General features: G+C 41.1%; 1 protein-coding gene across 2 annotated transcripts; it reads left to right on the top strand.

The window, feature by feature from the left end:
* The first annotated feature begins 17,192 nt into the window (after window positions 1-17,192).
* On the top strand, window positions 17,193-51,467 carry LOC306696025 (ras and Rab interactor 2-like). Of its 2 annotated transcripts, none has more exons than XM_079159508.1 (13): window positions 17,193-17,340; window positions 24,895-24,990; window positions 33,243-33,337; window positions 33,576-33,774; window positions 33,856-33,970; window positions 35,358-35,430; window positions 35,636-35,727; window positions 42,113-43,537; window positions 47,008-47,090; window positions 47,341-47,566; window positions 47,856-47,987; window positions 49,694-49,857; window positions 50,226-51,467. In XM_079159508.1, exons 2-13 carry the CDS (start codon window positions 24,931-24,933, stop codon window positions 50,550-50,552), a joined length of 2,991 nt encoding a protein of 996 aa, XP_079015634.1. In that variant the 5' UTR covers window positions 17,193-17,340; window positions 24,895-24,930; the 3' UTR covers window positions 50,553-51,467. The 2 variants fall into 2 exon arrangements, with proteins under 2 accessions (XP_079015634.1, XP_079015635.1); XM_079159509.1 differs by having other exon boundaries at window positions 49,694-49,897; window positions 50,226-50,360.
* Window positions 51,468-69,223: the final 17,756 nt, after the last annotated feature.

Below are 69,223 nucleotides of genomic sequence, written 5' to 3'. Positions count from 1 at the left end.
TAAAATGAGCCTCTCGCCGAAGTTGATGTAAACATTATGCAGGCTAGGAGCGTTCAATTAACTCTCTACTCCGTCTACCCTCGAATCTCTATTCTGACTGTAGCCCTGACTGAGTGAAAAATTAAGTATTTTTCATTACAATTAAAAATTGTAAAATTAAAAATTATGAAAATTAAAATTCTGAATTAAAATATAAAATAAAAAATTACAACTGCTGGAATCAAAGTCTAAATCAACTATGCAAGTTGAAATATTGAATCAAAGTTAACAATTGTAGAATAAAATTGAATTAAAACTGAAAGTCAAAATATTGGATTAAAGCTAAACGTACCATCTGAAGTTAAATTATTGAATTGAAACTAATTTCCAATCGAACAAGTACATGTAAAATTATCTACGGTAGTCTAAAATGCTATATTGATACTAAGCAACAATTGAAGTCACTATGCAAGTTAAAAGATTATAGAGTCAAAAACAATGAATGCTACAAGTTTGTCATCAAAAACTTACTTTTGTAATCGATCTACCAATCTACTGGGTGGCGTATTGTAGTTAACTATTTTGCAGTTCTAAACAGATTTCATCTCTAGGTTTTCTGGGTAATGGAGTTTTCTGTAATCATCATGCAATTACTCATCCAAACCGCTAGTTGTGCAGAGTTCTCTTCTTCTTCTATGGTTTTTCAACCGGATGTTACCGGAAACAGCTTGTAGCTAATGCTAGCAGCTACCTCGCTTCGTCTTCTAACGAAACAGGCTAAGCTAACTGGCGAAAACGTTACACAAAGCACCATAGTTTGAACTCAATAACGTGCCGAATTCACACTATATTTCTGCTAGACCGTGCTTTGACTTCTCCACATGCACCGGTTATTTTATAATCTCCTCGTTTATCCAACTATCTATAGTAAGCACCGGAGCAGGCCTTTAGCTCCCGGCTTCAAACAATTCATTCACACCGTACGTTACCCTTTCTTACAACACAACTTTCAACAACACTACAACATTTATCACAAAATACAGCTGTTACAAAACAAAATGCACAATTCGCCCCATTCATTACCTATTACCAACCCCCAAATTAGATTCCCCTGAACTCAGTCATTATAGCGCTTTTAAGCGATTGAGCCTCAATCCAAAGTGCAAAATCCTTTAGCGAACTGGTCCCTAGAACTCAGTTATTATTGCGCTTTCGAGCGGCTAGCCTCCGTCCAGATAGCTAGCCCTCTGGCGAACTGTTCGTCTTAATCCCCTAGAACTCAGTTATTATAGCGCTTTTTAAGCGATTAAGCCTCAATCCAGAGTGCAAAATCCTTTAGCGAACTGGTCGTTTTAATTCCCTAGAACGCGTTATTATAGCGCTTTCGAGCGGCTAGCCTCCATCCAGAGTGCTAGCCCTCTGGCGAACCGTTCGTTTCGGCTTCTTAAGCTCGTATACAATTTGTACCCTTCCCGTTAGAGTCGTCGTTTCATCAATCACACGACACACTCATGAGACAATGAAACAGCCGTCGCTAATTCCACGTAATCACTCGCAATACGTGCTCAAACTCAATTCACTCGACACTCAGAGCCGCTTATGCCACTCGTATTAGCCCGTAGCTATCTTAGCTTCTTCAAAGCTTGCGTTCTCTTGACGCTCCGTTCTCTTGACGGACCGTACTCTTGACGGACCTCACCGGTAGGATTTCGCAACAATATTTAGAGCCCGAAGCTCATAGCGTTAACAACACTAGTTAAATAAGTATTTCAGATTGCAAATGCACCTCATACAGTATTACAGTCACTCTAAATTTCTACTTTACCTGCTTGCGTTCCTCCTCGTGTCCAGCATTCAGGAGACATCAATCGTGGGACACTTTCGCCTAAGTTTCCTAGTCTACCTATGCAGATTTTTATTAAAACGGCTCTGCGTACCTTTAGTTCGTGCTCACTTCGAAAGTGTCCACCGATCCACGTCTCCTCAGCCTTCTCAGAATCCCATTTTGCCCCACGTTGGGCGCCAAATTGTTGAGGCTGAAACTGGTGGAGGAAGCGCAAGGCCGCTGCTGTGTTTACTTCTTTCTGCGCAGGCGCATCATAAAGTAACTCGATCCGGTCCAAATTCAAAACAGTATTTAATTAAACAATGACGACTGTAAACTGATGATGACAATTATAATCTATAATACACTATCGATAGTATGCATCTCGAGAGCAGAGACCACGTGCAACTCCCCTCACAGGCCCGACCAAGTCGGATCCTGCAAAGCGAACTACCATGGCCCGGCGCACGTCCTCGCAAACAGTCCTTTTATGTCCTTTGATGGTCGTAAAGTGTCCGGAATCTGTCGTAAAACACAAAGGCCGTCTTCTGGGGTCAGTGATTGGCTTCCAATCGCTCTGACGCCTCCTTCATCGATCCACTGCTCATCTCAATGGCTAGACCCCTTGTGACATCACCTCTGACATCACCTCTGACCTGGGACCGCATGGTCTTACCCAGGAGTGCTCTCTGTTTTATGGCCGTCTGCTTCCCTTCAGTTGTCTCCGGTTCTCCTCCTCCTTCCTTGGCCATTTGTCCAGCACCTCTGTGTCCCCTTTGATGTCTCTGCCTCATGGCTCAGAACCCCCATAACGATGTGACTGTACTTTGGTTCAACACTTCCAATGATTATGTTAAAAGACTCCTACAAGTAAACTTATTGCAAACATATAATATCTTCTATAAGTAAACATCCTGTAAACCTATTACATTCCATCAGTAAATATATTGTGACTCTTAACATAATTTACATTCTCATCATTGTGACAATTTCATTCACCACTCGGGGTGCTATAAATTCTACTAAATAATGCTTTTAATTCTTAAATTCTCCACAGTAGTCGCTCCGAGCGGAGGTAACCAGATCAACTTGTTACCGCAGAGGAAGATCAACTTGTGACTGCACTGCGCGTTTACCATGCAGCATTTTGAAGTTCACCACGGAGCACTTTTGAATACAGCTGGTTTCCGAAACAAATCTTTGTAGCGCTGCTAATTAATGAGGCAAACGTTTGTGATGTTTTCATGAGGTGAAAATACACAATGTGGACATTAATGCATCAGAAAAAAACATAAATGGCAATGCCATAAAATGAAGAATTTAACCAGCCAAGAACACAGAGTGCAAGTTGAGTTAATGTGACTTTAATAAGTCAAAAAATACATAATCACATTCAATTTGTCAAAAACATTGATGTCATTCATTTTCAATTGCAAGCTGGACACAGATAGTCTTCGTCTGTGGTTGGCCGTGCCACACACACCCAGTGGAACCACCGGGAACACGATGTGCATTCAATCTGAAAGATAGAGAAATTAGCTTTTTTGTAAATAGATGCACTCTCCATATACAGAACTGTAAAGGTGTGTTCACACCAAACGCGATGAACGCAGCGCGAATCGCGTTCATCGCGTCCATCGCATCGCCGGGGACTATTTGTGTTCATTCGCGTGCATCGCGTCCATCGCGCCGGAAAGGGGGCGTGGCTTATCGGCCTGAAAGCTGTTCAACTGTCCGCCATCTACCGTAAAAAAATAGCCTCTATTTCTGCTCAGTACGTGTTGTGGAAGTCCCAGATATCACGGGGAACTAAACGCCGTCATGTCTGGTTCATGACATAGTCCGGAGGAGCTCCGTGGATTTCATCGAGCTCACTGTGTCTAGTGAGACACACGTCGGCTGTTTACTACAGCTGTATGAACACACAATAAACTGACTTGGCTGTGATTTAACGGCAATAAACCGACAAAAAGGGACTCCGAAATAACTACGTAATGATGCCGATTTGTATTTGTTTTATCAATGAAGCTCGGATCGATCGGTGCTAGGCTATGCTAACATTATAGCAGCTCCATCAACACTCACGATAACGTCATATAGACGTAAATACGGCAGCGTCTATTCATTGTTTGTACCATATGGTTTACACACACACATATGTATACACATAGTTTGGTCCGGTCTCTCCTGATATGAGGTATCGTAGAGCTCTGGGTGAACATTGGCGGCTACAGCATTTATTTCCTGATTCAACAACAGCAGGACTTCACTGATGACGGGTAGAGCAACTCAACGCTGATTGGCTATCGCGCTGGAGCGTCACGCGATTTTTCCGCAGAAGTTCAAATATTTCAACTTGTGCGTTTGGGGCGTTTCGGCGTTTTGACGCGTCAAACGCGCCGCGCCATCGCGTTCATCGCGTCTGTACATAGACTTTGTATGTAATCGCGCCGCGTTCATCGCGTTTGGTGTGAACACACCTTTAGGCTTCCTACCCAGTGATCAACAGCTGGCTGTAGAGTTGTGTTCACCACACATGCGGCACAGTTCCGTTAGGTTGTCTATTAAAAGATACTCAAATTTAGTGAGTTAAGTATAGGAAAAGGTTCAGTGAGGGTTCGATAGTTGATTGAAGCTTACCAGAGTCATCCAACAGTCTCTTAGCCATTTGTCTTCGCATTGCGTTAATGGCAACTTCGTCCACAGCAAAGTCGATGCTGCCTCCCTGTAACAGCAGCTCGGCTACCTTAAATAACAGGTTAGTGTTATGCGTGTCCTTTTGACAGTTTTTAAATGCCTACTGGAGTTCATAATCTTACTTTGCACACCAGCACTCAACAGGACGTGGAATCCTGCTGAAGGGGATGTGAGACGGTGTCACACATCCATCTCGATAAGTTTACATTTTTCTTCCGCATCAAAGCCCTAAAGCAAAAATCATTGTTACTTGCACATTAGAAACCATTGAACATACATAAGACATGAAACAAATGAAAATAAATCCAGATACCTTGTACAATCCCTACAGTGTTTCAGCTGAGCTGAAGTGGCTCCAAATGGATCCACAAACAGAGCCTGTCCTTCCTTTGGATACATGGCCTTTTACAGAAAGGATAGTTTAATGTGCAAGATTCTCTCAGAGTTTGCATAAATTGCATTGGTTTAAGCACACTTACCACTAGAGTCCAATGGTGGTTCTTGCAGACAGCTCCAATAAGTGTGTCCCACTCCCTTACATCAAGCTGCAAAGTGACATATTATTGTTTATAATATAGTACAACTGTAACAGACACCCTTTAAAAGCAACCATTATCCTTACCTTTCTCAACCCCGTCAATTTGCCATCCCAAATCGCCGTCATTGCATATGTGTCAATCACTTTGACCTTGCTTTGGACTGTTTTTGTTGCCCATACAAGGTAAGCATTTATGATCTAAAAATAAAATGAACTTGCATTTCTAAGAGGAACAATCTGTAGCTTGCAAACAACACTTACCTCACTCTCCAATTCCCTACCAGGTGCCAGGTTGTGGAAATCGGCAGTAAACAGTTTGTAGGGACCCACTTTTGACAGGACAATTTTCCCCTGATCTGGGAGAGCTGGAAATACAGAACATGTGTCATTTAAAAGAGTATAGCATTTTAATACTTTGTGTCATATTAATGAATGGGCTACATTACCATGGATGGGTTGACTCTCTCCTTGGAATGTGGCTGGTGGAGGGTCAGAGCTGTCGAGAGGAGTAAGGTTGGCAGGTTCGTCAGGGGTGGAGAGGCTGGACGGTGGTAGTGGGGACGGGGGAGCCAAAGGGGAATCTTGAACTTTAGCTAGTTTTGCTGGAATCCTCTCCTCTGGTTCAGTAAAAACAGTTAGTTGATCGAGGTTGGCGAGTGTTTTCGTGGTGTTGTTGGCCAAATGAACAACCTTCCCCTTTATGGTCGTGATCGTAAATGGACCCAGCATGTCTCTCTCCATTTTCCCCCCTTTTCGCTGCTCTTCCTGGATGTTTTTTTTAAAAACAATATCGCCAACTTTAAAATTGTCCTCCCAACCTCTCTCCAGCTTACGTTTCCTAACCTTGTCTTGCGTTCTCTGCACATTTTTTTTTTTTTTTAATCAACCATTACACAAATGTATTGATTCCCACCCTCGGTTACAGTGAGCTTCATGAGGTCCATTCCTACCAACTCAAATGGCTCGGTAACCTGAAAGAGTTGAACGTTAATTATCTGTATTAACTGGTATGTAAGCACATTTAGCTGCATGGTACATTCATTTACACAATAACCTCACCTCTATTGGGTTGTATTGCGTCTTTTCTTTGAGACTGGCTCGCTTTGCCTGGCAGACTGGACACTGAGCAACCTGTAGCCAAATAATATTCAAGTTAAATGTATGTAGGCCTTTAGTCTAGCACAAACAGTAGGCTTAGATGAAGGAGATTTATATACAAATATTTGATTACAGCTTTGACAGATTTTTAGTAGGCCTTCTTGTAAAACTATCAATAGATGAATTGGGTGTCACTTCTTACCCATTTGCGGATATCCGCTTCCATTCCTGGCCAATAATACCGACTTATAATTGCATGATGAGTTTTTTCTACACCACAGTGGGAGCCAAGATCACTGCTGTGCATTTGTAGAAAGACCTCATTTGCCTCTGCAGCCGTGAGAACCACCTTGGCCAAATGTTCCCTTTCTTTACGCCTTCTACAATTGTAGAGCAGAACTCCATCTGTTAAAAAAAAACTCAGTTATCTTAATACAACACAATAAAATAACTTAGTGATTGATGGTGTATAGCATTACTACTTACCCTTGAGCACAAATGTAGCAGCTCGTCTCTTAATGGCATACCGCTGATGTTTGGTAAGGCCATCTGGCAAAAGACAATGGATTTTGAAATCCATGATTTCCTGGACAATCTTTGGATCCATTATGTTGTCGTCGTCTTCTTCTTTGTCTTCTTCGTCTTCTTCTTTGTCTTCTTTGTTTTTTCTCCCTACTTCCAACACGGGTGCTACTTTTGCTCAACCTTATATAGGTCACCCCTAATTTGATGAAGATGGTTTGATTGGAAAAAGGCCTTGGCCAATTTGTACCTACTAACTCAATGTGGGCAATGGCCATGGTAAAACTGTAACACAGGTGTTACCCATGAAGATGTGATTTCTAGACTCTGTGTCCAGCTTGCAGTTGAAAATGAATGTCATCAATGTTTTTGACAAATTGAATGTGATTATGTATTTTTTGACTTATTAAAGTCCTATTAACTCAACTTGCACTCTGTGTTCTTGGCTGGTTAAATTCTTCATTTTAAGGCATTGCCATTTATGTTTTTTTCTGATGCATTAATGTCCACATTGTGTATTTTCACCTCATGAAAACATCACAAACGTTTGCCTCATTAATTAGCAGCGCTACAAAGATTTGTTTCGGAAACCAGCTGTATTCAAAAGTGCTCCGTGGTGCACTTCAAAATGCTGCATGGTAAACGCGCAGTGCAGTCACAAGTTGATCTTCCTCTGCGGTCACAAGTTGATCTGGTTACCTCCGCTCTTAGGAGCGACTACTGACTGTATTTTAGATTTTTGTGTATGCCTCCAGAATGTCGTTGTATCTATCGTGGCGTAATGGCACTGCCTCTGGCTGCCAACTATTTTTCCACTCAATGATATGAGTTCGAATCCTGTATATACCTTTACATTTTGTTTATTTATTTATTTATTTTTTAACTGTGCTACAGAGTTCTTCTACGTAACACATGTTTCCACAAAACAGGCTCCAAAGACGATTATGTGTTTGTTTGTTTTTATATCAACTTTATTATTTCAAAGGAAGGGGAATTTGCTCCCTTCCTGTTTCAACACATAAACAACAAGCAAGCGACGTTTCAAACTTGAGTGGACTAGTTTTCCTCAAAAGATGCTCCAACGTCGATTCCGGTATGTTTTCACCAAAGACTGTAAATGAGAAGGTTTGACACTGTATTGCAAAACTAAACAATGCGGCATTCACGAGGACAGCTACGTGTTCTCTTCTCGTTTCCAACAGCTGCCGTAGCTAGGACAACAACAGACGCATTCGGCTGAAGGTCGCCAGTTAACAGGGTCCCTGGTTGAACCGTAACACCTGACCCACCGGGAGCGTTTCAGAAGCGGAGCGCTCGCGGGCGCCACCCGCGAAAATCTGTAACAACCAGGAATTTATAAAGAGAACAACAAACACATACAAGTTTACTTTACCGGTCTGACGTTGGATTGCTGTTGATTTGGTCATATTTCCCGGTTTTTTGAGAATTGTTAAAGCTTAGATATTTAATCTTCAATATTTGCGGTCAAAGCAAAATATAAGAAGAAGAGAAGTGTAGAAGAAGAGTAACGGTATAAACCCGACCCATGGGCTCTCGCACACCCCCTTCAGTGAGGCAGAGGTACTGTTTGCCTCCCCTCTGTGCTTTTTCACTGCGGTTTCTGTCAGATCAGCGAGACTAAATATGTTCTACACATACGTGAAATACATGATCTATTCTATGGAAAGAAAGGACTTATAATACAAGTGTCAACAAATATTACAGTGGTGACAAACAATGAGAAAGCAAAAGGCACGCGCTCAACCTGTCTGTGAGGGATTGCGCAATCTGAGGTGAGGCACAGCTCGTCGCTGCCTCACCTCGCGTGCCTCCCCTCTGTTTGAACAGGACATGAGCAAATTCAGCGATTTTGACTGTAAACATGCTTAAATAGAGTCAGTAGCTCTTTGGTGCACACAAGGCTTTCATGCACATCAGTTAGGGTGGAATTTGATGCGGAGTACATTTTGGCAACAAATGAAGCTGCACAGTCACAGTGGTCTGAAAAATGAAGATCCATTGGAGTGTCCAAATCAGTTTTTGTAGTGTCCATAGCGTTAGAGCAAGATGATGTTGAAACATTACTGAAATATACCATTTGTTCCAAATGTGCTGGGTTTGCAACCTGAGTGTGTTCCCTGTTGAGATGTCTAGCATAAGAATTAAAGTTATGGTAAGTTCTTTGACAGTGGTTTTCACTACATGCTGATACTTGAGATGGGATTCACAGATAAGAAAAGAGTTGTGGGACATTCATAGACCAGAGCAGCTTTCCTACCGGTTTCATGTCCATGATGTATGAAATGGCCGATTTCACACTGCATTTCTTCAATCCATTGGCTCTCCCTGACGCAGCAGGAGGTAAATAGTGTGTGAGCATCTGAAGGGCTCTGAAGCAAAATGACTCTAAGCACAACACAAAAACAAATGGTATACATACAATTGCTCATGCCATCTCAGACATTAAGTTGTCCACCAAATTATCACAATAGAAAAAGCTGAGCCCCCAAAGGTGTGCTGGGGGAATTCAGACCCATCAGTCAAAATAGTCACAATTAGATATTTTTTCTATATTGTTTAGCACTAGTGGGAATATGAATTAAAACTATCTGATTTGATTTAATATAGTATGGTTGCGAAGAAGCCCTGGGATTCCACTCAGACACTATGTCTATAATAAAACAATATGGCACAGGCCTAGTGACCACCAAATAAAAACAACACGTCGACACATCACTGTATCTTATATGCAAGGAAGATAACTCATCACTCTCCTCACCAGCTGGCAGGACATTGAGTTCACTTTCAGTAATTTCATAACAATACGTCCTTCCCATTTCCGAAGGAAGAGGTCTTCCTTCCCTGGGAACATTTTCCCAAACTCTGCATCCAACTGAAAAGTAGCATATAATACAGCAATGATATTAAAGGGGAACTACACCCATTTTAAAAATTCCTTCATTTCAAGAATATTAGTCAACAACAACCCTCTCCCAAAATCCAAAAACTAGAGTGCTAAAACTACAATTTGTCATTAAGTATAAAGTCTGGAACTGCTCCACAGACAATGACTTGGGAAATTATAAATGGCACCCATGGGAATGTTCTGAGTATATGGGTACAATTTGTGTTACATAACGTATTGAAATTCCAATTTTAGGTGGTCTTCCCCTTTAATATTGAAATGAAATACAGCTAAATGTATCATTAACAGTTGTCTAGGCTTCAGATGTGCATCTGCAATACAATATGCTGTATACTTCAGTGGCGGGCCGTGCATTTTATACCTGGGCCTTCACTGCTGTCCTCATTATGACGCCACAGCTACGGTTATTATTAGTTTTGTGTAAAAACTAAGCTCAACACCTATAAATACACTAACTGCAGAGTGCAGATACATGAATACGCCGAGAGTGTGTGTCCTCTCTGCTCTGACTGCAGCTGGGACTGCAGTGCGAGGCTGCTATGAGACTGACCGCCTGTGAGTGCTTTGGGGCGGCGGAAGGTCTCACGACAGCACCCGCTGCTCGTTGAGGACAGTGCAGAACGGACGAGCTTTCACGTCAGAGTCAAAACACCAGAAAAGTCGCTAGATTTGTCGCTAGTAGCTTTTGACAAAAAAAGTCGCCAAGAGGGTTTGGAAAGTCACCAGATTTAGCGAGAAAGTCGCCAAGTTGGTAACATGGCACCGACTAATTGTGTCCCCAGCGAAACATAGGACGTAACAATAGTTCCTATCACATATTAAACTAAACAAAAATCCATCTTCATAAAAACAAGTTGTACAAATAATAATATATAAACAAGCATATTAAAGCTACTGTAGATGTAAAAACAAAAGCAGTTCACTTACCAAAGCTGCTGTTCACTATTTAAAGACAAAGTCCATCCTCCTTTCTTTGTTTATAAAGAGTTTAATCTCACGGTTGTTCAGTACAGCCGTGCATTTTAGTTCCAGTAAGAAGTCCTTCTCGGACGCCAGTGAAGACAGTCGAGCCTTCCCAGTTGTATTTCTTGAATACGTTTTAATGCGTTTGAGGCTGAAAATGTCCGCTCCACAGAGGCAGCAGATATTGGGATTGTCACCGCCCAACATGTCATGCTAGCCCACTGACCAATCACGTATGGCTAGGCCAGCTAGCAGCTCTGACATGTCAAAGAATACGCCCAACATGTCAAACTAAAGATCTGATTGGTTGAAGACTATGACAATCAACACGGCAGATTTTTTTAACCTAGTGTGAGGGATTTAAGTTTTAAAGCGCTCCTAGCATTGATATTATATGTTACAGTGTGTTTACATGTAAGAGTTTAGACCAAGAAGTAATCTCATCATCAGAGGTAATTTCATGCTGTAAGAGGAAGGTGTGAGGAGTGTACTGGAAGCGGGGGTTTGGCGAATCAAAGGAACTGGCCCCAAGAATGTAAGGAGGTGTCTGCCAGCGGGGGTTGGAACGAAGCTGGTTGACCTAGGTGAGAAGAACAGAACAATGGGTCATCTGCCCAGGAGGGGCTTATTGGATGAGCCAATCACTGAGCTGATCGATAGGCTCAGGAGTGTAACTTTGGGGGGACAAAGGGCTGTGAATCCCAGGAGAGAGTCAGACTTCCTTGGGGCCATCCAGTGAACACACCAGTTTGCTGGGTGGCCTGAACGGGGTCTCACATTTATGGAATATTATGTTTGTTTTATCATTCATGGTGTACTTCGGTTTGCAGCTGTTTTGGCTTCTGTTGGTTATTAAATATCTTGTGATTTTGATCTGGACCTGCCGATTCCTGTCCTCCATCAGAATGGGAGCAAAGGGGGGGGGGGGGCTTCTTCTCCTCTGGGCTGCTTTTCAACATGCGGCCTTCCACAGTTCTGAGAGGTTCTGAACCTAACAATTTGGCACCCCAGATGGGACCTCTCGACTGGACTCGTAGAAAGCTGGACGGGTCGTGAATCGGACATTTTCGGAGTGGCCACGAAGAGGGTGTTCGTGGTTGGCGGCCCCAAAAGCTGGACACGTGGAGGAGAGGCTGCAGGAAGCAGGTAAATGACTATAAGTTGCAGAGGAGCAGTTGCGGACCGAATGCAAATTGTTTGTGATGTTTAATTAGGTAGTCCAAACAAAGGTTGGATGAGTTGGTAGCTCTGAATTGTGAAATTTGAGCGAGTGTTAATTTGGTAGTCTAAATGAAGTTTGGATGAGTGTAATGTTAATTTGGTAGTTTGAACATGGTTTAGACGAGTGTAATATTGTTGGAGCATTTAGTGAGCTAAGGCGGACTGAGACGCAGACTGACGTATCTTGGGAGAAGGTCACGGCTCTTCTGGTTATTGCATTAGCGTCTTGGGTCTAGTAAACTAAAGGCTCAAATATACGGGAAGGGTACAAATTGAATACGAGCTTAAGAAGCCGAAAGAACGGGTCACGTTTTTGTTAGCTCCACTGGTTGGAAGCTAGCTGTCGCGAAACGCTGGTATGACTGAGTTCTAGGGGATGAAGACGAACAGTTCGCCAGAGGGCTAGCTATCTGGATGGCTAGCCGCTCGAAAGCGCTATAATAACTGAGTTCTAGGGACCAGTTCGCTAAAGGATTTTGCACTTTGGACTGAGGCTCAATCGCTTAAAAGCGCTATAATGACTGAGTTCAGGGGAATCTAATTTGGGGGTTGGTAATAGGTAATGAATGGGGCGAATTGTGCATTTTGTTTTGTAACAGCTGTATTTTGTGATAAATGTTGTAGTGTTGTTGAAAGTTGTGTTGTAAGAAAGGGTAACGTACGGTGTGAATGAATTGTTTGAAGCCGGGAGCTAAAGGCCTGCTCCGGTGCTTACTATAGATAGTTAGATAAACGAGGAGATTATAAAATAACCGGTGCATGTGGAGAAGTCAAAGCACGGTCTAGCAGAAATAGTGTGTGAATTCGGCACGTTATTGAGTTCAAACTATGGTGCTTTGTGTAACGTTTTCGCCAGTTAGCTTAGCTTGTTTCGTTAGAAGACGAAGCGAGGTAGCTGCTAGCATTAGCTACAAGCTGTTTCCGGTCACATCCGGTTGAAAAACCATAGAAGAAGAAGAGAACTCTGCACAACTAGCGGTTTGGATGAGTAATTGCATGATGATTACAGAAAACTCCATTACCCAGAAAACCTAGAGATGAAATCTGTTTAGAACTGCAAAATAGTTAACTACAATACGCCACCCAGTAGATTGGTAGATCAATTACAAAAGTAAGTTTTTGATGACAAACTTATAATATTCATTGTTTTTGACTCTATAATCTTTTAACTTGCATAGTGACTTCAATTGTTGCTTAGTATCAATATAGCATTTTAGACTACCGTAGATGATTTTACATGAACTTGTTCGATTGGAAATTAGTTTCAATTCAATAATTTAACTTCAGATGGTACGTTTAGCTTTAATCCAATATTTTGACTTTCAGTTTTAATTCAATTTTATTCTACAATTGTTAACTTTGATTCAATATTTCAACTTGCATAGTTGATTTAGACTTTGATTCCAGCAGTTGTAATTTTTTATTTTTTATTTTAATTCATAATTTTAATTTTCATAATTTTTAATTGTAATGAAAAATACTTAATTTTTCACTCAGTCAGGGCTACAGTCGGAATAGAGATTCGAGGGTAGACGGAGTAGAGAGTTTATTGAACGCTCCTAGCCTGCATAATGTTTACATCAACTTCGGCGAGAGGCTCATTTTATAGCCAAGTTTACCAAGATGACTTAGGAGTACCAAGGGGGGTGCTTAATTAATTTAAAGCCAGAAATCAGATTTCTTTGAGATACTGAAATTTGGAAAATTGACTCTGATAAAAAATTGGTTTGTTTGTTTTGGGTTTTGTTTTATTTTGTTTGTTTGTTTTTTGAGTCAAATTGGGATTTAAAAGTGCACAGAATTGGGACATAGAATATTTTTGGTAATATTCATAATAATGTTTCGATAGACAAATAATTGGGAGGGAAGCAAATTGGGGTTCCTTGAAAAGGCAGTTTTTGCCTAAGGAAAATTGTGATCAACTTTGAGTGTGCTTGGAGCAGAGAAAAAGGTGAAGCAGATAGAAGTAAATTGATGTCCAAGAGGGAAAGAAAGAAATGTAAACCGTTAAAGCAGACTGGAAAGCATAGGTGGAGAGAGACGAATGCCGTGTTTTTGTTTTGTTTGTTTGTTTTTTAGTCGAGGTACATGGTCGAGTGAATCCTGATCTGGGACTCCACTTCGCTGCCGTATGCTCCTCACCCACAAACAACATGAACGACACCACTCAACATGCCGAGGATGAAGAAGATGAACGAGACTCATTCAAGATCTACAGTGTCAGCCCTGACCGAAGGCTTTCCGCCATCCATGAGCCTGGAAAACATCACACAGGAGAATTGTGTGACATGGACAGAGAAGTTTCATCAGCACAGATGCAAGGATGCTCAGCTGATAAGGTATCAGGCCATGAGAGGAAGCTGAAAGGGGGGGCAGAGACTTTGAGACTTTGACACACACCAACTGAAGCCTTTGGGTGCCATAAAAGTGGCAGCTTGAACATCAAAGAAGAGGCTGCTCATCCTCCATGAACAAGGAGTGGGGGAAGGATCGACAATCAGCAATCAGACTCGGGGGGTGCAGCAGGCAAGCGGAGTGGACCCCTAGTGATGGTGATGCACACAATACAACAAAGAGGGTGAGTTAACTTTAGATTCTTTAGATGACAAACTCGTACATTTAATACACACATTAGAAACTAGACAAACACTCACACTCACATCAGATGTATTCAAATGAAATTGAAGGATTTGGAAAGTTAAGACAAGTCACGTTAACTATTAAGGTATAGATGGTTGGAATGTCACATGCAGGCTGATTCACTTCACTGCACAGCACATATGTTATGTGAACTAGAGGAAGGTTAGAAGAAGTATGACTTAGAGAAGTGGAAAGGTTATGTTATAATTGTTATGAGTTTATTGGATGAAAAGTACTGCTGCTCTCTGTTTCTCTGTCTCCCACACAATCTGAGTTGTAAGAGGGGGAGATTCCACAAGTGTTCTGTTACGAGGCCCAGGAATGCTGTGATGTCTGACCTACAGCAAGTCAGACTCAATACACTGACTTCAGAAGCACAAAGGATCCTGATAAACAACAGTAATAAAGATGGAGAGATGCATAACAGTTTTGTTTCTCTGAACAGGAATTTCTGCAGCTGATGCCTGTAGAATTGTGCCTTAAGTGTGCCTGCAAAAATATTCCTTACGTGTGATATTCAATTATTATAAAATTGTGAATGAATAAGCCTAGACAATTGACATGTGATCGCTTCCATTGTTACGCTAAATTAGTTTACAGCAGAGATAGCGTGGAGAAAGGGGGGTATGTAATGTCATTTTGGAATTTTGTCTGTAATTTTTTATTTTGTTGTAAAGATAGATCCACATTTTGTATTTGGTAGCGTCATGAAAAATTGCAACCTTTGTAAAAGATATGACTAAAATCCAAGTCTTTTAACTCAGTCATAGGACTTTAGGAGATAGGACATGGAAGGAGATTGAATCTTATACTTTTATTTTGGTAACTGTACAGTGCAGGTTATAATATTGATGTATGACTAAATTGACACGAGTGGAAAGCAAATTCACCACCGTTGGACGACGATGAAACACCTGGAACTATGTGGCCTTAGAGGCACAATGTGTTGTCTACTGTTTTTACCATGTAAATTGTAACACCTATTCTGCTTACACATCATGACACCTGTGTAAAGAATGATCCTTTTCCCTACACAGCTTGTACTTATTTTAGAAATGCTACACGAGAACTGTTAGAAATGCTTTTGAATGTATTAGCCTCAAGAATTGTTAATGCAGATGTTCAAGTGGATTCCTGCAGAGATTGATCGACAATTAGTGAAGCAGATATACAGGGCAACCAGTTATGAGTAGATGATGCATTGATGGATACAACTGTTTAATATTCTCACTGTGAACAGTGAGAAAGGGGGGAATTGTGAGGGATTTAAGTTTTAAAGCGCTCCTAGCATTGATATTATATGTTACAGTGTGTTTACATGTAAGAGTTTAGACCAAGAAGTAATCTCATCATCAGAGGTAATTTCATGCTGTAAGAGGAAGGTGTGAGGAGTGTACTGGAAGCGGGGGTTTGGCGAATCAAAGGAACTGGCCCCAAGAATGTAAGGAGGTGTCTGCCAGCGGGGGTTGGAACGAAGCTGGTTGACCTAGGTGAGAAGAACAGAACAATGGGTCATCTGCCCAGGAGGGGCTTATTGGATGAGCCAATCACTGAGCTGATCGATAGGCTCAGGAGTGTAACTTTGGGGGGACAAAGGGCTGTGAATCCCAGGAGAGAGTCAGACTTCCTTGGGGCCATCCAGTGAACACACCAGTTTGCTGGGTGGCCTGAACGGGGTCTCACATTTATGGAATATTATGTTTGTTTTATCATTCATGGTGTACTTCGGTTTGCAGCTGTTTTGGCTTCTGTTGGTTATTAAATATCTTGTGATTTTGATCTGGACCTGCCGATTCCTGTCCTCCATCAGAATGGGAGCAAAGGGGGGGGGGGGGCTTCTTCTCCTCTGGGCTGCTTTTCAACATGCGGCCTTCCACAGTTCTGAGAGGTTCTGAACCTAACACTAGCGACAACACAGGGGTAAAATCTGATTGGATAAAAGCTCTACTTAAAACAAGCTGCACTGGAAGCAGAGCAACTGAAGAAGACATTAGCTGTGCAATGAGAAAATAAGATAATGGGGAAAAAATTATAATACATGTAGTATATTTATGAAAAATAATTAAATTATAAAATAGCTATAACTTTGTGATTCTGTCTAGGCCAGCAGAGAAGGCTTTGCAGGCCCTGACGGCACACCACTGACAAAGACACAGGTAAATATAACTAAATCTATGGTTTAAATACACCTATACTGCCATCTAGTGGTAGAAATGGAACACTTTTACTCTGTGTCTCCTTTTACAGGCTGTGCTCTGCCTTCACTCAAGGAACAGAATATGGTGGAAAAATAAATATCAGTGCACACCGCAACCACTCTGCATACACAAATTGTGTTTGACTAAACTATATTACGAACTGTATTGCATTAAATAATGAACTGATTAATCGAAAAGTTGATTCTTGCTGTGTACATGGATAAATGAATATTAAACCATCATTTTACGTTCAGTTCATCAACCCACATATTCACAAACATATTCATAAGTGTTGAATATGTTCAATATCATACTGTGTAACAGTGTGTCATAGTTATGCTTCTCAATAGCAGCTGCTTATGAAAAACAATGAGACACATACAAAACGCTTTCATGGACATCTTTACAAAATGTAAAGTCAAGGTGAAAAATCGTCACGCCCTCCACAGCCAATCAGGCAGAGGCGTCGTATTACCACGCCCCCCACATCTGGATCGCTCTCGGTCCGTCACACCTACCCGGTGTCTCGGTCTGTTTGTCCGACATTAAACCATGTAACCGTGCGGGTCCGGAGGACAGGGAGGCTCCTCGGTGTCACTACGAAACCAAACCGAACGGTGACAGAGCGGCGTAACGGAGCGTTACGGAGCGTTACGGAGCGTTACGGAGCGCAACGGAGCATAACGGAGCGTAACGGAGCGCAACGGAGCATAACGGAGCGCAACGGAGGAAGGTGAGTAAAGTTGTCTTTGTGCAGCGGGACTCTGGTGGACTCTGGTTCATACTAGCGAGGAAGTGGATCTATGCACACTGTTGAAAAGGAAGAAGCATGTCCCTGTTCATATGATGCGCAGTGACTGTGCAGGGACGATGGGACAGAAGGTTCAACGCTTCCTAAGCTGCTGCTCACTCTTCATTGTTTTCAAAGCAGCGCTGTTGTTTTGATACAGGAGACATGAGAATGTTTGCCACAGACCCACCTCCAGAAAACCAGACTCCTGGTGAAGAGAGGAGGAGCTGGAGTCTGAGCAGGAAGCTTTGGGAGTTTTCTGCATGTTGAGTGAAGCAGATGGAATGCTGCCCCCTTCTTTTTTTATTATCTGTGGCTGTTATCTTTTTTATTTCATGCTGTTTGCTCCCATTTCTCCTGCAGAAGCACATGCTCTTCAGGAGAAGACTGTGCTATTGGGCCTAAATGCCTCAAACATCTCCTGACAATATAAAGCTACATACATGTGCACGGCTATACATCATACATGTTAGACCCCCCCCCCCCCCCCCCCCCCCATACTGCAGTTTTATATCAGTTATGGGACAAATTATCAGGAAAAATGATCGGGGTGGGCTAAACCGTTTCACTTTTTTGTATATATACATATGTATATATACATATTATAACAAGATCCTCCCAGACAATATTATAATACTTTTCTTTAATAATAACTAAAATAATCAAAGCATCTTAAATCCTAACGTGCTGATGGAATATTAATTTCCACCAAGTGGCACAGTGGAATTAAACCTTGACAGAAGTTTGAACAAAAACAATGATGAACATAAGCTAAAACCTTGCTAACACCCACCATCGTGTGGCTTTTGCCTTCAAAGGTTCAGCATTGATTCCTGGGTCAGATGACTGCAGTAGTCTGCTTTATCAATCGGCTCCGGCTTCATTCAGCAGTGATGGAAACATCACACGATCATTTTAGCCCATCTTTTTTTCCAGTGCCATGCTACGTGACGCACGAGTCCAAGATCTTTGGACGATTATTATAATTTATCGACAAACAAAACATACAATCAATATGCCTTATCCTCAAAGCCACCAGACTCCAGTCAGACACAACAGTCATTTTCTTTCAGGTCTACAGAAACAAAATGAACCTCATCAAAACCGTCTCCGTTAGTCCAACAATCACCAACTCTGGTTTGAGAGTTGAAAAGAATGACTGAATAAGTAAGATACAAAAAAGAAGCACCGTAACACTTTCACTTTCATTTTCAACAGTGTTATTGAACGTGACACGCCAGAGAAAAGAACCGACCATCGCCCTCTTTTAGTGGTTTTTTACCGTGTGTAAAAAAAACTGCATATACACGTTCATTTTGGTGGAAAAAGAGTGAAATACTGCAACTCAAGCTGTTAAGAGTCACTGAATAAATCAGTCCTTCTGTGGCTTCTGAGGGACTTTGTCCCTGACCCCTGGATTTCAAATAACAATAGTTATGAAATGAATAATAAAATCTAAATCTGTGCTTGAAATAATCGCATACATAAAATATCATTCCCTGCTCTCCCAAAAAGTCAGCTGAATGAAACTACATACTGTCCCTCACTTGTTTATTTCACAGGAATTATTACACTGTCAAGTTCTAAGAGCGTTTTAAACATGTTCACACACCTCCACATGATCTGTGAGACGCGTCTGAACCTGAACACAACATGTCGTCCTCTGCTGCTCAGTTTATCCATGTAATAAAGGGGACAATTTCCTCCTCTAAGCTGCTTTGGAATCTGTTATTGAGATTAGCTTCACTGAAAGACCAAGGCTTTTTGGCACACAGAGCCCGAGCTGCATGCTGCTTTGTGGAAATGAATCAGCTGCAAGGTATTTTAATGAATCCTAACTTCAGTCAGTACTTGGTAGGGTTATGGAGCTGAGGTTGTTTTTGTCCACTGGGACCTTAAAAGGACGGTTACTGTTGCCATCTGCTGCCTTCAGGTGCTGTTGTTTTTAACAGCCTAGGACAGGGGTCTCACACTCATCTTCACTCTGGTTCACATCAGCATCACGGTCGCCCTCAAAGGGCCGGTTGTAAATGTAACTACTCCTAACATATTGGTAAATAACTGTCTCTGCATTATTGTTTATTCAAGTGTAAAAATATTGTACATGCAGTTATATAAATGTTAAAAATATATTTAATATATTTATTCTGTTATTATAACTTAAATCCTTTTAATTTAGGGTTAAGAAACCCACATTACTCTATCAAACGTTTAAAGAAAATAGCAAAGACAAATATCAAACACAAGCTATTACAATAACTTTGTTGAAAGCTTCAAATCCTTTAAAGGGTGCGTTTGCACAATCCTACATGAAGTATTTCATGTGTTGTAAAGCCACGTTTAAAGTCGTCTTCAATGTACTCACAATACATTTACATGTCAAATGTAGAGTAACCAGCCAAAGAGCTGCTCTATGACTGTGTTTAAGTATCTCATTATTATGACTTTCTATCTCATAACTTTGACTTTCTATCTCATAATTTCGGCTATGGAGATATTTTTATTATCAAGTCTAACTTTAAATATATTTTTTTTTTACAACATTTTTTTAAACGTTTCTTCTTTTTTTTTTTGCTGGCGGATTCTTGGGCCACATAAAGTGACGTGGCGGGCCGGATTCGGCCCGCGGACCTTGAGTTTGAGACCCCTGGCCTAGAGAGATGTGAAGTAAACTCTGGTCAAACCACTTCTCCCTGAAACCGAGAACCTGGCAGGTTTATGAAAGCAGCCGCTCTAGTTCCCGCCGGTGTGAGAGTAAACTGTTAGCACTGAATGCTTTCACAGGAGCTAACTGCTAACTGGACTGAATACCCGCTTCATGCATTGATTCAGACCGTGTTGCTGCGCTATGGAGCTGCCAAAAATACGGCTTCTTCCATCCCTCCATTGGAAATACAATTCCCATCATGCTTTGGGGATGCAAGCAAAACATATATAATGTTGCCATGAAGACAGTGAGTTGGCTTCTGGCTACACATTGAGCTCTGATTTTGAGCCTATATTTGTTTACAGTTGAACATTTGTGCCATGCTGCATCAGCTACTAGCACTTCCTGTTTACTCTGGAACCACGGAAACAGACAACAATCACTGATTCACTGGATACTGAAGAAAGTTTGATTGTTAATGACTATTAGGAAAGATCTGAAGCTATAAGAGACATCTGTTTTCTGTGATTTCTAAGTGCATTTATTGATCTTTATGTGTGTATCACGTCTGCGTATTGAGATTTGAGTTATGTTTCCCATAAAAGGCCACTGCAGAGATATTCAGTCACCAGCTACCAACCTGTAGAGGTGTTGCAACTTGGGAAACAGGTTCAAAATCGTCTTTATTGTGCAGCATATACAATAATTCTAAATACCACTATCTAGTTGTCACACAGTGAGCATGAGTCTTTTGGGGCCTCTGAGGGTCCGGGGTTTGTAGTACGGTCTTGGTTAGAGCCAGGCTTGGGCCGAAGTAATTAAAATCCACTTTCCGGTGTATGTTTACCCTTTGCTTGTCTTTCATATCTCCTCCATGACTCAACAACAACAAGTGCTGCTGTAATGGTGGTATTGGACTATTATCTGCTCATCTGCTCGCCTCCCCCTCTTCCTTTATACATCTCAGAAATACAAGTTATGCAGAGACATTGCCCCCTCCTTCCTTGGCATGCCCAGTGTTCCTGGTACTAATTTAAAGGGGAGTAGCCCAGAGAAAACAGCACAGGCTTTTCTCAGTTGACCTTTTGGAAAGTTGTGGCTGGGCGGGGCTGGTGTCTGGTTTTTAGTCCAGTGGCAACCTCGATATACTGTATATATATATATATATATATATATATATATATATATAAAGTTTGATCGCTGTGATTTTGAAGGTTTGCATGTTGCTATTGCGAGCCTCCTAAATCTATAATTAGAGGTTAGGCTGTTAGTCAGGCTGGTGTTTGACAGACAGAACGTCCATAAACATTTCATGGAAAATAGCTGTGAGTGTTTAGACTCCTTCCTGGTGGAGCTGTGTTTAAGGAATAGCCTTTCTGGTTTAAGTAAGTAAGTAAAGTAAATGGCCAAGTCAGTGTATTTAAATCAAACGCACTCTTTCCATCCCTTCCTGTCCTGTGAACACACACACACACACACACACACTTCATCTGGTTTGCCTCAGGGCAATAACATGACCCAGGTGTTGGAGTTCTTTTCTGCAGTTCTGACAGCAGCATGGAGTCCAGTTAGCTTAACGCCTTGTTTACAGTCGCTCCGCACCGCGGTGTGGGAAATACTTCACAGCCGGCTCATGAGCTACGAGCACGCATAACGACGTTTGTGCTCAGCGCAACTTTCATTGCAATACTTGCTAAAACGCCAGGGAGCATTCTAAAAAATAAAGGAAATGCACCGATACCAGTATCATAAAACTACTCAATACATCTGATAATAAATCCGATACATCCTTTACTGTGATGTTAACCTCTGGTCAGTTGAGCAGGTAAGAAGAGGAAGAGCAGTGTCAGCAGTTGGGAACATTATTTTAGGATGAGCGATGATAACAAAAATAGTAACAAAACTTAGATTTAGATTAAAAATATTTTTTGGATTATTGCCGACCCCGTTAACCATTAATTAATCGACAAGATTAGTACAACAAACAGGTTAAATCTATTGTTTATCACCAGCTGCAGTGTGTGTGCACGTTTCTTGTCGTTGAGTAAATGCTGCAAGTCCTCCAGACCCAAGCTTATGGAGCTAAATCCAGGTCAAAAGTTTTGTTCATTTCAAAAAGAAATTTGAACCTGAAAGTTGAAGTTGTGATCTTGAACATTGAAAAATACAGCAATGTATTCAAAATAAAAATAAGTGGGTGCGTGAACCCGGTCGGGATGTAGAAGGGGGTGCGTGGCCTAAACAGTTTGGGAACCGCTGCTGTAGAGTATAAATCTATAATGTAATATAAATATAAGTAGGCTACATTAGACCGTGCCCAGTTTATAATTTCATACCATTAGCACAGCTTGTAATGCCTCATATTTGTTATAGAGCATCTTTGATGCAGCTCCTCAATGAAGAGAAACAACTGTAATCAACTGTAAACTCACATCTCATACAAAACATGTATGGACCTACTTTATCTCCTTGTTACAATCCATGCAAAGAAAAGAGTCAAATATTTGGAACAACACATTTACTATAAAAAAAATCATCCTGTAAACAATTAGATGTGTTGATTAATTGCTTTTATCAGTATTAATGGCGGTCAGGTCTGAAAAGACCCACGCGTTCAGCAGGTTCCTAGTAACAAAGATTCAGAGGTGCACGACCAAGCACCGTGATAACTGCGAAGCAAGGATTAAGAACTGACAAAGAACAAAGGAACTGAGGTATAAATAGAGACTGACTGACAAGGGAAGTGAGAACAGGTGAGGTGAGTGCAGGACTAATGAGGGGTTGGTGAAACTGATCAGGGCTATGAAGAATTGTATAGGTCTCAATTTTCAATTCTAACACATACTGTCCAATAAAGAGGCCATGGTGGGATGTGGTGGTACTTAAAACCCTGGCAGTTCAGCAAGCTTAATATTCATGCATTAGTGCCACAGTATGTAGCATGTACTCAATATTTGCCTTTCAGAACACACACAAACCTGCTTGTGATACCAGCGGTATAAACTTGTCATAGTGCGCCATCAACAGGCAACAACAAAGCAAGCTCTGACAACAACGCACACAGACTTCATTCTCTGCTCAGGTAGACATCACTGCTCTAGATCTGTACATAGATGATAGCTGTTTGATATATTAATAATTTGAATGTTGAATAGAGAACCTTTTAAAGATGAATTTCACTGATGGCACTGTTATTATTATTTCAAATTATCTGTAGATTATATATAGTATCGCTACCATGAATTCTTTAGGACACGATAATCGTGGAGTAAAACATCTGATACTGAAAGAAGTTGGACCACAGCATGTTTAAGAGCCGATAGAACAGTTCCTGTTGCTAATGAGCTATTAATAATCAATAAAATACTGGGCCTACCTGTATTAATAACGTCTTTAATAAATGTAGTTGGTATCAAATCAAGACAGCGATACAGGTTTAACATTGCTAAAATAACTAGGAATATCCCTCCAGACATGTAAAACACGGTCTGGGGGGGGGAATTTGATTCTGTTTTAAGAAAAGTTTATTATCAATTATCTTAAAAATAATTGGCGGATTCAAGGGGTTTGCTTCTTTAAATAGACACAGATAGAGAAATAGAAACTATGGTGGGAAAGAAGGGCAGCTGTGCTGGAACCGAGGACAAGATGGAAAATGAATTACGTATGTAGGACATGGGAACAAAGTCTAGTGAAATGTGAGAGAGGGAGGAAACAGGAGAGACAGGCAGAGATGGGCATTATTTCAATTACTTGTATTTGAAATACGTATTTCGATTACTTTTGAGTATTTTGTCATTTGTATTTGATAGGGCCGATTCAAAATCTAACATAATTTGTAACAAAATACTTTAGAGTGGAGTAATTTTGTATTTAAAATACTCAAAATACTTTCTCCACGAATCAAAAAACAGTCCAGAGTTCAGTCTTCAGATCTTCAAGTTCAGCTGATTGGCTGCCAAGTTAAATATTGTATCTGAGTGACAGATGGCAACTAGCTTGATGTATAACTTATGTCTGGGTCTGGCTACATAGCCTATTGTACATGGTGATGGTTATAATATCAAGCTAGCGATCGATGCTAACATGCTAATGACGCTAGCATGCTGTCTAGGCTAGTGCCAGTGTTTAGCAAGTTAGCTTATCAGTCGAGTAGCTAGCTGTAGGAAGAGGGAGATTGGGAGCTTGTATGTCATAAGTAAATTCATATTTTCTTGATGATACAAAGCCAAAGTTTATGGGCTGTTAAGTCCCATTAATAAAAATATATATATACATAATCAATCAAGTTGTTGTCTTTTAATAGCTTTGCTTAGTTACACTGACATTCTGTGACTGTTCTTCCTGTTTGTGGGGTTCACCAGAGCTTTGTGTACATTATATAAACCTGAATGCTCTGCTAGACCACATGGTGAGAAAATGGAAAATCCAGAAAAAAGTATTTCCTATATTTTAAATATAAAATACATGTATTTTGTTACATTTTCTGGCACCAGTATTTTGTATTTTGTTGTAATACATTTATTTGGGGGTATTTTGTATTTTGTATCAAAATACATTTTGATGTATTTTTGCCCATCTCTGGAGACAGGTAATGAGAGGACAGAGGCTAAGGATTAGGACTGGAATGAGATAAAATAGGATTGAGGCTGTTGTCTGAGATCAAGGGGCGAAAGAAAGACGGAACAAAGAGAGAGGAGGCAGGAAAATGAAAGGAGAAGAAGAGGTACAAGAGAGAGAGGAGGGGGGAGACCGGCACCTCCATATTACTGGCTGTGGCCAAAGTAGGAATGTCCTCTGGTTGCACCACAGCTGAAGTGTCTGGACTGAAACATACTTTTGACCCACAGAGCTCCTGCAGACGCTGTCCCAGACAGGAAGACAACATGGCCTCCAGCTCTAACCCCCTCAGTGGCCTCACAGACAGGAGCGGGAGCTTCTTTAAGGTGAGGACTGATGGATGATTCATGTAGCTGACTTTGCAAAACATCACTTTGAAATATAAAACACATCACTTCCTGTGTATCAAATGTGATTTTCCTGATATTCTGACTCAACACTTGTTTGTTTAGAACAGAAAAAAAATCACGAATGTTAATCACAAGGGTTATGCTGCAAAACCAAAACCTAGAAAACTAGGCTACATCTGGTGACGTTGTAGTTAAAGAAATGTATCATTTCCATGAACAGCATGTAAAACTGGCTGGTGACATAGACACACCTAGCTCTGGCGGAAGCTAAATGACGGCCACTTCATTTTTCCACTTGGTGTTTCCTGGACAAAAGTGGTCATGTTTTCCCAGAATGAAGACTGCATTTCCCATGAGCACCACTGCCTCTTGTGGTAAAGATCTGGCTAGCACATGCTTTTGTTTTGGAAGTCTCAACTTCCTTTTCTTACTATCTGTCTTTAGTGACCACTGCCTCTGGCAGGATGCATAGCGATACAGACTGCTGTCCATTGCCTGCATGTTGCCCATCATGCTCATGATAACAGAAAGCTTGTTTTGCTCTATGAATGCTGCTAAGGTTAGCTAGGCTACATTCAACTAATGTTAGCCAAAGCATCAGCTAGCTTAGTTTTAGCCACCAAGGTAAATTTATATATCTATATGTGTCTCGTAATGTATTTGATGAAAAAGTTGATACATTACATAACAGTGTGAGGAAGAGGAAGAGGACCCAATTAGGATTTCTGTAATTGTCCCCATGTGTTGAAGACCGAACAGGGTTAGCTCTTGTTTTCACCGTGCTCTATCGCTGTCCCTTTAGCTGCCTTTTCTTTATCTCTTTGCTACTTTTCAGTTTAAAGAAATTGTGAGTCAAACAAAGCAACATTTATGAAACTATGATAATGAGAGCCTAACTAAATACTTGGAGCGAGACAATTAACCTTCAAATTGTGAAAATGGTAAATGAGTTGAACTGTTCTAGCCCTACGACCACTAGAAGCTAAATGTGTCTCCTCTCTGCTGCTGTGGTTATCATTCATGTCCTGCCAGGGACAAATAGTGCAAACAGTCTGTAGATGTACTTTACAGTGTGTGAGTCCTGCTCACTGCTGTCCCGTGGGGAAGCTTACTGATAATAAGGTCAAGTTGTTTTCATTCACTGTTCATACAGTCCATACCTACAAAAAGTAATGCGCCAAGTCCGTATATAACTCTTGGCATCTTGAGCCAGGACATACAGGACTGAGGCAAAAGAAGTCAGGTGATGTATTTTAAACAGAGTTGACTAATTTTACCTTATTTTTGTTTCCTAACTTACGTAACACGATTACTCTAATCAAGGCTCATGTCAAGTAAACAGTATTTGTCAGAGTAGCAGCTTGTATTGTTTATAAAAGGAATGCCTGATGTTAAACTGCGCACTGAAAAGAATGACGAAATATACAATTTTGTTTTGTTTATTTTGTTTTGTTTTCAAGTTCCACAACTCAAATACACATAAAGTATAAGAAAACAATAAGTCATTACTTTTGAAATAGTGACAAACCAAAGCAAGTTAATGCTGATGTAAAAGGTGTTGGCTGAAGATTTAGCTTATTACACCTTTTTACATGAATCATTATACACTTCTCATTGAATTTATACACTTAATAGATTACAAAATATGAAAAATAAAGTTGATTAAAGCCAGAGTGGGCAATGTATTTTAGATTTTTGTTTGTTATATTTGTTGAAATTCTAATTACAACCTGATGGATCAAATGCTTTGACAAAGAAGAAAGAAATCTGCTTTGACTGTCATAAGGGACGGTAAGAAGCACATACAATCATTTCCTTCTGCCCAAAAGTAATGATTGGATGGACTACATACCTACCTGTCTAACTACTTTACCTGTCTCTACCTACCTGGCTTCCAACCTACCTATCTCTACCTGTCTCTCTGTCTATGTACGTATACATGTCAACCTACCTGCCTGTCTCTACCCACCTGTCTACTAAACTACCCGTCTCTGCCTCCCTGTCTACTAAACTACCTTTCTCTACCTCCCTGTCTACTAAACTATCCGTCCCTACCTACCTGTCTACTAACCTACCTGTCTACTAACCTACCTGTCTACTAACCTACCTGTCTACTAAACTACCTGTCTCTACCTACCTGTCTACTAACCTACCTGTCTACTAACCTACCTGTCTACTAACCTGCCTGTCTACTAAACTACCTGTCTACTAACCTACCTGTCTACTAACCTACCTGTCTACTAACCTACCTGTCTACTAAACTACCTGTCTCTACCTACCTGTCTACTAACCTACCTGTCTACTAACTAGGGCTGCAACTAACGATTATTTTAATAATCGATTAATCTGTCGATTATTTGTTCGATTAATCGATGAATCGGATAAAAAAAAAAAAGCATTAGTTTCTAACCCTTTTTTCAAAAACAGAACTGACAAAACAACAAATTCACAGTGCAAAAAATCTTCAGAAAGTGCACAAACGGGTTGCTCGAACATCCCTGAGCTGTTAAAGTAATAATTTAAAAAAATAAATGGACTAATATCAGGAGTGGGGTTCAGCGGGTTACCCACGCCTCTCGGTGAAGGGTAGACACACGCTGATCCACTCAGTGTGGCGCGCGTGCAGCCCCAGACATCTAAGGGCATCACAGACCTGTTATTGCTTAATCTCCTGCGGCTGAACGCCACTCGTCCCTCTGAGAAGCTGGACGCCGACCGCACGGGGCCACATAACTAGTTAGCATGCCGGAGTCTTGTTCGTTAATGGAATTAACCAGACAAATCGCTCCACCGACTAAGAACGGCCATGCACCACCACCCACAGAATCCAGAAAGAGCATCAATCTGTCAATCCTTTCCGTGTCCGGGCCGGGTGAGGTTCCCCCGGCCGTCCCTCTTAATCATGGACCCAGTTCAGAGAAAAACCCACAAAATAGAACCTGTAGCCACACTGGTCATAAAAGAATTGCTTCTTCCTGATGTTCACGTTTATTATTGTCCTCTCATGGAAACACCGGGAAAACTAGAGACACAAAACAGCTTCACGTACAAACAACAAAGAAACAAATACTCTGTCTCTCATCACCTACAAGTATAACAGCACTTTAATGAGTGAACTGAATACACGTCACCGTGTTCTGGTAGACCAGCAGTAGAATAACACGGGGAAGAAAAAGTTCGCTGTTTTCTCCCGCCATTTCTCATCTTTCTGAGCTCCGCTTAACTTCCGGTTTAATGGTCACGTTACAAAAACAAAAGCTCGTCTATCATAAGTAAAACAACGGCAAAACGGTTACGAGTTAAACACAAGGTACCCAAAATGGCAGTAAATGTAATTATTATAATTGCAGAAATAAACTAAAAATACAACTCGCATAAATCAACTTCCGGTGTTGTCACGGCAACGTTTATACGCGGTCAGCGTCAGCTACAGAACCGGAGTCCTGTTCCGTTATTCCGAGCTGCTGTGAACACTCAAACATCTCCGCGACTTATTGAGTGGCGTAATAATCGCGCGACACAACGAATCGATAATGAAATTCGTTGCCAACTCTTTTGATAATCGATTTTTATCGATTTTATCGATTCGTTGTTGCAGCCCTACTACTAACCTACCTGTCTACTAACCTACCTGTCTACTAACCTGCCTGTCTACTAAACTACCTGTCTACTAACCTACCTGTCTACTAACCTACCTGTCTACTAAACTACCTGTCTACTAACCTGCCTGTCTACTAACCTACCTGTCTACTAACCTACCTGTCTACCTGTCTACTAACCTACCTGTCTACTAACCTGCCTGTCTACTAAACTACCTGTCTACTAACCTACCTGTCTACTAACCTACCTGTCTACTAACCTACCTGTCTACTAACCTGCCTGTCTACTAAACTACCTGTCTACTAACCTACCTGTCTACTAACCTACCTGTCTACTAAACTACCTGTCTCTACCTACCTGTCTACTAACCTACCTGTCTACTAACCTACCTGTCTACTAACCTGCCTGTCTACTAACCTACCTGTCTACTAACCTACCTGTCTACCTGTCTACTAACCTACCTGTCTACTAACCTGCCTGTCTACTAACCTACCTGTCTACTAACCTACCTGTCTACTAACCTACCTGTCTACTAAACTACCTGTCTCTACCTACCTGTCTACTAACCTACCTGTCTACTAACCTACCTGTCTACTAACCTGCCTGTCTACTAAGCTACCTGTCTACTAACCTACCTGTCTACTAACCTGCCTGTCTACTAAACTACCTGTCTACTAACCTACCTGTCTACTAACCTACCTGTCTACTAACCTACCTGTCTACTAACCTACCTCTCTACTAACCTGCCTGTCTACTAACCTACCTGTCTACTAACCTACCTGTCTACTAACCTACCTGTCTCTGCCTGCCCCTTCAACAAGCTGCTAACTTGACAACAGTGAGTGCTAGCAATAGCTATGGTCGTTGTTTATGTTCCTTTTGATCCTCTGCTTTATGGTCTATTTGACTCTAAATTAACCATAATTTACTAAATGAACATCATGCTGTATTGAAGAAGACTTGAAACTAGAGATTGAGACCATTAACTCATGTTTACAATGTTTACTGAGGTAATAAATCAAGAGAGAAGTAGAGTCATTTTCTCATAGACTTCTATACAACCAGAGTAGTCGCCCTGATAGACATCAGAGAGAATGCAGATTTAAGACACTTCAGCATTGCTTCACTTTTCAGACGCGGAGGTTGGCATCTGTGTATATTTTTACCAGTGTTGCTACAGCAGCTGTTCTGTCGTCATCAGCTGAGTCGTCATCAAGGTCGCCAGCTGCCTCTTCATTTCACCTTTATTCTGTATCGTACAGATTATGGGAGTATTGATCTACAATGGAAGAGAAATTGATCTTTCTTGTTTGTTTTATGATAATCACCTCAGTAAACAATTGTTATGGCTCTCCTTGGATCTGTGATTGTTTTGTTTGCCAACCCAGACAGTGCCCCACAAAATCAGGTTTCATCCTGAAAAACTGAAATGTTTGAAAGCTACTCTACACTAACTAGTAGTCCTTTAATGAGCAGACTAATTTTCATTTTCCATCCATCTATCACTTATGACTAATCTGGATTTCATAGGCACACATTAGTTGCTATACTGTGGTCCATATAAATCACAGTACATATGTAAAGCAGCTACAGTCTTGTGCGTTGGAAGCCCCAGTAATGGTCAAGAGGAAAAGTCGTGCTCTTCATTTAAATCCCTGCAAGCACGAGACGCAAAGCTTGTGATGAGCACTGTGTCTCAGTGGAAGATCGTTCACCTGGCTGCATCTTCTTAGTTCATTCAGGTTGTTTGACAAATTCATTGTTTTCTGCAGATGAATAAATGAAACCCACTTTCAAAGCTAAAAAAAGAAAGAGTTAGACCAGGATCAAGAAGGAACTAGGAAACAAACACTGAAAGTTGTCTGGCTTTTAATTTCCTCTACCGTTTTTTTCCGTCCTCACTAACTCTGAAACCGTGTGTGCGTGTGTGTGTGTGTGTGTGTGTGTGTGTGTGTGTGTGTGTGTGTGTGTGTGTGTGTGTGTGTGTGTGTGTGTGTTTCAAAACCAAACATAGTTTCCCGTTGACTCCATCCATGGCTTTAACAGCAGTGCATGCAGAGAATCACTTACCTCGACACACACACACACACACACACACACACACACACACACACACGCATTCACAAGTTTAAAGGAGCTGAATGAATAATGCCCTGGCATGTGTCGATGCTTGAATCACTCAGCAACATGTGTGTTCACCTTCATTTTCTAGCTCAGGAGTCTCCATGTCGTCTGCTCTGGCTCCATGCCCCATTTTCATTCATATAATTCAATGGCTCTCTCATCACAGAAGGCTTCTCTCCACAGCCACATTAATAACTCTCGCTGCTGGGCTCCTCCCACTCCGTGCCCCCCCCGATACAGCATTCCTGTGCTGGAATTGAGGTTGGACCAGTTTCTATTCTCTGTCCAGCTGTTTCACTTGAGCTTTATAGAGATACAGTGGTGAAATAAGGGAGGTACTTATCCAGTATGTAATAAGTGTATTAATCACACTTCAATAAGAATTGGTGTGTGAATATTAAATATAACAGATTCTATCAAGTTAATTTATGAAGTAAAGATATTGTAATAATGTCACGATTTGTTGATCTAACCAGGCAAATCCAAAAACTTTTGTTCTAAATATTACAATCAGATTAGCACTTTGTAACCCCAAAATCTCTGTCATCAGCGTTTAGTTCTAGTAGTTTAAACTGAAACTTCTGCTGCTTTTCATTATGCTAACATGTCTCCTGTGAAAGAGATGTGAGGATGGAGGAGCCACATGAGAGATCCTTGGTTCCATAGCGCTGTCAAAGTCACTGGTATGCAGAACCCCTTATTGAGGAACAATTTCAGTATCTTCTGCCACATGTGGAGGTGCAGCATGCTTCTAGGGTGCATCTGTGTTTCCTAGCTCCAAGCTCCTCTTCGTGGTGCATTTAAGGGATTTGAAGATCCTCCATCATGGCGGAGGGGAAAGAGAGGACACGAAGGTTCTTGCTGTTTGTCTCTCTACAGTGCTGGTCAGTTGTCTATAGACCCTTGTCCCTGTCTTCACCACGGTTCTAATTGAGCGTCCTCAGTTTGTGTTTGAAGTGTACAGTGTTCAGGGCTCCAGTAACACTGTCCACTCATGCTGTAGAGTGTGAGGCTTTCACAGAGCTGGCTCCACTTAGTCGTAGGAGGGGAGAGTCAGAGGGGCCTGTGGTGGCTGTGGTCTGGAGCCCAGCTGGTGGAAGACCGACCGTTTGGACAAGGAGGCCTCCTACTGGTTGAAATGTAAACTAGTGATTCTGTATGACGCTTTGTGTTTACGCTACATGGGTAAAGCTTACCACGTCTAAAGAAGCCTGATAATCTCACACTGACGTGCCTTCTCTTCATTACCTCACATTTCTGGTCTTCATTATACTGTGATCTGCATCCAGATGCACTGATTGACCCAGATCATCAGAGTAAAGCAGCCAAATGTGAACATCTGCTCGGATGTGTTTGAGGAATTTCTGCAATGTAGGATGAAGGAATGTGGACGAGGCTGGAAAAAAACCCAACAACAACAACAACATGAGAAGCAATTAGTTGCTAGAAGTCTTAATACAGCTGAGCAGTTTTTCCACACCCTTTTAGGAGGGGGATTCTCATATCGTATTCTCATATTTTTCATTATTCTGCACCAGAGGTTTTCAAAGGAGAGTTGAAGCGAGAGTCAGAAAGGCAAAGATGCTGCATGAGGAGCAATGGACGGGTGCACGCAGGTGTTCCAGAGGAAACAGGAAATTAGTTTTGCTAGTTTGTCCCACTGATTTGTTCATTTCATCAACAAGGGGGCAGCACAACACAGCTTATGAGTCAATGAAGTACTTTTACCAGATGACAGCAATTTGTGTTAGATTTCCTTATAACTCCAGAGCTTGCCTGAGAATCTTCGTAACAAAGTAATCCAGTATTGTTGACTGTACATCTGTAGATACATTGCAAACAGGAACTTCTAATAGCTAGTTCTTCATACTTTCAATGGTGTCCATTTGCCAAAATGTAATTAAATGTAGGCTGAAGAAACAGGGCTGAAGTTGTAGCCCACAGTGTAACTCACTGAATGGCTACATTACACTTCCTGTTCGCATTGGGCAGCAGACCACAAGAGTTTTAGGCATGCTTTGTTTCAGCGATCGTGAAACACATTCCACATCTGTCATTAGTATTTATAACGTTAGCTAAAACTAAACACAGTACAAAGACACAATCCTACATGCCATTTCTATTTTAACAGTTCGCTCTGTTGACTAATTGGTGCTAAACATAGATGACATGACAACACATTATCTCCTGAAATAGTCCTGCGGGAGGAGCAATCCGTCAAGCTTTCCTGCCAGAGTTCTGCATGTGTTCGCACACAGTACCTCTCACTCTGGATGTTGATGTGGGTCACTTCTTTGACAATGCTTTTGTCTTGATGTTTCCTTCCTAAAGGAAATGAGGTACACAGGAAACGGTTACCCTGCCCTTTGTTCCAGATGTGACCAGCACAGTCCCTCCGTCTCTTGCTCTCTAATTTATGTTTGAGCAATGCTGTCGGTTTCCTTTACTGCTGTTCCCTCTCTTCTTCTCCTTCTTATACCCCCTATCATTCTCTCTCCTTCCAGCTGATTGATACATTTGCATTGGAGATTGGGGAGCTGAAGAGAGAGATGGTCCAGACCTCTCCAACAGCGAACATAGAGCCTATGGATCTACGAGGGTAAGAAGGCACTTCCTCTTATCTTCAACCTGACTAGTCTTGTTTTCTATTGTGCCTGAAAATCTTGATGAGCCACGCCGTGTTTCACCTTCGTCTTGTTCTGCGTTCTGTCGAATCTGACTTCCTTCACCAGTATTTGTAAATACCGCTACACATTGGTACTAGTTGTCACCAGCAGATGGCAAAAGAGTTTCACTCTCTGTCTGTCTCTTTCTCTTTCTCTGTGTTTCTCTGCCAGGCTGGAGAGTGAGGTGAGCGGCGTTTACCTCCAGTCCCCCCACTATGGGGGGGAGGGGGGTGAGAGGGATTCTGGATACGACTCCCTGCGAAGGAGGATGAGCGTGTTGGACAGGCTGAGTCGAACCCATCCGGTGTGGCTGCTGCTGGCCGTCAGTGAAGAGGAGGCCGGTCGTATTCTGCTCAGACAGCCTCCTGGGGTGAGGGGTTACCGTCCAAATACAAGTGCTAATGCATCTCATTTGATTATTGTCTAACATTGTATGTTTCATGACTTTCAGGTTTTCCTGGTCAGGAAGTCAGCTGCACTGCAGAGAAAGGTTCTGTCTGTGCGCCTGAAGGAGGATCCGTCAGGAACTCCAGTCAGCCACTTCCCTGTCAGAGAGAGCCAGTACAGTAAGGAACATGGGGGGCTTTCAGATCATCTTAAAATAGTTTGTTAAAAAAGTAAATTCACGTTGAGTCAGAGCTCCAGTTGTGGTCTTTCCATTTCCCTGGTCAGCTCCTCTGATTGTGTCCAAAGTGGATTCCTGCTAGCAGTTAGCTGTTATTTGAATGTGACTGTTTGGTCATGGTCACGTTTGTTTGCACTTCTTCAACAGTGACATTGAACAGGTAACATGCTGTAGCTAAGCAGCTGTGTGCATGTGTGACTTTGGGAACACTTGCACTTAAAGATAGTCAAGATGTTGACGTATGATGCCGTACAAGAAAAACAACTGTATTCTAGTGGTTAACTCTTATAATCGGATCACGCGCAAAAACGTCATTTCAGTTGTAACTGTGCTTATCACTTCCAATAATTCAGTTCATGGAGCAGTGATGGTGCCAAAGTGTGATGACACACCAGCTGTGGATTTTCCCTGCTGAAATGACAGCACACATGGGAAGGAGGGAAGGAGGGAGGGACGGCCTTTGGCCGGGTTTGTCCTTTAGATGTGGGTCAGCTGCTCTCCAGTTGGTCTCTCACACTGCCTCTGCCATGCCCCGACGGTTTGAACAAAACTTTTAACCAATACAAATCACCAGTCCTTTTAAGGCACACTGCTCACTAACAATTACAGCAGTGTTTAAATATCACATTGGGAAGGGTAAATGCTGTCTTTATCGTTGCTCTATGTAGAAACGAAATATTGCAAATTCATATCAGAAAACTTAGAAGTCTCAGATTAGCCAGCTCCAAAACAAAGCAAAGGTATTGCCACTTATTGGTACTGTACAGTAAAGAGCCGATGTAGGAGTGCCTTGTTGAAACAGTGAGTGTGTTTGCTTTGAACCCTGCTACTAATGTCTGTACCAAACTCCACTACTCCTCCTGGAACCAGGATCTGTACCAAATGTTGTGCCAATCAGTATAGATGTGGAGATACAGCATCTTAGAGGATAATTGAAGACTTTGACCTCCTGGTGACGCTACATAAAAAGTTACCTCATCCCTTACAAACCCTGGATATCTCTACCAAATTTCACGGCAATCCATTCCATATTGTCAGTAAAAAGCAAAACTGTCAACCCTCTTGTGATCCCTGTCTTTTCTTTTAGTACACCAAAGCAATAAGGGTTTATCCTCTGAGGTCCTTGAACATCTGTACAAATATTCTCAACAATTCATCCAGTATTTGAGATATTAAGTCTGGAGCAGAGAGTGAAGGAACTCACTTTCTTGATCATCCCCTCTAGTGACAGAATAAAGGCTCCAAATGCAAATACCCTGCAACTCCTACTGACTGAGCTACAGTCTATGAATTGTAATTCAGTCTGGAAACATTTCATTTGTTCGCAGCCTTTTCTCTCGAGGAATCTGGGATCGGCTTTGCAGATCTGTTTCGCCTGGTGGCCTTCTACTGTATTAGCAGGTAAACAATCCATCCATCCTATCCCCAGCTTCTCTGTGTTTTCTTCTGTGTCAACATACAAATATATATTTAAAAGTATTGATTTGAAATCAATCGATACAGTAGCACAAAACATACTGAAGTGTATCACCATTTTCTCATTCTTTCTGATATTGTATTTCTAATCTTTATTCTCTGTCACATTTATTGTTCATCTTTCACTTAGGGATATCCTGCCTTTCACACTCCAACTCCCAGAGGCCATTGCATCGGCTAAGACTCAGAAAGAACTGGAGGAGGTGGCTCAGCTGGGAGCAGGTAGCATCATTGATTATGTTATTATGTCAAGTAAACAACCATACTGGTGCTTTTGCAAGTTTTTAAATATAAACCAGCTTCAGTTAAGCATTTTTAAGAGTTCTACAGCATTTAGATTGGTTTCCATTCATCTACATTCATTCCACACTGGCAAAAAACTGCAGAGACTTCAAATCTGTCTGAGAACAATCCATCAAAGTCAACATTCTGTTGAGTTTTTATTCAAACTTCAAGGACTGGTTCAACATTTTAGGAATTTAAATGAGAAGATCGCTGAGAAGCTTGATGTGGCTTGTGTGTCTTAATATACTGCCAGAGATGGGAGGTGATTAGCCTAGCTTAGCATAAAGACTGGAAGCAGGAGGCAGCTAGCCTGGTTCTCTCTAATTATTAAATGTGCATTACCAGCCCTTCTAAAGCTCCTAACACATTTTTTAGTTAGTTAATACTTGAAAATAAATGCACAAAAAATACAATTTGGGGTGTGATGTTGAGTTAGTTGCAGTGACTATTTGTTGACGAACAACAGCTGCCAGGTTTTCTACCAATGTGTCTGTACAGAGCCCTGTACTGAAACCTCCACACACGGACCTTATCTGGCAACCCACACTATAGGAGACTGTGAAAAGAAATACTGGGCAGATTGATACAATTATTTATATTCATTAAATAGTTACCAATTGTCATTTTTATATTTCTGTTTGTGTACAAATTAATTCAATTCACTTTATTTATAGATCCCCAAATCACAAATCTGTACACATTCGACATCCTCTGTCCCAGGACCCTCACATCAGTACAGGAAAAACTACCCCAAAAATACCTTTACAGGGAATAAAAGCTCTGTTGCTAAAATGATAGCGCAGGAGAATGACTGATACAAATGTTCTCATCTAACTCTCGGATAGAAATGTAATAAATCTACTTGACAACATGTTGTATTATTTCTTAAACTTTGAGTAAAGTGGCTAAAGTATACAAGCTTAAAACAGCAGTGTTGTACTTTATTACAGTACATTGTCTTTAACCTAATGGTGCCTGTGTGTGAGTGCTACAACATGCTAACATTCAGTCGACTAAGCAGGCAAACAGACACAGCAGCCAGTATTTGTGTTTTCCTTCGCTGAGCATTCAGGTCCGGTTTCACAGCAGATTGAGTCACTTCATCTCTCAAAGTTATTCCAGCCTCGGCTCTGTGACTCAGCTTCATACAGTAGAGCCTTCGACATAGCTCAGAGCTTATTGTGGGGGAGGAGGGAGTGGCGAGTGGAAAGCTACACTAAGAGTGAGTGCTGACATCACATAGGTATACTGACAAACGTGAAAAGCTGCTCTCCTATGCATGGAGGTGGGTGTGATGTGGCTGTGATGTGGCTGTGCGTTTTGAGCCATACATAGAGCTGGTGGATTCCATGGCATTTCTTGGACACACAAAACCATGGCTTGAGAAAACAAATATGGAAGAGTTGAATGTTGAGGAGGAGCTTCTGTAGCTAGAATAAATAAGGTTGTTGTTGTTCTCGGAACAGGATGTGAGGTAGTTATTCGGAAATCCACACATGTCACATTCTTTAGTAGGTGTGTCTTTGCCGAACTCACGAACCTCTGCGGGAGCTTTTCCACAGAATAAATCAGTCCTAAGCCTGCACTGTAATGGCTTTCTGCTGCTCTTCCATTTGATGTGAAGGAGTTAGAGCCAGCCTGTGTGCCTCCCTCAGCTAACTTATACAGTCATTAAGGGAAACTCCCTCCTCCACTGGAACGCTTCTATTTAAAGCCTTAAAGCAGTCATATAGTATGTTGTGGAATCTGGGCACGCACACGTGAAACACAAACACGTTACAAACCGAGACAAATGAATATAGCTGTGACTTTGCAACAGATTTTCAGGGGCGTTGTTTGAGGCAATAACTGCTGTTGTTGATCATAAAAAAATCGATTTCTCATGAGAGCAGGACTTTACTTAGTGTGCAACCAAAATAGCAGCATGACTTATGGGATGGCAATGTTGAGTCGGTCCACCATTTTGATCCGGACTGACATTGAATCTCTTCATGTTCATGTCTCCTTAGGATGTATCGTAACTTTTCTAGCACAGTCATCACAGAGTGTACATGGGTTGATGACTAAATGCAAAACTAATGACATTCCCATCAGCCTCAGCTGTACATCAGCTAATTAGCTAATGTTAGCATGCTTAGACAATAAACCAAGATGAACGTGGTTAACGTTACATCTGCTTAACATCAGAAATATAGCTTGGTCAATGTGAGCATGTTAGCGTTCCAATGTTAGCGTTAGCTCAAAGCACTGCTGTGCCCAAGTGCAGCCTCACAGAGCCGTTAGCATGGCTGTAGACTCAGCATGATGCAGTATTATGGGCCTTTCACAAAGCACGCGGAATCGCACCACAGCACTATGAAACCCACTCTGAGCCACAAGGGCCCCGAGCAGAGGGGTGAGTTGTAACAATAAAAATAATGTATTTAAATCAGGTAATATGCATACATTTGGTCTGTGCAAATGAGCCTCATTGCAAAAACAAGCCAATTCACAAAGTGAAAAAGTGAAAGATTCTTCGTACCGGATGAAGTGCCTCTTTCCCGAAGCTACTGAAATATTGGCATTCAAAAACTCCCCATCCAACCACAGGAAACACATTGGGGTAAATTAAGATGAATCCCATGAGCCGCAACGTTAATGTTTAGTTATCATAATTATCATAAACCTGTTAAGATATCTAGCAGTGTTTCCCACAGGATTGGAGTATATTTTTGGCGGGGGAGGGGGGGGAGACAGGTGTCTGATCTTCTAATTTAGCTATACATGGTGTATGTTAGGCTAATGTTCGCTAGCTATCGTAAATCAAATGAGACAATTAGTGTAGTAGACAGATCGCTAGCGAGTTAGTGAGCTGAGGAAGTGTTGACAGTTGTGAGATGTTGTTGTTGATTTGAGTCATCATAGCTATAATCATTGCAGCACTAGTTGGCTAACGTTAGCTAGCCACCACACCATATGATTGACAGAATCCGCGAGAGCGCCGCATTACGATTTGTAATACTTTAGTATTGATCATGTTTTGATATTTGAGTCATTTTGTGGATGATCAGATCGAGTTATGATGGTAGCAGTCGACCAATTGCAGATTCAGCTTGAGCAAAACCTTTGCGTTCAAATCAGGCCCATAGTTCATAGTATATGCAAAAGTATACTTATGTACAATATATGATGTTCAACATTGTTGCTCCTGGATGGATCACAGCCAACCCAATTATTTTCAACACAACTCCTTGTCCTTGGTCATGGTGGCCACAGCACTTAAAAGAATAAACTTCTAATTCTCAAAATTCTGACCCTTTGCTTTTTTATTAACAGCATTTACTTGTACTTTTACTTTCAATACTTAAGTACATTTAATATCAGAAAATTACTTTTGATACTTAAGTACAGTAAATATCAGATACTTTAAGACTTTTACTCAAGTAGTATTTTAATAGGCGACTTTCACTTCTACTGGAGTCGTTTTCCAGTAAGGTATCTTTACTTTTACTCAAGTATGGCTTTTGGGTACTTTATACACCACTGTGTATATATATATATATGACATACTGATGTATATACTGTATATATCAAAGCATATTTTTGAGACTCGGCCATTGTTTGAACACCAGCTTTTTGAGAATTTATAGTTATTTTTTCACTCAAACACAGATTAATGTTAACATAAACTAGCAAATTTCGCAAGAAATGTTGACAGTGTGGCTTCTACTGCCCGAAGACGTCACAATATACATACACGCCGATGTTACCGTTAGTATCGTTGAGGTTCGATTGAGATAGCGCTTCTCTCTTTTCTGCATTTTAGATTCATACTCTTGGATTGAATCTTGTATTCGTGATGGACAGTCCACAAATGGCTCCCGTCATTTCTGTACTGGACATATACATCTTTGTTTGAGAAGCCTAACACTCCCATCATTTCTGTACGAACCTCATTCTGAGCTTCATGTTAAGGTACAGTTACTCTATGGGGCTTTTATTTTGAAAGGGTGGGACTGGGTGGGTGAGAGAGGGGGAGAGGAGACATATTCATAATGTTTGACACAAACACAGAGGTTATTAAACGACAGGCTTCATCACAAGTATTCCAGTTAGAATTCACTCTGTGGGGCTTTTATTTTGAAATGGGAGGGGGGGGGGGCAGGTTCGAATGACTGTATGATAGAGAGAGACACAGAGAGACAGAAAGATAGAGAGAGAGAGTAGAGAGAGACAGAGTGAGTGAGTGAGAGGAGGCAGACAGACGGTCTAACAATGGCTTTGACTGAATATCTCCAAGGTGTGTGTGTGTGTGTGTGTGTGTGTGTGTGTGTGTGTGTGTGTGTGTGTGTGTGTGTGTGTGTGTGTGTGTGTGTGTGTGTGTGCTGGAGAAGCAGACTGAAACGTTACAGTAAACAGTGATTTTGAACAAAACTCCTGCCTCCTTTTAACAAAAAGCAGGAGTCTGAGTGCCAAAATATGGATACCGTGAGAAAGATAAGACTCTGCCGAACGCGCTGATGTGGTTTTTATGTTTGTGGTTTAAAAACTGTGGCTCAACTGGCGATGTAGAAATGGGGTACCGTGTTCTGTGGAAGATGTTTTTGCAGATTTAACATTGGTCTCTATGGAGCAGAAAGTTGGTTTTCCTCTCAATTTAGTGATTTATGTAAATGTGCTGGATTCCACAATCACTTTTCTACGACAAGGATAAGATTAGCTACTTTAGAATCTAAAAAATATATATGAAGAGTGAAAATTGTGGAGTCAATGACAAAAGACAAATATTTTTTTCACAAGAATCTCAAGCTCCTCTTCACTCTAGCGGTGACATCACGCACTCTAAGCTGCGCAATACACACCCATTATAAAGGCAGAAACAGACCCAAATTTTCCTGAAACTTAATCTGTGACTTCATGAAAACTGTGCTAGCTATCAAAATGTCCATTTGGCTCAATAACGTCCAGCGTTTTGTCTACGTTTTAAACTTTAAATCATTTTTCTACGTTAAAGTATGGCTTGTCAATATGGGTCCAAATTTCAGTGTTTTTTTAGCTCTCTTCAAGCCGAAACCCCATTCAAGTCAATGGGGCGATTTTGCTCAGTTTTTTGGGATTTTCGGGAAAACTGCTGGGCGAATGTCTGTCATAGCACACCATTCCCGACCTGGCTGCACATTTGGATATACTTTTCACGCCGCTGTTGGTAACGCTGTGTGAGAAGAAGCGCGGCAAACTTTTGGATGAACATTATTATTAGTATAATTAAGCCCGCAGGATTACAGTCAGTGTGCTTTGACACAGGCAGTTTCACTGCCTTTGTGCCACAAAGCCACACTGAATGAAAGGGAACAGCAGTCAGTCAGTTGTAGATGTGCTGTTTGGAGTGGGCTGCCTGCTGTCTACTCTGCAGACAGACTCCACAGTGTCAGGTGGTCTTTGATCACATGGGCCAGTATGAAGACCACGCACAGATTTCAGTCTCCAGACGCTGAGGTACTCTAACAGGTATGAATAACAGCTTATTTATGGCCACAGGAATGCAAGAGCGTCGTTTCCATTTTTAGCCCACGGAAACTGTCGTCACTGAGTTTATGCTGCAATCCCTGCATAGATATTTTGGAGTGGCATGATTTGTTGCCTTTTCTTTTCAGTTTGGTTAAATCATTGTGTTATACATCTTCATGCTACAATATAGTATTTATTTTCAAGTTGTTATTAAAGCTGAGAGTGTTAGTGTGAGGACTGCCTTGCCATACAGCTGAACACAATGGATGGATTCAGTGGAACAGCACACAGAAACACCAAAATGAGAGCACGTGTCTTCCATTTGTTCTGTTGATATAAAAAAAAAGGCAGAATATCATTTAAATGAGGTTTACTGGTAACAATAGCTTCATTTAACAACGGAACGTTGTCCTACAACTACTCAGTAGCGTGTAGACGTAAGAGAGGAAAAGCGAGCAGGAAGAAGGAGTGGAGGAACTGGAGCTGCGTGCCGTGTGTGTGCAGTGCCCTCCCACTCTATGATTAGCATGGGCGACTCCCTCTCTGTCTCTGGGTGTGTGCCGGCACCCTGTCAATCCAAGCCAAGGGACACGGGCTGAACTCACCGCGCTTCTGTCACCAGCAAGACCAGAGACCGACAAAGAGAAAAAACATAGGGAAACTTTTAAAAAAAGTCTGAGCTGTTGGTGAGAAGTAGTTGAGAGTGCTGTTTTTGTGCTTTTTCACCTTTTTCTTGAACTGATCTTTTAATTTGAACACTCTGAGCCTTGAATTGTCCGAGTAGAGGTATGTGTCTCGCTTTCAGATAGTTAATATGTCTGTGTCTCTATTACAGGCTTCTGGGACTCTGCCCTGTGCAGTCAGCGGCGCCCTTCCCCCCGTCCCTGTCGCCCTCTGAGCCGTACTCTCAGCCCCCAGCGAACTAACAGGAACAGGGAGGTCGAGGGGTCAGGGCTGAGACACACCGGGGCTCACTGCGAGAGTGCACCCCCGACCCTGCGGTCCGGCGCTCCTCCACCTTCCTTTCATCTTGAGAGAAGACATTCCAGTGGTCCTCTGTGCTTTGTCAACCCGCTGTTTCTCCAGACTCGTCGCAACCACCACCACCGCCGTGAGGACGATCCACCTTCACGTGCTGTCAAGTCCGATAACAACCTAGAGAATGCAGAGAAATCGCCCGTGAAGCCGCTCAGCAGCAGCAGCCGAGGTAGCGAGCAGCACAAGGACAAAATCAAACTGAACGGCAAATCGCGGCCACCTCCCCCTCGGCCTCCCCCTCCCTGCTCGATGCCACGCCGGCGCCCTGCTCCACCACCGCCTGGACCTCCGGCAGCTACCACCAGACCCAAGAATATGCCAGAGGCCGCTGCTGTGTCTACAAGACAGCAACCGTCACTCAGCAGGCGCCCGGCTCCCGCTCGACCATCAATGGGTGCCAAGCATAGCAGCCCGTCCAAAACTGCCAGCTCACCGGTCCCTGTGCCCTCAAACCCACCACCTCCAAGGCCAAAGAAGCCTGATCTGGAAGCTCACCGCTGCCACATTGCCCTGGATGATGAGACCATTGCCAAGGCTCTGTCCCGAGCCAAGCTTCCACCCTGCCTGCCTCCACCTGCCTTCCCTGCTGATGTACTACTGGAGAAGAGCGCTGGGAGTCCGTCCACTCCTAAGGAGAGAGGACGCCAGCGGCTCAGTGACATGAGCATGTCCACTTCCTCCTCTGACTCACTGGAATATTCACAGGCTCCTGGATTCTCCCTGGGCCTGGCCCCTAGTCCATCCCGACACCTTACTCATCAAGACCCAGTGGAGGACAGCAGCGAAGATGATGAGGACGGGGAAGAAGACGAGGACGAAGACTATGGGGTCGGTCTGGAGACGGACCTAGAAATGCGCCACCGTCCGTCCTTCAAAGCACGGAGGCGAAGGGTTGGCGTTAGTCTGAGCGGTGGCTCCTTCATCCTCCCCAGGGCCTTGAAGGGACGCTTCCTTAAGGTGAGCGGCATGCTCAGCTCCCTCATGACCCCCGAGAGACGGGCGGTGAAAAGGATCGCTGAGCTGTCCAGGGACAAAAGCTCATATTTTGGCTCCCTGGTCCAGGATTACATCAGCTTTGTTCAGGAGAACCGAGGCTGTCACACCTCAGGGATGGATTTTCTGCAGACTCTCAGGCAGTTTATGACACAGATGAAGGCTTACCTGGGCCAGAGCTCCGAACTGGACCCCCCTATAGAATCACTTATACCTGAGGACCAGATCGGTAAGTTGGCCAAGAAGGCTGCAACTCTTTAAAACCATTTGAGATTTGTTGTTTGCGTGGCGGGATCGTGGGTCTTGACTTGGTGAAGCTTCTGCGTCTGCATGCGTGGGCACATGTGTGTAAGGTTTTAGATATCCCATCTCTGACAGCATTCACTGATCTTCATGTTTTCCTTCCAGTATCATTTGAGAAGTAAAATGTCTTCAGTGCTGCTTCAGAAAAGGATTTCTGGGTGATTGATTCATTGATGATGTTCAGTGAGTGCCCAGGCTTGTCATTGCCTTGAGACACACTATTAGAAGTTTTCCAAATTAGAGTTCCTCATTACCGGTGTTGGGTTTCAGAAATGCCAGTGTGCTGTGCCCCAACAAGTAATTCTTGGCTCTTGTTGGTTGTCATAACCTTACAGCGCAGTTGAGGCTTATTTTTAAAAAAAAGCATACATTTCATTTAATTGTATTTTAATTAGGCCTGTTTGGTATTAAACCTAATGTTGGTCCTCACTGAAATGTGCCTCCGCAGCCCTGAGTACTGGTAGCTGGCAGATATGGTGCCTGTTTATTAAAGCAACATTCATTGAACATTTGTGATCATGGAAAATGAAAACGGTACTGTTGCAGTATTAGGATTGAACCCCTGTTTCTAAATTCACAGTATCAAAGTTGTTGCCTTGTTCCATTGAGGTCATGATGATTGTAAAAATAAAGTTTGCAGGCATGAGCAGCTCTATCAAAGGGACGTTTCATTCCAATCAGATTATTGTGCACTTGAGTATTTGCATGAATATGTAAGTGTGTCTTTGCACTCGTCTCACGTCCCTTGTTCATTGTAAACAATAACAGCAAAGCCTTGTTCAGAGACGGAGCAGTGATCCGTTCTGGTTGTGCTGACAGACCACAGATACGCACATTAAGTGGCTCACGCTCACAGTTTCTTTATAAACTGACTATGGAAATAGGAATCAAGTTTTTAAATCACAGTTTGGGCTGAGCTGGAATTCCAAACTATTTTAGAGGCGCTATCTTGAGAGAAATCGACCGGAGGCCTAATTGATAGATGGTTAGAGGTGTGTCAAAATTACAGCTATTCAGTTTTCGGTGACCAAACCAAACCAAAACTGAGCTACGAGCAGCTAGCAGACAAGCTACAATACCACAGAATAGCTTCAAGAGAAAGGAGAAGTGGAGTCGAGCTGACGTCTGGGCTCTGAGTGTTTACAGAACGGTTACAGCTGAAAGTCTGACATTGGGGGAAAGAAATGTTGTGTTTGTCGTGAAAGGGGAGCTGGAAGTCCAGACTTTTGAGTGATACTTCAGGTCAGCTAGAAGTGAGGCTGTATACCTGTCTGAACACACCCTAACTCATGGCCATGGAGGAACAAACGGAGGAAGGCTGCGGAGGAAAAGGAAAGCTGTTGTTTGTGGGATGTAAATCATAAAATGGCAGAATTCTGTGTTCATTACTTCTAGTGCTTTTCTCTTCTAGTGCTTGTTGGTGTGTATGTTGTTGTGTGTCTGTGTGTACACACTGTTTATCACAGGGTCCCCCACCATTTATTGCAGTTGAGGAAGACTTTGAACGGGCTGTAGTCGAGAATGAGCCCAATAACAAACATTGCTCAATATACAAAGGAAGTGAGCCTTTCTGGGGAGAATCAGGAAGTCTACAGTCAGAAAGTGTGTGTGTGTGTGTGTGTGTGTGTGTGTGTGTGTGTGTGTGTGTGTGTGTGTGTGTGTGTGTGCGTGCGTCCTTAGCAGCCTCTGTGCTGCTCCTTGTGCACACATGAGGATCAGTGGGATCTCTCAGGCCTCTGTAAACACCTCAGGCCTCCCCTTGTTCTTCACTTCAGATGTATTAGTCTTGTGCAGTAAAGAGCCCTTACCTCAGGCGACCCACAACACACACAGTGTGGAGGCTTTCATGCTGTAGTAAGTGCAGCACATTCACCCCCTGACTCACCGTAAAGTCAGACATTTCTCCACAAGATCAGGATTCTTGTTTGTGCACGCTCGCCTGTTCATGCTGTTGGTTGTGTGGAGCTCATTGCATGAACTCTGCCTGGAGGCTGGGGATGCTTGTGCGTGAATAGCTGTGCCAGTGCTGCAAGTGAAAAACAAGACACAGTTGTGTAAATGCAACATGCTGTACATAGTTGAGGTAGGCAGGAGAGTATTTGAAGCCCATGTGTGTAGGTGGGAGGTACAGATGGAGTCATTGTAGAGGTCGAGCTGAATGAATGCTGTACTTTTGAATAGAGTTCCGGTCGGACTGGAGCTGAGACCCGATAAATCTCACACTCTTTAACTCTTCAAAGAACACGTAAAAACAAATAGGACTGGTGAATGTCAGACTTTGAGGTTAGTTATTTATCACTTTTGTTGCTTAAAGGTCCAGTGTGTAGCCTTTAGGGGTATTCATATAGGTCATTGTTAGCTTAGAATGAGCCGTCTATATCTATATCTACAGCTGGAGCTGGTCCTCTTCACAGAGTCCACCATGTTACACCTCCATGTTTCTACAGCAGCCCAGAAGGGACAAACCAGACACTGGCTCTGGAGAGAGACTGTCACGTTGTTAAGTTGAAGTGGCAGCTGGGACTTGGTGGTATGAATGCACCTGAAGGCTACTGTAGGTTGGGGAGGGGTATTCAGTAGCAGTCACCACTAAATCCTGCACACTGGTCCTTAAAGATTGTTTCAAACCAGGAAGTGAAAGCGTTCAGATTTGATTTTTGTGAATGTATACCTTTCTAGAAACAGATGCTACTGGCTGGGTTTGCTCCTGTTCAGTAATGTTTGCTCAATGAGGACTTGGCCTCTTTTTAATCAAATGAAACTATATGCGACCCCTTTCCAGGATTTACATCTCCAGCAGGAATGAAAGTGCCAGAGGCTGAGGGACACGGACAGGACGCAGAAGTCAGAAAATAGGAATAGGTAGTTGGTTGTTGGTGTTTTCATGGGATTTGTTGACAACAATAAAGATATAAAAGAAAGACAGCCCACATCCTCCTCACTGTGATGCTCTGTAACTGTCCCACAGTGGAACACGATGAAGTGTACTTGGCACAGACACAGTTGTATATCATCGGCTGAGGAGATTTAGGTTCTCAGAGCTGAATATACTACTGTGATGATCTGGGCTGGCCCGTCAGCTTACTTTGTACAACGTATTAATTATGCTTTATATATGTGTGTGTATTTATTTATAAGTGATTCAGTGTTCAGGAGACCAAACAGTGCTGTGTTTCTAACTTTTATAGTAGCTGACAGAACAGTTTCAGTTTAGTGTGATGTGTCCTCTCGCTGGTCTCACTCAAGAGGCCATGATGCACTTTCAGGTGCAGAAGTTTCTTCATCATTCCTCCTTAATGATTTCTTGATCTATTGGTTTGCGATAACGTGCCCTGTGTGTGTGTGTGTGTGTGTGTGTGTGTGTGTGTGTGTGTGTGTGTGTGCCATCTTCTACAGACCAGGTGCTAGAGAAGGCCATGCACAAGTGTGTCCTAAAGCCTCTGAGGAGTGTGATCGAGACGGCTCTACATGACTTCCAGGTAAGAGATAAGTGGAAGCTTGTTCTCCGGTTAGGGTTACTCTACCATCCCATTTCACAATATCATAAATTCACTAGTTCCCACGCTCATAAGACAAGGATTTGTTCTTAGCTAGAGAATGATTACATTGTTAAATAAATAAATAAAATCCCCAAAAGAGATAAGAGACATTCAAAATAACTGTTCTTTACTGGTCGACCGGGTAAAGTATCCAAAGTAAGCATATTGGTTGGTCTGTGGTTCTCTACAGGTGAGCAGCGGAGCTTTGCAGCAGCTGAGGGAGAACCTGGCCCTGGCTAAGACCAAGAGGCCGCAGGAGTTAGGGGTGGATGGGGCCGTGCCTCCCAACCCCGAGGCTATCGAGAAGATCCGCCACAAGTTCCTAAACATGAGGAAGATGTACTCTCCCGAGAAAAAGGTGTCATTGCTGCTGCGTGTGTGTAAACTCATCTACACCATCATGCAGGATAACTCAGGTATGGAGAAGTGTTACCCTGCATGTGACAGAATAAAACCAATATTGCAAGTCAAGCATTTTGAACTCAATCTAATTTATTTGTAACGCCCAGCATCACGAAGTTTCCCTCAGAGGGCTTTACAATCGGTACAGCATGCGACATCCTCTGTGCTTTGAACATAGCATCGGAACAGCAAAACAGAGGAAGTCTCCTCTTCTGAACCAGATTCTTCAGCCTTAGGTTCAGATTGTGTTTACAGCGATGACCTTTGTACCTGCCTCACCGCTCTGCGTCTGCTTCCTACCAGGGAGGATGTTCGGTGCCGATGACTTCCTACCCATGCTGACTTACGTGGTGGCTCAGTGTGACATGCCTCAGCTGGACACAGAGATCCAGTACATGATGGAGCTGCTGGACCCGACTTTGCTGCAAGGAGAGGGTAGGTCCTGTTGGTCTGCTCCATATCTCTCATCCATGACCTTCTTGGTATGTAACACTTGGCCAAATGATGTGATATTGTACTAGCTGTTGATTTAGTACAGGCCTGGGTGTATTTAGCTTAGCTTAGAGTACAGACTGTACGCAGGAGGAGACAGCAAACAAACTATTCAATTCTCTGAAGCTCTCAAAATAACAAGTTGTATGTTGTTTAAACTTTTACATTAAAAGTAATGTAGGCTGAGATGCATGCTATATCTCTATTATTTGAGAGTGTGACATAAGAAGTGTGGAGTGCTGGAATAGTTTCACCAGGTAGCTTCCTCCAAAACCACAAATTGGCAATTATACAAACACACAAGATTCATCCGGGGCTGGCACTCTGGGCCGCTGGGTCCCGTTCCCCAAACCATCCACGGGAGGCATGTTCACTTGTCTTGTGTCTTTGCTGGGCTATGCTAACGACATGCTAGCTTCTGCTCAGACATGAGATGGACATTGCTCTTCTCATCTCACCCTCAGAAAGACAGCGAATAAGTGTATTTCCCAAAAGGTCACACGATTATTTTTTTAGCTTACAGAAAGGTCAGAGCACCAAGAAGAACCACAGAAACTCTCCTTTTACCATGTGAAAGTGCAGTCCTCCACTTCCACTAGTGTTGGATCTTTCCTTTCCAGTTTGAGCTGTTGTACACTGGTGCTGTGTTAGCTTTGTGGCTCGAGTTTAACTGTGTAACCTTTTGCTAAGGTTACACATAGCTCTTACACAATCATGTTTCCACTATGTGAGGAGTCATGAAGTCAACTCAGTAATGTTTATTGGAAGCTAGCTAACATTAGCCACTATAAGCATGGGGTCATACCAGACCCAGTGAGGCTGTAGTGTGTGGAATGTAGCATGGGTGCGTTTTCTTGCTTATGAATTCACTTTTTCATTCTTAAGAGGAAGAATGTTATATCTTCTTTTAAAAGTTAAACAGCCTCACTTTGAGGATGAACTACTGTGAGAGTATCACAGACTTTTAGAAGGATTCAGCCTAAAGCTCTTTGGAATGTCCCTAATCGATCACTGCAGTGTAGTGAAGACAAGGCATGAGTGTTTCTACTGCAGTATCATGATGAGCACCAGCAACATCCTCTGACTCCTAAGACAGTTCTATTATCACATGCTGCTTAAAGAAATGCTGATGTTGACTTTTCTTGTGGTAGATGAAGTCATTTTGAAGTGTTTTTGGAAGTTTTGTGATTCTTACATTTGTAGCAGTTAACTTAACACAGGTCTTGTACCGGGGCCTTCTCAGCTGAGTGGAGGTCACCAGGAAGCTTCTGTGGGTCAGCTTGAGAAACTTAAGACGTAGGAAGGAAAGTCCTTCTGACATTGGCAGGAAATTCCAGTCTGCGTTTGATTTGAATGGGCTGGAGCAAGTTCAGAGGAAAAAGGAGGCTGACCCCTCCCAGAATGAAATATGTTCCTATCAGCGTCAACCTGTCTGGCACGTAGAGTACGCTCATTGTAGAACTTCTACAGCCCTAGAGCTTCAGTCCATTATGTTGTGATTCATTTCTATTCCAAAGGAGGAAGTGTTCATCTCTTGCCCATGTAATGCCCGCTGGTTTCATTTCTACATAGCTAGCTCAGTTTTGTTTTGTTTTCTCCATCCATCCTCAAAACATTTCTAACCCTAACCCTTCCCCCCCACCCCCCAGGGGGCTACTACCTGACCAGCGCGTACGGCGCCATGGCCCTCATCAAGAACTTCCAGGAGGAGCAGGCAGCGCGGGTGCTGAGCTCTGAGGCCAGGAACACTCTGCACCAGTGGCACAGACGGCGAACCAGCCAACGTTCAGCGCCGTCTGTGGACGACTTTCAGGTATCGCGCCTGACCTGAACCTGACTTGAACATCCAGGCAGTGAGTCTAAGTTGTACCGATTCAAACCCCCCCCCAAAAAAATGTCCCGATCAGCATGAACGGTGCTGTGTTTCGGCCCTCGTCCGTGAACAGGAATAAATCTACAGTTTCTACTAATATCACAGCATGAGCACCTGGAGCCACGGTTCAGTTTTATTTTGTGTTAGAGAGCACCCTCTGGTGGAACATTAATAAACTGCATGTGTTGTTTTTTTTATATGGCTATCACTGCATGTCTTTTTTCTGCCTGCGCTCTTGACCTTCATTCATTGTGGAGATTTCCATCTGTGCCAAATGTTAACACAGGACCTTTTGTTCCTCTCTGTAGAACTATCTCCGTGTAGCCCTGCAGGAAGTGGACACAGGCTGCACGGCCAAAACCCTGATCGTCCACCCGTACACAACCACAGAGGAGGTGTGCTCACTCTGCGCTTACAAGTTCAAGATCCCGGACCCTGACACCTTCGCACTGTTTCTGGCCACCAAGGACACTAGCCAGCAGCTGGCCCCGGACACACACCCTCAACGGATCAAAGCCGAGCTCCACGGCCGGCCCCGGGCACAGATCTTCCACTTTGTCTACAGGAGAGTCCCTAACCTCAACCTCTGTATCCCTGCCATCATGCACAATGGAAACTGCCTTCAAGCTGAATAGATTATCACAGCGTGCTGCGCTTGATCCTAAACAATACTTATGCTTTGTGGTATTATGGTGGTGCTTGTAGATTTTGTAGATAGTTTTGAGGACGTCCGAATGGAAACAGAAACCAAGCTGTATATTGGCATGTTGATGCAGAGATAAAACGTCAAATATGATGCAAGACAAATAAGGTGATTTACCTTATGAGGAACCGCAAGGGGTAGGATCAAGACTGCGGCTCAGTTTGGGTCAAAAAGAATGTGAAGTAGGTTAGGTGGTATCAGATCGTGTATAGAGGCTGGTTTGCAGGATGTTGAGTATGTGAAGTATTATAATGGAGGGGAAAGGTTTCTTGGATATGTATGCTATCCTTAAAGCAGAGGTTTAATATTGCATGTTATGTAACCAACGTTTGCCTTAATTGCTGTTGTCCCGGGTCCCTTCAAAAGGAATTGAACATACTACATACAGTATGTTGCTACTGAAAGCTTTCAGCGATCATCCAGGGATTAGTCAGCTTTCATCAAAATGACCCAGATAAAAACGTCATGCTAAAACGTTGATTTAATAAGTCAAATGAACTATTGTAAAAGTAGTTTTTTATTGCTCTTATGTATATTTTCTGCAATTGCTGGTCAATTGTAGCTTGTATGTCCGTGTAGAAATATTTTTATATTCAAACTTTCCATCACTAAAGATTTGTATTCTGATTTAATATTTCTGTACAGGACTCGATAGTAGACTTGGATTTATATCTCGAAAGTCCATTTAAAACAACACTGTTTCTATCATTTGTTATAGAGAGCTCAAAGCGGACATTATTTTTGGAAGAAGTTTCCATTTTGACAGCACAGATCTAAACAGAAGGTTGTAATGTAGGAGGGGAATATGTGTCTTTGTGGTTTGATGTATAAAGTCAAATGAACCATTTGTGATTGTGTTTCTTCTTCTTCTACATACTGAATGTTCTTTTGTACAGAAATGCAGAAGAACAAAACCTGACTTGTTTCTGATTGGTCAATAATCTACGGAAGCCCTGAGAGGTAAGTGATAAAGAAAATATGGGTGATTCATTTTTCATTTTCTGAGCTAATTTGTTTTCTCACCTGCGTTTGTGGCTTAAGAACAGGTGAAAGAAAAGGTTGTGCCAGGATAATCTCTCAGTTCTTTAAAGCTACTACAAAGAACCTTCATTTTGAGCTGTACAAAAAGTGTACAAAAGTAGTGTTTCCGAGCACCAGAGTCCCTTTAGGAAACCTCATTTTACTGCAGAAGGCTCTGACAATACGGCCTGGTTCTCCAGCAGCGTGGTCATAAAACATGGACAGAGTCTCCGTGATGTCAACCAGAGGCTGTGGGCTGTCGCCATCTAGGCAGTGACGACGCAGACCAACTCTAAGGCCATGTCCACACTACTTAAAAGGAAAACGATCTCCGTCCACACGGCGTTTCAGCATCGTTTTCTCAATGATCTCCGTCCAGACTAAAACGCCTGAAAACGAATATCAGGTGACTATTCACGTACACTGGGCATGCAGGCGGGTGCCGATATAAACAGGAAGTAGATTGGTTGCTTAGTTGCTAAGTAGTCTTTAATAATGAAAAGGTCGGGTTTGATACTAAGATCTTCTCTAAAATCTTCCTCTATAAACTCAAACAGACACATTTAGTGGAAAGTTTTAAAAGTTTTATTTTTCAGACTTAGTTACAGCGCTGCAGGTCTCTCTCTCTCTCTCACATCAAATTTACTTTAAAATCAACACTTACACATAAAGGTTTACTAGATTATGGCTCCATAAATGTGGTCAACACACGTCTCTCACTCGTTCCCTCTCGGTTTCGTTGTTGTCTGTTCTCACTCGTAGCTCTGCTGGTGTCTTATCTGTCCTACTGAAGAGCATTTACTGCTTTTGTTCTTTAACATTTTATCTGCAGACTTCACAATAGTTGTGCAGAACAAAATAAGCATTAATAAGGAAAGGAAAGTCCTTTTTGTGTCCATCACCCTCGCTAAAGCCGCTAACGTGACTTCAGACGTCCGCTCCGTAGGGCTGATAACGCTGCTGGACACGCCGCTCGCTAATCGCTCCAATAACAGCTGCTTCCTCCGTAATAATGCAGACTTTAACTGGACAACAGCTGCTAGTAAAGACAACACGGTCAGTAACACCTGTAATCAGTTGTCCATGTTAAATTAACCTGGTAGTCGATCGGTAATCAATGCTGTTTATGATTTCTGGGTAACGGTCATGTGACAGGGGGGTGACGAATCAGGGAAGGACACGTCATGACTGCTAGGAACCAATCAAGTAGGGAACGCAGGTGTGAGCGTGATCGTTTCTAAACGTATCCGTTTTCGACCGTCCACATGAAGACGCAACTCTGGAGTTTTCAAACGTATCCGTCCTCGGGAGCGTTTTAGTGTGGACGTGGTCTAAAAATGGGCAAAGAGGTGGATTGTGGGTGGAGTTGAGGCGGGACGCAGCAGAGCAGCTAGCGACCTGAGATGAGCCCACCTGTCAGAGAGAATCTAACTATATAGAATAATCCTTCCTATCTCCAGGCCATGGTCAAGCCCTACACCCCCGCCCGACCACTTCACTCGGCTGCTTTGGGGCGATTGGTTGCCCCGTCGCTCAGAGGTCCCTGCGGCCGATCGACCCAGTCACGGCTGTTTTCTGTCCTGGCCCCACAATGGTGGAATGAACTCCACACTGACGTCAGGACAGCAGAGTCGCTGCCCATCTTTCGGAGCAGGCTGAAAGCTCACCTCTTCAAGAAGTGCTACCCTGAGCCTTCCACTTAGCACTTATTGTATTCGTGTTAGCTCGTTGCACTTATTGTATGTGTTTCTTTCTGCACTGTACGTTTGCTCTGGTTTATGCTCTTAGATGCTTGTTTAGCAAAGGAGATGCACTTATGACTTCTGGTGACTCGTAGTTCTCTTGAATACCGATGTTGAATACACTTATTGTAAGTCGCTTTGGATAAAAGCGTCTGCTAAATGACTAATGTAATGTAATGTAATGTAGACAATCTTCTCTCTGATGGTCTTGTTTACTGATGAAGGTCATATAGAGGATGATGATCAGGATAAACCAAATCTATTTTGACAGGGTCATTTTTCTAAGGGTTTGTTGTTGAGAGGCTGACGGACACCTGTTTTCACAGATGAAAAAACTTTTTACGTGTTCTTAAATCATAATTAAAGGAGAAAACTATTTGGACAATTTGTTGTCACTTGTCTTCGGGGCTTCTGTAATAATCAGACGTGGATCTCTCTGATTTAGAGACCGGGATCAGGCCTCTGTGGGAGAAAAATGTATGCGTGTACAATCATATTCATTGTTTGGAATTAAGTCATGTATCTTCACACTCTCACATTTATAAAGCTGTGTATGGTCACATTTCATATGTACTTCACGCTCATAAAATCATGTAAGTTCACGTTGAGGCCTGTAGCAGTATCTCACATGCAGTGTCGCAAAGAGACAGGATGTCTTCTCTGTGTGTACGCTGTGAGGTCAGCATGACCGGGTAAACTCTTACAAACTCTTGCACACAGATTTAAATGTCTAGTTCAGGTCAGGAGGTTAGCAGATTCACAGTGATAAAAACAGGTTGTATAGTACGAAGCCTGGAACCAAGTCAGCTGAATCCAAATAACGCACGCTTTCAAAATTGTCAACGTAAAGATGTCAGCTGTTAAACTCTCTCCATTACAAGCTTTTAGCGGAGAAAGAGTGGTGGCCCTTTGGTGCACTGCCAGGTGTACGTCGGAATGAAGTGCAATGAACAGATAACTGGTACCTCTCATATCTCCAAAAAATCCAAAGCTCCCCTGTGTAATGGGTCGAAAGTACACCATGAATCTTAACTGGATGTAGGATGAAGAAGATGACTATCGGGGGGAAAGTTGAGAGCAGATGTGTGTGAAGAGGGGGAGCGAGGGTATAAAGTAATGTACATTTCCTTGTTTTAGTTGATTCCGGACAGCTCGGTTTACTTATACTCTGTGTGATGCAAATAAACCTGCGTGAACTGAAGAAAATCCAATCGCCTTGTGTTCTGTGGGCGTTCGTTACTGAGTTCCTGTTAGTGAGTTTCTGTGGTATCTCACCACAAGTCAGATAGCAACCAGTTATTAAGTCAGCCGTTAGGTATTGAGTTTTAATATAAGTCATAAAGTCAAAAAAGCTGATCATCGACATTGAAAATAAACCACATTTGACGAGCCTGAGCCAGGAGGACTCCACGGGGACCGGGCCCGAGCAGAGTGACCTTTCTTCTCTCACAGACTTGAGCTCAACTTAAAGGTAAGCAGAAAAACCTCCTTAAACGTTCTGCATCGGTGGTCTGTGAGGAGGAAGGGTGTGGACCTTTCCCTGGGACGTCTTAAAACAAACGTAAGATAGGAACGTGTGTTCAGTAACAGTGTTTTGGAACCCCCCAATTAGTCTACGTGTTGATTATAATTATCATTTACTGGCACATTGTTAAAAGTTTAAAAGACATAGAGGAATCAAATAAAGATTTGAACGGCATGGAGATTGAGTTATTGATGAAAATGTCATGAAACTGTGAAATACACAGTCCTGAGGCACTTTTTTGAAGAAAATCTTTGAAACTATGTATACTTTCACAAAATCCACTTTTGTCCTTCTCTTAGCCTGAAACGTCTTTTGAGGGCATAAAAAATGAAAACTGCATCTTTAGGCAGTAAGGTGCTGAAAACAGCAGATATTGATGAAAATGTCATGAAACTGTGAAATACACAGTCCTGAGGCACTTTTTTGAAGAAAATCTTTGAAACTATGTATACTTTCACAAAATCCACTTTTGGCCTTCTCTTAGCCTGAAACGTCTTTTGAGGGCATAAAAAATGAAAACTGCATCTTTAGGCAGTAAGGTGCTGAAAACAGCAGATATTGATGAAAATGTCATGAAACTGTGAAATACACAGTCCTGAGGCACTTTTTTGAAGAAAATCTTTGAAACTATGTATACTTTCACAAAATCCACTTTTGGCCTTCTCTTAGCCTGAAACGTCTTTTGAGGGCATAAAAAATGAAAACTGCATCTTTAGGCAGTAAGGTGCTGAAAACAGCAGATATTGATGAAAATGTCATGAAACTGTGAAATACACAGTCCTGAGGCACTTTTTTGAAGAAAATCTTTGAAACTATGTATACTTTCACAAAATCCACTTTTGGCCTTCTCTTAGCCTGAAACGTCTTTTGAGGGCATAAAAAATGAAAACTGCATCTTTAGGCAGTAAGGTGCTGAAAACAGCAGATATTGATGAAAATGTCATGAAACTGTGAAATACACAGTCCTGAGGCACTTTTTTGAAGAAAATCTTTGAAACTATGTATACTTTCACAAAATCCACTATTGGCCTTCTCTTAGCCTGAAACGTCTTTTGAGGGCATAAAAAATGAAAACTGCATCTTTAGGCAGTAAGGTGCTGAAAACAGCAGATATTGATGAAAATGTCATGAAACTGTGAAATACACAGTCCTGAGGCACTTTTTTGAAGAAAATCTTTGAAACTATGTATACTTTCACAAAATCCACTTTTGGCCTTCTCTTAGCCTGAAACGTCTTTTGAGGGCATAAAAAATGAAAACTGCATCTTTAGGCAGAAAGGTGCTGAAAACAGCAGATATTGATGAAAATGTCATGAAACTGTGAAATACACAGTCCTGAGGCACTTTTTTGAAGAAAATCTTTGAAACTATGTATACTTTCACAAAATCCACTTTTGGCCTTCTCTTAGCCTGAAACGTCTTTTGAGGGCATAAAAAATGAAAACTGCATCTTTAGGCAGTAAGGTGCTGAAAACAGCAGATATTGATGAAAATGTCATGAAACTGTGAAATACACAGTCCTGAGGCACTTTTTTGAAGAAAATCTTTGAAACTATGTATACTTTCACAAAATCCACTTTTGGCCTTCTCTTAGCCTGAAACGTCTTTTGAGGGCATAAAAAATGAAAACTGCATCTTTAGGCAGTAAGGTGCTGAAAACAGCAGATATTGATGAAAATGTCATGAAACTGTGAAATACACAGTCCTGAGGCACTTTTTTGAAGAAAATCTTTGAAACTATGTATACTTTCACAAAATCCACTTTTGGCCTTCTTTTAGCCTGAAACGTCTTTTGAGGGCATAAAAAATGAAAACTGCATCTTTAGGCAGTAAGGTGCTGAAAACAGCAGATATTGATGAAAATGTCATGAAACTGTGAAATACACAGTCCTGAGGCACTTTTTTGAAGAAAATCTTTGAAACTATGTATACTTTCACAAAATCCACTTTTGGCCTTCTCTTGGCCTGAAACGTCTTTTGAGGGCAAAAAAAATGAAAACTGCATCTTTAGGCAGTAAGGTGCTGAAAACAGCAGATATTGATGAAAATGTCATGAAACTGTGAAATACACAGTCCTGAGGCACTTTTTTGAAGAAAATCTTTGAAACTATGTATACTTTCACAAAATCCACTTTTGGCCTTCTCTTAGCCTGAAACGTCTTTTGAGGGCATACAAAATGAAAACTGCATCTTTAGGCAGTAAGGTGCTGAAAACAGCAGATATTGATGAAAATGTCATGAAACTGTGAAATACACAGTCCTGAGGCACTTTTTTGAAGAAAATCTTTGAAACTATGTATACTTTCACAAAATCCACTTTTGGCCTTCTCTTAGCCTGAAACGTCTTTTGAGGGCATAAAAAATGAAAACTGCATCTTTAGGCAGTAAGGTGCTGAAAACAGCAGATATTGATGAAAATGTCATGAAACTGTGAAATACACAGTCCTGAGGCACTTTTTTGAAGAAAATCTTTGAAACTATGTATACTTTCACAAAATCCACTTTTGGCCTTCTCTTAGCCTGAAACGTCTTTTGAGGGCATAAAAAATGAAAACTGCATCTTTAGGCAGTAAGGTGCTGAAAACAGCAGATATTGATGAAAATGTCATGAAACTGAAATACACAGTCCTGAGGCACTTTTTTGAAGAAAATCTTTGAAACTATGTATACTTTCACAAAATCCACTTTTGGCCTTCTCTTGGCCTGAAACGTCTTTTGAGGGCAAAAAAAATGAAAACTGCATCTTTAGGCAGTAAGGTGCTGAAAACAGCAGATATTGATGAAAATGTCATGAAACTGTGAAATACACAGTCCTGAGGCACTTTTTTGAAGAAAATCTTTGAAACTATGTATACTTTCACAAAATCCACTTTTGGCCTTCTCTTAGCCTGAAACGTCTTTTGAGGGCATAAAAAATGAAAACTGCATCTTTAGGCAGTAAGGTGCTGAAAACAGCAGATATTGATGAAAATGTCATGAAACTGTGAAATACACAGTCCTGAGGCACTTTTTTGAAGAAAATCTTTGAAACTATGTATACTTTCACAAAATCCACTTTTGGCCTTCTCTTAGCCTGAAACGTCTTTTGAGGGCATAAAAAAATGAAAACTGCATCTTTAGGCAGTAAGGTGCTGAAAACAGCAGATATTGATGAAAATGTCATGAAACTGTGAAATACACAGTCCTGAGGCACTTTTTTGAAGAAAATCTTTGAAACTATGTATACTTTCACAAAATCCACTTTTGGCCTTCTCTTGGCCTGAAACGTCTTTTGAGGGCATAAAAAAATGAAAACTGCATCTTTAGGCAGTAAGGTGCTGAAAACAGCAGATATTGATGAAAATGTCATGAAACTGTGAAATACACAGTCCTGAGGCACTTTTTTGAAGAAAATCTTTGAAACTATGTATACTTTCACAAAATCCACTTTTGGCCTTCTCTTGGCCTGAAACGTCTTTTGAGGGCATAAAAAAATGAAAACTGCATCTTTAGGCAGTAAGGTGCTGAAAACAGCAGATATTGATGAAAATGTCATGAAACTGTGAAATACACAGTCCTGAGGCACTTTTTTGAAGAAAATCTTTGAAACTATGTATACTTTCACAAAATCCACTTTTGGCCTTCTCTTGGCCTGAAACGTCTTTTGAGGGCATAAAAAAATGAAAACTGCATCTTTAGGCAGTAAGGTGCTGAAAACAGCAGATATTGATGAAAATGTCATGAAACTGTGAAATACACAGTCCTGAGGCACTTTTTTGAAGAAAATCTTTGAAACTATGTATACTTTCACAAAATCCACTTTTGGCCTTCTCTTAGCCTGAAACGTCTTTTGAGGGCATAAAAAAAATGAAAACTGCATCTTTAGACAGTAAGGTGCTGAAAACAGCAGATATTGATGAAAATGTCATGAAACTGAAATACACAGTCCTGAGGCACTTTTTTGAAGAAAATCTTTGAAACTATGTATACTTTCACAAAATCCACTTTTGGCCTTCTCTTGGCCTGAAACGTCTTTTGAGGGCAAAAAAAATGAAAACTGCATCTTTAGGCAGTAAGGTGCTGAAAACAGCAGATATTGATGAAAATGTCATGAAACTGTGAAATACACAGTCCTGAGGCACTTTTTTGAAGAAAATCTTTGAAACTATGTATACTTTCACAAAATCCACTTTTGGCCTTCTCTTAGCCTGAAACGTCTTTTGAGGGCATAAAAAATGAAAACTGCATCTTTAGGCAGTAAGGTGCTGAAAACAGCAGATATTGATGAAAATGTCATGAAACTGTGAAATACACAGTCCTGAGGCACTTTTTTGAAGAAAATCTTTGAAACTATGTATACTTTCACAAAATCCACTTTTGGCCTTCTCTTAGCCTGAAACGTCTTTTGAGGGCATAAAAAAATGAAAACTGCATCTTTAGGCAGTAAGGTGCTGAAAACAGCAGATATTGATGAAAATGTCATGAAACTGTGAAATACACAGTCCTGAGGCACTTTTTTGAAGAAAATCTTTGAAACTATGTATACTTTCACAAAATCCACTTTTGGCCTTCTCTTGGCCTGAAACGTCTTTTGAGGGCATAAAAAAATGAAAACTGCATCTTTAGGCAGTAAGGTGCTGAAAACAGCAGATATTGATGAAAATGTCATGAAACTGTGAAATACACAGTCCTGAGGCACTTTTTTGAAGAAAATCTTTGAAACTATGTATACTTTCACAAAATCCACTTTTGGCCTTCTCTTGGCCTGAAACGTCTTTTGAGGGCATAAAAAAATGAAAACTGCATCTTTAGGCAGTAAGGTGCTGAAAACAGCAGATATTGATGAAAATGTCATGAAACTGTGAAATACACAGTCCTGAGGCACTTTTTTGAAGAAAATCTTTGAAACTATGTATACTTTCACAAAATCCACTTTTGGCCTTCTCTTGGCCTGAAACGTCTTTTGAGGGCATAAAAAAATGAAAACTGCATCTTTAGGCAGTAAGGTGCTGAAAACAGCAGATATTGATGAAAATGTCATGAAACTGTGAAATACACAGTCCTGAGGCACTTTTTTGAAGAAAATCTTTGAAACTATGTATACTTTCACAAAATCCACTTTTGGCCTTCTCTTGGCCTGAAACGTCTTTTGAGGGCATAAAAAAATGAAAACTGCATCTTTAGGCAGTAAGGTGCTGAAAACAGCAGATATTGATGAAAATGTCATGAAACTGTGAAATACACAGTCCTGAGGCACTTTTTTGAAGAAAATCTTTGAAACTATGTATACTTTCACAAAATCCACTTTTGGCCTTCTCTTGGCCTGAAACGTCTTTTGAGGGCATACAAAAATGAAAACTGCATCTTTAGGCAGTAAGGTGCTGAAAACAGCAGATATTGATGAAAATGTCATGAAACTGTGAAATACACAGTCCTGAGGCACTTTTTTTAAGAAAATCTTTGAAACTATGTATACTTTCACAAAATCCACTTTTGGCCTTCTCTTGGCCTGAAACGTCTTTTGAGGGCATAAAAAAATGAAAACTGCATCTTTAGGCAGTAAGGTGCTGAAAACAGCAGATATTGATGAAAATGTCATGAAACTGTGAAATACACAGTCCTGAGGCACTTTTTTGAAGAAAATCTTTGAAACTATGTATACTTTCACAAAATCCACTTTTGGCCTTCTCTTGGCCTGAAACGTCTTTTGATGGCATAAAAAAATGAAAACTGCATCTTTAGGCAGTAAGGTGCTGAAAACAGCAGATATTGATGAAAATGTCATGAAACTGTGAAATACACAGTCCTGAGGCACTTTTTTGAAGAAAATCTTTGAAACTATGTATACTTTCACAAAATCCACTTTTGGCCTTCTCTTGGCCTGAAACGTCTTTTGAGGGCATAAAAAAATGAAAACTGCATCTTTAGGCAGTAAGGTGCTGAAAACAGCAGATATTGATGAAAATGTCATGAAACTGTGAAATACACAGTCCTGAGGCACTTTTTTGAAGAAAATCTTTGAAACTATGTATACTTTCACAAAATCCACTTTTGGCCTTCTCTTGGCCTGAAACGTCTTTTGAGGGCATAAAAAAATGAAAACTGCATCTTTAGGCAGTAAGGTGCTGAAAACAGCAGATATTGATGAAAATGTCATGAAACTGTGAAATACACAGTCCTGAGGCACTTTTTTGAAGAAAATCTTTGAAACTATGTATACTTTCACAAAATCCACTTTTGGCCTTCTCTTGGCCTGAAACGTCTTTTGAGGGCATAAAAAAATGAAAACTGCATCTTTAGGCAGTAAGGTGCTGAAAACAGCAGATATTGATGAAAATGTCATGAAACTGTGAAATACACAGTCCTGAGGCACTTTTTTGAAGAAAATCTTTGAAACTATGTATACTTTCACAAAATCCACTTTTGGCCTTCTCTTGGCCTGAAACGTCTTTTGAGGGCATAAAAAAATGAAAACTGCATCTTTAGGCAGTAAGGTGCTGAAAACAGCAGATATTGATGAAAATGTCATGAAACTGTGAAATACACAGTCCTGAGGCACTTTTTTGAAGAAAATCTTTGAAACTATGTATACTTTCACAAAATCCACTTTTGGCCTTCTCTTGGCCTGAAACGTCTTTTGAGGGCATAAAAAAATGAAAACTGCATCTTTAGGCAGTAAGGTGCTGAAAACAGCAGATATTGATGAAAATGTCATGAAACTGTGAAATACACAGTCCTGAGGCACTTTTTTGAAGAAAATCTTTGAAACTATGTATACTTTCACAAAATCCACTTTTGGCCTTCTCTTGGCCTGAAACGTCTTTTGAGGGCATAAAAAAATGAAAACTGCATCTTTAGGCAGTAAGGTGCTGAAAACAGCAGATATTGATGAAAATGTCATGAAACTGTGAAATACACAGTCCTGAGGCACTTTTTTGAAGAAAATCTTTGAAACTATGTATACTTTCACAAAATCCACTTTTGGCCTTCTCTTGGCCTGAAACGTCTTTTGAGGGCATAAAAAAATGAAAACTGCATCTTTAGGCAGTAAGGTGCTGAAAACAGCAGATATTGATGAAAATGTCATGAAACTGTGAAATACACAGTCCTGAGGCACTTTTTTGAAGAAAATCTTTGAAACTATGTATACTTTCACAAAATCCACTTTTGGCCTTCTCTTGGCCTGAAACGTCTTTTGAGGGCATAAAAAAATGAAAACTGCATCTTTAGGCAGTAAGGTGCTGAAAACAGCAGATATTGATGAAAATGTCATGAAACTGTGAAATACACAGTCCTGAGGCACTTTTTTGAAGAAAATCTTTGAAACTATGTATACTTTTACAAAATCCACTTTTGGCCTTCTCTTGGCCTGAAACGTCTTTTGAGGGCATAAAAAAATGAAAACTGCATCTTTAGGCAGTAAGGTGCTGAAAACAGCAGATATTGATGAAAATGTCATGAAACTGTGAAATACACAGTCCTGAGGCACTTTTTTGAAGAAAATCTTTGAAACTATGTATACTTTCACAAAATCCACTTTTGGCCTTCTCTTGGCCTGAAACGTCTTTTGAGGGCATAAAAAAATGAAAACTGCATCTTTAGGCAGTAAGGTGCTGAAAACAGCAGATATTGATGAAAATGTCATGAAACTGTGAAATACACAGTCCTGAGGCACTTTTTTGAAGAAAATCTTTGAAACTATGTATACTTTCACAAAATCCACTTTTGGCCTTCTCTTGGCCTGAAACGTCTTTTGAGGGCATAAAAAAATGAAAACTGCATCTTTAGGCAGTAAGGTGCTGAAAACAGCAGATATTGATGAAAATGTCATGAAACTGTGAAATACACAGTCCTGAGGCACTTTTTTGAAGAAAATCTTTGAAACTATGTATACTTTCACAAAATCCACTTTTGGCCTTCTCTTGGCCTGAAACGTCTTTTGAGGGCATAAAAAAATGAAAACTGCATCTTTAGGCAGTAAGGTGCTGAAAACAGCAGATATTGATGAAAATGTCATGAAACTGTGAAATACACAGTCCTGAGGCACTTTTTTGAAGAAAATCTTTGAAACTATGTATACTTTCACAAAATCCACTTTTGGCCTTCTCTTGGCCTGAAACGTCTTTTGAGGGCATAAAAAAATGAAAACTGCATCTTTAGGCAGTAAGGTGCTGAAAACAGCAGATATTGATGAAAATGTCATGAAACTGTGAAATACACAGTCCTGAGGCACTTTTTTGAAGAAAATCTTTGAAACTATGTATACTTTCACAAAATCCACTTTTGGCCTTCTCTTGGCCTGAAACGTCTTTTGAGGGCATAAAAAAATGAAAACTGCATCTTTAGGCAGTAAGGTGCTGAAAACAGCAGATATTGATGAAAATGTCATGAAACTGTGAAATACACAGTCCTGAGGCACTTTTTTGAAGAAAATCTTTGAAACTATGTATACTTTCACAAAATCCACTTTTGGCCTTCTCTTGGCCTGAAACGTCTTTTGAGGGCATAAAAAAATGAAAACTGCATCTTTAGGCAGTAAGGTGCTGAAAACAGCAGATATTGATGAAAATGTCATGAAACTGTGAAATACACAGTCCTGAGGCACTTTTTTGAAGAAAATCTTTGAAACTATGTATACTTTCACAAAATCCACTTTTGGCCTTCTCTTGGCCTGAAACGTCTTTTGAGGGCATAAAAAAATGAAAACTGCATCTTTAGGCAGTAAGGTGCTGAAAACAGCAGATATTGATGAAAATGTCATGAAACTGTGAAATACACAGTCCTGAGGCACTTTTTTGAAGAAAATCTTTGAAACTATGTATACTTTCACAAAATCCACTTTTGGCCTTCTCTTGGCCTGAAACGTCTTTTGAGGGCATAAAAAAATGAAAACTGCATCTTTAGGCAGTAAGGTCCTGAAAACAGCAGATATTGATGAAAATGTCATGAAACTGTGAAATACACAGTCCTGAGGCACTTTTTTGAAGAAAATCTTTGAAACTATGTATACTTTCACAAAATCCACTTTTGGCCTTCTCTTGGCCTGAAACGTCTTTTGAGGGCATAAAAAAATGAAAACTGCATCTTTAGGCAGTAAGGTGCTGAAAACAGCAGATATTGATGAAAATGTCATGAAACTGTGAAATACACAGTCCTGAGGCACTTTTTTGAAGAAAATCTTTGAAACTATGTATACTTTCACAAAATCCACTTTTGGCCTTCTCTTGGCCTGAAACGTCTTTTGAGGGCATAAAAAAATGAAAACTGCATCTTTAGGCAGTAAGGTGCTGAAAACAGCAGATATTGATGAAAATGTCATGAAACTGTGAAATACACAGTCCTGAGGCACTTTTTTGAAGAAAATCTTTGAAACTATGTATACTTTCACAAAATCCACTTTTGGCCTTCTCCTTGGCCTGAAACGTCTTTTGATGGCATAAAAAAATGAAAACTGCATCTTTAGGCAGTAAGGTGCTGAAAACAGCAGATATTGATGAAAATGTCATGAAACTGTGAAATACACAGTCCTGAGGCACTTTTTTGAAGAAAATCTTTGAAACTATGTATACTTTCACAAAATCCACTTTTGGCCTTCTCTTGGCCTGAAACGTCTTTTGAGGGCATAAAAAAATGAAAACTGCATCTTTAGGCAGTAAGGTGCTGAAAACAGCAGATATTGATGAAAATGTCATGAAACTGTGAAATACACAGTCCTGAGGCACTTTTTTGAAGAAAATCTTTGAAACTATGTATACTTTCACAAAATCCACTTTTGGCCTTCTCTTGGCCTGAAACGTCTTTTGAGGGCATAAAAAATGAAAACTGCATCTTTAGGCAGTAAGGTGCTGAAAACAGCAGATATTGATGAAAATGTCATGAAACTGTGAATATACACAGTCCCTGAGGCCACTTTTTTGAAGAAAATCTTTGAAACTATGTATACTTTCACAAAATCCACTTTTGGCCTTCTCTTGGCCTGAAACGTCTTTTGAGGGCATAAAAAAATGAAAACTGCATCTTTAGGCAGTAAGGTGCTGAAAACAGCAGATATTGATGAAAAATGTCATGAAACTGTGAAATACACAGTCCTGAGGCACTTTTTTGAAGAAAATCTTTGAAACTATGTATACTTTCACAAAATCCACTTTTGGCCTTCTCTTGGCCTGAACGTCTTTTGAGGGCATAAAAAAATGAAAACTGCATCTTTAAGGCAGTAAGGTGCTGATAACAGCAGATATTGATGAAAATGTCATGAAACTGTGAAATACACAGTCCTGAGGCACTTTTTTGAAGAAAATCTTTGAAACTATGTATACTTTCACAAAATCCACATTTGGCCTTCTCTTGGCCTGAAACGTCTTTTGAGGGCATAAAAAAATGAAAACTGCATCTTTAGGCAGTAAGGTGCTGAAACAGCAGATATTGATGAAAATGTCCATGAAAACTGTGAAATACACAGTCCTGAGGCACTTTTTTGAAGAAAATCTTTGAAACTATGTATACTTTTCACAAAATCCACTTTTGGCCTCCTCTTGCCTGAAACGTCTTTTGAGGGCATAAAAAAATGAAAACTGCATCTTTAGGCAGTAAGGTGCTGAAAACAGCAGATATTGATGAAAATGTCATGAAACTGTGAAATACACAGTCCTGAGGCACTTTTTTGAAGAAAATCTTTGAAACTATGTATACTTTCACAAAATCCACTTTTTGGCCTTCTCTTGGCCTGAAACGTCTTTTTGAGGGCATAAAAAAATGAAAACTGCATCTTTAGCAGTAAGGTGCTGAAACAGCAGATATTGATGAAAATGTCATGAAACTGTGAAATACACAGTCCTGAGGCACTTTTTTGAAGAAAATCTTTGAAACTATTGTATACTTTCACAAATCCACTTTGGCCTTCTCTTGGCCTGAAACGTCTTTTGAGGGCATAAAAAAATGAAAACTGCATCTTTAGGCAGTAAGGTGCTGAAAAACAGCAGATATTGATGAAAATGTCATGAAACTGTGAAATACACAGTCCTGAGGCACTTTTTTGAAGAAAATCTTTGAAACTATGTATACTTTCACAAAATCCACTTTTGGCCTTCTCTTGGCCTGAAACGTCTTTTGAGGGCATAAAAAAATGAAAACTGCATCTTTAGGCAGTAAGGTGCTGAAACAGCAGATATTGATGGAAATGTCATGAAACTGTGAAATACACAGTCCTGAGGCACTTTTTTTGAAGAAAATCTTTGAAACTATGTATACTTTCACAAAATCCACTTTTGGCCTTCTCTTGGCCTGAAACGTCTTTTGAGGGCATAAAAAAATGAAAACTGCATCTTTAGGCAGTAAGGTGCTGAAAACAGCAGATATTGATGAAAATGTCATGAAACTGTGAAATACACAGTCCTGAGGCACTTTTTTGAAGAAAATCTTTGAAACTATGTATACTTTCACAAAATCCACTTTTGGCCTTCTCTTGGCCTGAAACGTCTTTTGAGGGCATAAAAAAATGAAAACTGCATCTTTAGGCAGTAAGGTGCTGAAAACAGCAGATATTGATGAAAAATGTCATGAACTGTGAAATACACAGTCCTGAGGCACTTTTTTGAAGAAATCTTTGAAACTATGTATACTTTCACAAAATCCACTTTTGGCCTTCTCTTGGCCTGAAACGTCTTTTGAGGGCATAAAAAAAATGAAAACTGCATCTTTAGGCAGTAAGGTGCTGAAAACAGCAGATATTGATGAAAATGTCATGAAACTGTGAAATACACAGTCCTGAGGCACTTTTTTGAAGAAAATCTTTGAAACTATGTATACTTTCACAAAATCCACTTTGGCCTTCTCTTGGCCTGAAACGTCTTTTGAGGGCATAAAAAAATGAAAACTGCATCTTTAGGCAGTAAGGTGCTGAAAACAGCAGATATTGATGAAAATGTCATGAACTGTGAAATACACAGTCCTGAGGCACTTTTTTGAAGAAAATCTTTGAAACTATGTATACTTTCACAAATCCCACTTTTGGCCTTCTCTTGGCCTGAACGTCTTTTGAGGGCATAAAAAAATGAAAACTGCATCTTTAGGCAGTAAGGTGCTGAAAACAGCAGATATTGATGAAAATGTCATGAAACTGTGAAATACACAGTCCTGAGGCACTTTTTTGAAGAAATCTTTGAAACTATGTATACTTTCACAAAATCCACTTTTGGCCTTCTCTTGGCCTGAAACGTCTTTTGAGGCATAAAAAAATGAAAACTGCATCTTTAGGCAGTAAGGTGCTGAAAACAGCAGATATTGATGAAAATGTCATGAAACTGTGAAATACACAGTCCTGAGGCACTTTTTTGAAGAAAATCTTTGAAACTATGTATACTTTCACAAATCCACTTTTGGCCTTCTCTTGTCCCTGAAACGTCTTTTGAGGGCATAAAAAAATGAAAACTGCATCTTTAGGCAGTAAGGTGCTGAAAACAGCAGATATTGATGAAAATGTCATGAAACTGTGAAATACACAGTCCTGAGGCACTTTTTTGAAGAAAATCTTTGAAACTATGTATACTTTCACAAAATCCACTTTTGGCCTTCTCTTGGCCTGAAACGTCTTTGAGGGCATAAAAAAAATGAAAACTGCATCTTTAGGCAGTAAGGTGCTGAAAACAGCAGATATTGATGAAAATGTCATGAAACTGTGAAATACACAGTCCTGAGGCACTTTTTTGAAGAAAATCTTTGAAACTATGTATACTTTCACAAAATCCACTTTTGGCCTTCTCTTGGCCTGAAACGTCTTTTGAGGGCATAAAAAAAATGAAAACTGCATCTTTAGGCAGTAAGGTGCTGAAAACAGCAGATATTGATGAAAATGTCATGAAACTGTGAAATACACAGTCCTGAGGCACTTTTTGAAGAAAATCTTTGAAACTATGTATACTTTCACAAAATCCACTTTTGGCCTCTCTTGGCCTGAAACGTCTTTTGAGGGCATAAAAAAATGAAAACTGCATCTTTAGGCAGTAAGGTGCTGAAAACAGCAGATATTGATGAAAATGTCATGAAACTGTGAAATACACAGTCCTGAGGCACTTTTTTGAAGAAAATCTTTGAAACTATGTATACTTTCACAAAATCCACTTTGGCCTTCTCTTGGCCTGAAACGTCTTTTGAGGGCATAAAAAAATGAAAACTGCATCTTTAGGCAGTAAGGTGCTGAAAACAGCAGATATTGATGAAAATGTCATGAAACTGTGAAATACACAGTCCTGAGGCACTTTTTTGAAGAAAATCTTTGAAACTATGTATACTTTCACAAAATCCACTTTTGGCCTTCTCTTGGCCTGAAACGTCTTTTGAGGGCATAAAAAAATGAAAACTGCATCTTTAGGCAGTAAGGTGCTGAAAACAGCAGATATTGATGAAAATGTCATGAAACTGTGAAATACACAGTCCTGAGGGCACTTTTTTGAAGAAAATCTTTGAAACTATGTATACTTTCACAAAATCCACTTTTGGCCTTCTCTTGGCCTGAAAACGTCTTTTGAGGGCATAAAAAAATGAAAACTGCATCTTTAGGCAGTAAGGTGCTGAAAACAGCAACATATTGATGAAATGTCATGAACTGTGAAATACACAGTCCTGAGGCACTTTTTTGAAGAAAATCTTGAAACTATGTATACTTTCACAAAATCCACTTTTGGCCTTCTCTTGGCCTGAAACGTCTTTTGAGGGCATAAAAAAAATGAAAACTGCATCTTTAGGCAGTAAGGTGCTGAAAAACAGCAGATATTGATGAAAATGTCATGAAACTGTGAAATACACAGTCCTGAGGCACTTTTTGAAGAAAATCTTTGAAACTATGTATACTTTCACAAAATCCACTTTTGGCCTTCTCTTGGCCTGAAACGTCTTTTGAGGGCATAAAAAAATGAAAACTGCATCTTTAGGCAGTAAGGTGCTGAAAACAGCAGATATTGATGAAAATGTCATGAAACTGTGAAATACACAGTCCTGAGGCACTTTTTTGAAGAAAATCTTTGAAACTATGTATACTTTCACAAAATCCACTTTTGGCCTTCTCTTGGCCTGAAACGTCTTTTGAGGGAATAAAAAAATGAAAACTGCATCTTTAGGCAGTAAGGTGCTGAAAACAGCAGATATTGATGAAAATGTCATGAAACTGTGAAATACACAGTCCTGAGGCACTTTTTTGAAGAAAATCTTTGAAACTATGTATACTTTCACAAAATCCACTTTTGGCCTTCTCTTGGCCTGAAACGTCTTTTGAGGGCATAAAAAAATGAAAACTGCATCTTTAGGCAGTAAGGTGCTGAAAACAGCAGATATTGATGAAAATGT

Source organism: Pholis gunnellus (assembly GCF_910591455.1).
Source record: "Pholis gunnellus genome assembly, chromosome: 5".
Taxonomy (NCBI): domain Eukaryota; kingdom Metazoa; phylum Chordata; class Actinopteri; order Perciformes; family Pholidae; genus Pholis; species Pholis gunnellus.
Note: the sequence above shows the minus strand (reverse complement) of the source record. Positions and strands in the feature narration are given on the sequence as shown.

Excerpts from the sequence above, each read along its gene's own strand:
- LOC306696025 (XM_079159508.1), top strand. The coding sequence starts at position 24,931 with ATGGCCTCCAGCTCTAACCCCCTCAGTGGCCTCACAGACAGGAGCGGG. Across the intron at positions 24,991-33,242 it reads GGAGCGGGAGCTTCTTTAAG|CTGATTGATACATTTGCATT; the intron begins GTGAGGACTGAT and ends CTCTCCTTCCAG. Across the intron at positions 33,775-33,855 it reads TGCTCAGACAGCCTCCTGGG|GTTTTCCTGGTCAGGAAGTC; the intron begins GTGAGGGGTTAC and ends CATGACTTTCAG.